The sequence below is a fragment of the Engystomops pustulosus genome, chromosome 4, assembly GCF_040894005.1.
Source record: "Engystomops pustulosus chromosome 4, aEngPut4.maternal, whole genome shotgun sequence".
NCBI classification, from domain to species: domain Eukaryota; kingdom Metazoa; phylum Chordata; class Amphibia; order Anura; family Leptodactylidae; genus Engystomops; species Engystomops pustulosus.
In genome coordinates, this window is record NC_092414.1 from 103,650,336 (window position 1) to 103,722,424 (window position 72,089).

Genomic DNA, 72,089 nt, shown 5'->3' on the forward strand with positions numbered 1-72,089 from the left:
AGGGAGAGAGGTAAGGGCTTTGATGTTCTACCCAAAGGCAAAATACAGTCCAAATTTATTACAAGATAGCAAATACATGATCAATAAATTCTGTATGGGATTTTTCTATTATTTATGATTTTATAGCAGATTAGATATATATATATAGAGTTTGCACTAACATTGTTATAGTTAATTGAAGCAATTCTAGTAGTCTCACATCATGCATTAAATAAAGAGCCTCAACCTTTTTTTATGTCCTCAGAAATTTTAACCTGGCTAGGGCTGATGCACCAGACCCCCAAGACCAGACTAAGGCTGTGGCAGTAGACCAACTCAGAACAGACTAGAACTGAGGCACCAGACCCCCCAGATCAGTGCCTAGGCACCCGAACCACCCCCCCCCCCCTCTCCCACAGACTAGATTAGAGCTGACACTCCAGATCCCCCAGACCAGACAAAGGTTAACACCCCCCCCCCCCCCCCCCCACAGCAAACTAGACCAGGGTTGACACACCATACCTCCAGACCAAACTAGGGCTGACACACCAAATCCCTCGAACAGGTTAGGACTCACACATCAGACCCTCCTGACCTCCCAGACCAGGCCAGGGCTGATGAACTAGCCCCCCCAGACCAGGCTACCGCTGACACACCAAACTAGAAGATTCAGAAAAAAAAACTCAGTGTTTGTTTACAAATAGGGTTAGGCAAAATATTTAGAATGTAAATCTTAAGAACACAAAAGTTTGGGCAGCATATAAAAGGGGAAATTAAATGCTATTCCTTCTGATGCCCATATTTGACATTTTATTTTGGGTTTAGCCCCTCCATATTTACACCATGTAATCATACAACCTACAAAAAACCTGCCAAATTTACTCCAAGAATAAAATTATAAAAAATTCACTAATGAGTACACTGAATTAAAAATATATAAGGAATACTCATTAAGGGGAGAGTGAGGACTCTTCATTGGGACACATTAATATCGAGGGGGCACGGTCTACACCAAATAATGGGGTATTGAGTGTAATACAAAAAATGAACCACAAAGGGTTAGGATACAACTGGTTATGAAAATATGTTGCTATTAATTTGATGTATCAGATAAAGTACATACAGTGCTAACATAAACCAGCATGAATTTTAAGCAAAGCCCGTGACATGTAAAAAATTAAAAAGAATGAAATGTTTACCCATGAGATGGAGAGCCATGTGTCTTACCAAGATGACAATCATCCCAATGAACATTTGGACACACTGCCTTCCTCTGGGGGTGGTGTCATCCTGGCAGGACTGGGATTAAATAGTATAACAAGCCAATGAAAATACACATTGCCCACCTGCTGGTGATGGAGTAAGAATGCCAGCAGACAATATTAGGTGCATGTAACTGGTTTGAGCACCATGCTACTCCCCAAGTTGCGCCCCACACGTACTCATCACATGATGATGACAGACCAGGATTTTGTGGGAGTCATAAGATACAGACAAAGACAGACAGAATTAGAGACAGATTGAGAGAAGGACGGCCAGAGAGAGAGAGACAGAAGGAGGCAGACAGAGAGAAGCTGACAGAGACCAAAATGCAGACAGGCAGAGACATTCTTACTCTCAGGCAGCTTGATAAATCTGCCCCATGTAATGCTTCATTTTACAGAGAGAGGAGGCATTTGCTACCAGTGCACAGTGGTGTAACAAGACACCAATGGGCCCTGATACGAACTTTGGATCGGGTTCCCCTTATGTTTAAATTTGTGCTGCCACCCCTGTCCCACACATTATAATTGAAAATACACATATATGCTACATTTTATATGTCCAGCAGCAGCCTCCCTTATTAAGATACTGTATTGAAACCCTGTAAATAGGATTTCCAGCAGCAGCCGCCCCTCAATAAAATGTCCAGCAGTAGCCTCACCTCAATAATATATTCAACAGCAGCAGCCTCCCCTCAATAAAATGTCCAGCAGCAGCCTCCCCTCAAAAAAATATTCAACAGCAGCAGCCTCCCCTCAATTAAGTGTCCGACAGAAGTTTCCCCACATTAATAAGATATCCAGCAGCAGCCTCCTCTCAATACATTGTTCATTAGCAGCCTCCTCTCAATAAATTATTAAACAGCAGCAGCCTCCCTTCAATAAAATTTCCAGCAGTAGTCTCGCCTCATAAACCCCTGTGCTATTGGCATATTGTAATGAATGAGCATGAAAATCCCCATATGTTGCCATAATGTAGTATGGCAGTATATGGTAGGATCAATCAGACAACCTAGGTTTAAAATACCTAAAGAGGTCTGAAAAATAGCAAAAATTAAAAAAAGTTAAAAAAAAATCATAATAAAAAAAACTAAAAATTCAAATTTCCTAGAAGTCATATAAATAAACAGTAAAAATCATAAACACATTATTGCGGCATCCTAAAATGCCCGATCTATCAAAATATAATAACGGGTTTTTACTGCGTTTAACCCCGGAATGGAAAATAGCGCCCAAAATCAAAAATTAGGGGTAGCACAGTGGCTGAGTGGGTAGCACTTCTGCCCTCCAGCACTGGAGTCTTGGGTTTGAGTCCCACCCAGGTCAACATCTGCAAAGAGTTTGTATGTTCTCTCTGTGTTTGCATGAGTTTCCTCCCACACTCCAAAAACATACTGGTAGGTTACTTATATTGTGAGCCCCATGGAGACAGGGACCAATTGGGCTAGCTTTGTGCAGCGCTGCGTAATCTGTGTGAGCTATATAAATAAAGAATTATTATTCTTATTATAAAAATGTCACTTTTTTACAATTCTGAAAAAAAATTAAAATTTAATAAAAAGTGATCAAAAGGTCGTACAGTCCTGAAAATAGTAGCATTGTAAACGTGATAGAAAGTCGCAAAAATGACACCATCCACAGCTCCATACACCAAAGTATAAAAAGTTATTAGTGCCAGAAATTAAAAAAAAAAAAAATTTGTACAGGGGTTTTTAATTTTTGTAAATCTATTTAAAAAAATTTGTAAAGCCTATACAAATTTGTTATCCCCATGGTCGCACCAACCCAAAATAATTAAGCAGCCTACCCTCATTAATAATATGTCCAGCAACAGCCTCCCCTCAATAAAATATCCGGCAGAAGCCTCCTCCCAATAAAATGTTCAGCAGTAGTCTCTCCTCAAAAAAATATTCAACAGCAGCAGCCTCCCGTCAATTAAATGTCCAACATCAGCCCCCCTTATTAATTAGATGTCCAGAAGCAACCACCCCTCAATAAAATGTCCAGCAGCAAACTTCCCTCAATAAAATGTCTGGCAGCCAGGGGCGTCGCTAGGTCAAAAGATCCGGGGCCCGTGCCCCGAATCTTTTGGCCTGTGCCCCGAATGTCCCAGGTCAGTGGGACACTCGTCCCGCTGTCCAGGCATATTTCCCTACTCTCATCGCTATTTATGTGCTCAGGATGTAGATAGCGATGAGCACTGTGGTGGGGAAAGAGCCGCCGGCTCCGTTCTCCACTACAGGGAGCAGGAGATGCGATCATACAGCGTCTCCTGCTGCAAGCAGCTCACTACAGCTACTGGGACCAGGAGACGCCGGGTGATGACGTCTTCGCTCATGTCTTACAGTGAACAGGGAGAAGCCAGAGAAAGAGCTAGAGGTGAGCAGCAGTGTTTTTTTTTTAATTATGAGTGGGGGGGCACAATGAGGGAAATTGGCATGGGGAACATTACAAGGGGCTGTGAAGACATGGGGGGGGGGTTGTTGGGGACATTACAGAGAGGGCTTGGGGAACCATACTGGGGGTTGTGAAGACTTTGTGGGGCTTTGGGGACATTACTGGGGACGGTGGGGAATATTACAGGGGGCTTTGGGGACATTACAGGCTGCTGTGAAGACATTGGAAGAGCTGTGGGGGACATTACAGGCGACCTTAGGAATACTACTGGGGGCTGTGGTGACATTATTGGGTGTTGTGGGGGATTTTACAGGGGGCTTTGTAGACATTACTAGGAGCTATGAAGACTTTTGGGGGACTGATGGGGACGTTACTGGGAACTGTGGGGACTTTAAAGGGGGCTTTGGGGAACATTACAGGGGGCTGGGAAGACATTGGGGGGGGGATATGGGAGGCATTACATTGGGTTTTGGGGACATTACTGGTGGCTGTGAAAACTTTGGAGGGGGTTGTGGAGACATTAAAGTGGGCTGTGGGAAACATTACAGGGGGCTCTGGGGGTCATTACAGGGGGCTCTGAGAACATCCGGGGTGCTGCAAGGACATTCAGGGGGCTGTGAGGACATTCGGGGGATTCTGAGGACATTCGGGGGGTTCTGAGGACATTATTGGGGGCTGTGGATGGACGTTATAGGGAGCTCTGGGACATTACAAAGGGCTGTGGCGGACATTATAGAGGTCTCTGGAGAACTTCTCAATGGGGACATTACTTAACTCTAGGGGGACTTTACTTACTGTAGGTATTTTTAGGTGAGGGGATTCTTTATGTGGGCACTATTAGGGATGGCATCACTTAGTTTAGGGTCACATTCTTACTTGTTAGTTCAAGAGTGAACATTATTAGGTGAGTGTCACAATAAGGGGGTAATGTAATGTAAATTATGGGGCGGGGGCAGTAATTGTCAGCTTAATTATAAAGTGTGGGGGCCACAATGGGAACCATGTATTGTGAGTAAACCTATATGTATATATAGGTTTTATGGCTTGTACAAAATGTTTAACTAGGAAGCATTTACTGTTTCTGTGTTAACAGTATTTTCAGGAGGACTCTGTTTCTATTAGGCCCCTTTCACAGCGGCTAGCATACAGTCACCATAGGAGTACATTGTGCACGGTACGGTGAACACAGTCGTGTGTCACCGTGCCATTTCGCCGTAAGAACGGCCCTGCTGCAGGGCTTCTTATAGAGATGGGAGGGGGGAGGAGAGCTCACCCCTCCACCTCCCCAACCAAGCAGTCCTGGCTGTGGCATAGCATGTGTGTGTGTGAATGGGGCCTTACAGTAAAGGGGAGGGAGTGTTAGGGGTAGCAGCAGGATAACACTGTTAGGGGACCAAGATGTAGGAACAATATAGAACATGAGATGTCTGTGTGGTGATCAACACAGGGAGGACATGTGGCTGAAGAAAAGACGTGGTGATGCCAGGACCTAATGGAGAAGATAGAGGACACATCACTTGCAGTCACTGGATGTAACAAGTAGGGATTTCTCCTGTGTTTTCTGTAGCTGTATGTGTTGTCTGTAGCTTGTATATACAGGAGTGGGCATTACTGAAATTGTGATACATATGCATTAAGGCCCGTGCCCCGGATCTTTTACCACCCTAGCAACACCCCTGCTGGCAGCAGCCCTTTGTTAGGGTTGGGTAACACTAAAGACAGGGGATAGTGTGCCCTGAGCTCGCCCAAACCTCTGTCCCTTCCTGTACCCCCCCACGCTAAACCGTGGGGCGACTACTTGAAGACTCGGAATACATTAGTTAAGTGCGGGAAGGGAACAACACGAACAGACTGACAAACATAAAACATAAAAGAGTAGTAAACTAGCCGGAGTCACAACGAGAGGGTACGTCAAGAGCAAAATCAGCAAAAACTTCAAAAAACTAGCCGAGATTACAACAATACAGAACAAAGAGCACGTCAAACCTATAGCAGAGAGCAAGCGATGAAGGGATTTCAAACACTGGCACAGGTGACTATTGAAGCTGCAATTTATGCAGCCAGAACCCCACCTCAAGAACCTGATAGGAGCTGGACAACTTCTGGGAATTAACCCCTCATGGTGCAGATCAACAAAGCACAATCGCAGACACCATGCAGAGGTACCACCATTCCCAGCAGTCCAGAACACAAACCCTAAACAGCGCAAAGTTTTAGCAGCCACTGCTGGTAGCGGACGAGAGGTGGAGTCTGTGCGGGGACGCGCAGGAGGACGGAGAAAGCTGCTAGCACCACCAGAAGCATCGGGGGAAGGACCAGATGCCCCAGCATTTTTCCCCTGCAAACCTGACACCTTTCTTCATTAATTAGATGTCCAGCAGCAGACTCCAATTATGAAAATGTCCAGCAGCTGCCTCCCCTTAATAAAATATTCAACAGCGGTCGCCTCTCCTTTGCTAATAAATTGTCAAGTAGTAGTCACAGAGCCCCTGACTGTATGATTGCACCATTGCCACATCACATAATGTGCACAGGCAGAGCACACAGATATGGCTCTGCCCATGCACTATGATTATCAATTTTATGCGTGCCTTACACACATACTATTACTCTCTTCTGCTGCCATGGACTCGCAGTCTGATGGATGGAAAACTGTGGGTCCCTTCCATCACTGGTCGCATTCGCAGAGGTTGCAATTGTTATCCTACAGTGAGGATTTTTGGACTGATTCTCTTATTAACCATACATAGAGCAGAGTTTTTGCCCTCCCACTCAACCACATAGGAGGGAGGTTGGGGTCAGGGCAAGGAGAATGTTGTTGTTGGAAGTAATAAGGCCTAACATTTGGTTAGTTTGTAAAGCTGTTCAAAGTGTATATAGATGGAAGACCAAATGCACTGAAAAAGGGTAAAATATAATGCTTAATCTGAGTTCCTGAAACTGACAGGAGGCAAACAATGGATGTAATTCACCAACTTTTAACACACCAATATTTTCAGGGAAAAGTTCTAAAGTTATTACAGTATAAAGTGACAGGTGTCAGTTTTGAAAAATACTGATAGGTCATTGAGGCACAAATAACCTCGGTCACTAAGGGATTAAATTAAATGTTGCTGCCTACAAGTAATAACATTTTGCTGAAATAATATGAATTTTACTGTACTGTGAAACAAAGGTTTAGTATTTCTTTTTTATCATATAATTACAATAAACGTGACCAGAAATTACAGGGGAAAACAATGCATTTTCAATGAGACCATTTTACATAGTTTGTCAATGTATTTGTATCCATTGAGTGTTTTCATTCTTCTATTTGCTCATAATGCAGTGTACAAGCAATAAGCATTTTTCGCTAAAGATTGGTTACAGTACTTGGGTTATTTTCCATTTACACAAGGATTTATATCCTTTCTGCAATGTTATTCTTTAGGATTTGCCTGAAACATCATAATATAAATACTGATCTCTGGTTTACCTCAGGCTGGATTAGGATGCAAACATGTTTTCTAAAATGAACTAAGCCCTTGAAAATACTTCACTCGTCTCTAGATACATATTTCAGATATCAGTAAAAGCTAGTAAGTGTGAAGATGAAAGCCAAATGAATCATTAAACTTTGGTAATTGAATGTGTTGTAGGACTACATTTTACAATGCTGGCTAAGGCTGCGGGTAAAAATATACAGCAAATGCTAATATGTCATTGGCTAGAGATTTAATAGGAGATTATAGCAACTAGATTATAAACAGAAAGATCTCTTCGAAAGTAAGAGGCAAAAGGCAAGGTAAGGACAATGTTCTCTTAAAATAGAACAATCTTGTAGTCTAGTAGTCTGGCCATCTGAGATAATGCAAAACAATTGTCTTAATTAGAGATGAGCGAGCACTAAAATGCTCGGGTGCTCGTTATTCGAGACGAACTTTTCCAGATGCTCGAGTGCTCGTCTCGAATAACGAGCCCCATTGAAGTCAATGGGAGACCCGAGCATTTTTCAAAGGGACCATGGTTCGGGAATAAAATGTGTTATTTAATTGAAAAAGAATGTCTTCTGATAAGTTATCAGATGTATGCAAACATCTGCAATCTATTCTTCACTGTTCTGCGCGTATATTATCTCCCGACAAGTTAACAGATGTGAAGAACAGTGAAGAATAGAATAAAAACAGTGAACACAGGATGATTTAAGTGAAAAACACAGTGAAGAATAGATTACAGATGTTCTGCACATCTGCTTACTTGTCGGGGTGATACGTTGTCCCGGGATCCGCTCCTCTTCTTCCACTGAAGTCTCCCCATGCTGTCCGATGTCTGTCTCCCCCGTGCTGCCCGATGTCTGTCTCCCCCGTGTTGCCCGATTTCTGTCTCCCCCGTGCTGCCCGATGTCTGTCTCCCCCGTGCTGCCCAATGTCTGTCTCCCCCGTGCTGCCCGATGTCTGTCTCCCCCGTGCTGCCCGATGTCTGTCTCCGGCGTGCTGCCCGATGTCTGTCTCCCCCGTGTCTCCATCCTGTCTCCATCCTTCCAACTATAAAGCATTGCACACTTAGAGGGAGTCCTCGATGCTCGCTCTGAGAAGGTTCTTCCTGGAAGGTCACAGACCGTGATTATTAACCCTCCCAGCTTTTTTCTAAGGTTAATATTACATTTTATCTTATGTCCTGTCCAAAGACAGCTCTCCTAAGCCCACAAATTCAGTTTTACCAGAAGCTTGGGCATATTTGATGAGGATGTTCTATATATCGAGAATAGGTTCACCTTCCAGGAATGTTTAGGGCAGATGTAAACCGGCTGTACGTATGCCAATTATAGCCATCCGCCAGAATCACAAGACATTGGTCATGCATTCAGTACTGTCAGACTGGATAGGGTCAATGAATATTTCATGAAGAAGTGTTTGTTATTGTGACATGGCATTAATAAAGCTAAACCCAAGATCAGTGAAGATGCTTTGAGACTCTGGGCATTTAAGACTTGATTTATCTTCGGATGGAAGTCTGAGTTTTGTTATCTCTCAAAATGGGTATTGCCTTAGATCACATTCTCCATCTGTTTGAGATGAGGTCAGATTATTATTATTATAATTCTGCTGTCCGATGTCTGTCTCCCCCGTGCTGCCCGATGTCTGTCTCCCCCGTGCTGCCCGATGTCTGTCTCCCCCGTGCTGCCCGATGTCTGTCTCCCTGCTGCTTGATGTCTCCCTGCTGCTTGATGTCTCCCCGCTGCCTGATGTCTCCCTGCTGCTTGATGTCTCCCTGCTGCCGTTCCGCGCGTATCTTCCGACAAGTAAGCAGATGTGCCGAACATCTGTAATCTATTCTTCACTGTGTTCTTCACTGTCTTTTTCACTTAAATGATCCTGTGTTCACTGTTTTTATTCTATTCTTCATTGTTCTTCACTGTGTTTTTTTAATTAAATGCTCGATCTCGAGCAGGGGAAATACTCGTCCGAGCAACGAGCCGTTTCGAGTACCTTAATACTCGAACGAGCATCAAGCTCGGACGAGTATACTCGCTCATCTCTAGTCTTAATGCATTAAGACAATATTATGAACTTAGTTTATTCCATTTATAAAGGTATAAATACTTTTGCAGCCACTTTAATGTCCTGACCGACAGGGGTCCAAGAGGGCAGATCCAACACATGACATTCCCGTGGGCATTGTGTCTTGGAATGTACTCAGGTTTACACAATGAGGCTAAAATTGATGTACACTGACATTGCTCCATTTCGTCCTCAATGATAAATGGTAAATTACATTTGGACATATGACTACTTTCTTGTTTATGCAATGATAATGCATGATAATGCCTAGCTTTGTTATGGACCCCTTGATTTGTTTTACTACATTCCTTGTTGTTCCATTCTAACCATGTTTGGTGTGACTTTACCTGTTTTTACTCAGCAGCCAAATATATATTCCAGAGGCATAACTAGTGGTTCAGAATAAGGACAGGGCAAATCCCACCTGGGTAGTCCCCGACCCACATAAACCAATAATAACACTATACAGTGACCATAAATGTTTGATACAGGTTCTTATCAGGGCTCAATACATCTTATAAATTATAAGTTTTAAAAGTTGAGTTGAAGGGGTATTCTCATTTCAGCAAATTAATGTAATTGTTTGCATGATGAAAAATTATAAATTTTTCCAGTATACTTTCTGTATCAATTCCACAGGGTTTTCTAAATCTCTGCTTGCTTTCATTTTAAAGAAAGTTCATATGTTTACTTCCAGTGGACAGAAATCTGACCATTGTTACACAGGTGCACTGCTCAATATATCACATAGAGTATTCAGAGGCGTGGTTTATAAACTTGCACACACCTGTTTGATCATGGTCAGATTTCTGTCCACTGGAAGGAAACATAGAAGCTTTCTATGGAATGACAGCAACCAAGGATCTAGAAAACTGTGAGGAATTGATCCAGAAAACATATTTGATATTAGTATTACTTTTCATTATACAAAAAAATAACATTTATTTGCTGAAATGGGAATACCTCTTTAAGTCATCAATTCCTGTAGACCAAGGCCACCATGATATCTTCCATCAAATATTTGAGAAAAGGCTTAGAAATGTAAAAGATAAGTGAAAATCACAACAAAACACTATGGGGCTTATTTACTAAGGGCCTGCGGATCGCATTTTGGGGGTTTGCGCCACTGGGACAGGTATTTAGCAGGGGATTGTGTTGCACGCGATCAGATTTTGCGTCATACGACAGAAATTGGGGGGGCTGGGCCGTTGAACGATCCGACTGATTCGGGCTGAGAGCCACCTGAAAAGTGGATCTCTTACTGTAAAAAACAAGCCACCATATTACCAAAAATTATAAACATTTTATAGCCTGTAAAATATGACAATACAAATCTGCACTGAATGACGCTCTATCCATTCTATGGCTAGCCATGTGCCCATACAGCAGTTTACTAACACATATGGGAGTAATTAGGTATCAAACTTTGTGGAGTTTTTAGCCATTTAATTCAATGAGCTTTTTTTTCTTTTTGGGCCAAAATTAATGTATTCTGCAAAAAATTATTTTTTCTTTGCTTTATCCTTGGAAAACAACTAGAGGGTTAACAAACTTCTTAAAGTTGGTTTCTCATACATTGAAGGGTGTAGTTTCCATAATGAGGTGGTTTATGGGGTTTTACCTTCTCAAATGGCACACACAATTCTAAGCCCCATAACATCCTAGAGAAATGAGAAGATCCATGAAAACACCATGCCACCATGAAGTAGACATTCGGAAAATGTTAGTTATGAAGTTGTTTGGCTGCTATGTCTATCTCAAAAATTTTGAACATTGAAAATTGAGAATTTTACAAAATTTTTGCCAAATTTCCATTTTTTCATAATTAAATGCAAAAGATATCATCCAAATCTTTTCACTAAGTTGAAGTACAATGTGTGATGAGAAAACAGTTTTAAAAATATCTAGATATGTTAAAGCAATTGAAGGTTATAACCACGGTTACACAGGGCAGATTTAAAAAATGAGGCTTGGGGGGATATTTATCATACGCTGGCGCTCGTGTGCCAGCGTATGATCGCCCCGCCGCTGCAAATTCGCAACCCGATACATCAAGAGGCAGGGCCTGGCGTAGAAAAAAACGCAGCCGGCGGCTTTTCACATATGAAAAGTCGCCGGCAGCAGCGAGTGCGCAGGTGCGGGGACAGCAACGCCCGGCGCCGGCCCACTCCCGTCCAGCAGCGCCCCCCCTTCACGCCCCACTGGGGTGAAGGTGGCGGATTGGGGAAAATAATCGCAAAAGCTAGCAATAAGCTAGCATTTGCGATTATTTCAGGGCCTCTGCGCCACTGGCGGTGCACAGAGGTCCTGATAAATATGCCCCTTGGTCTGAAAGCCCTAAAGTGGCTTGTTCCTTAAAGGGTTAAACAAATCACTGGTCAGACCACACATGGAATATTGTGTACAGTTTTGGACACCAGTGTATAAAAAAGTAGAACTGGAAAGGGTACAGAGGATTAGTACCTGAACGGACAGTACAAGGATCTCTCCAATGATCTTTTTATACCTAGGCCTGTGACCAGAACAAGGGGACATCCTCTACGCCTAGAGGAGAGGCGATTTTACCATCACCATAGACAAAGGTTCTTTACTGTAAGAGCAGTGAGACTATGGAACTCTCTGCCGCAGGAGGTTGTTATGGCAGATTTTTGGTACATGTTCAAGAGAGGCCTGGATACCTTTCTTGAGAGCAAAAATATCACGGGTTATGTGGATAAACATTTGTTTGATTCTTATAGGTTGTCAAAGAGAGCCCATATCCGGACAGGTGAAAAAATAAAACATCACTTTTATTGGAAAAATAGATAAAATGATTAACAATAATTCAAAAAAATGTGGCATAAACCACTGGGTGCAGTGGACTCTAGTGAGTTAAGAACACAGTGTGGTCTAAGTCACAGGCATTTGCATTCACGAAGGAGGTTCAATGTCTATACAATTGAGCTGCTAACCGTGCACCATTGGCCAAATATAGTGCACTGTGTTAGGGAGCGCTGTCTGCATAAGGTGATGTAGCCTGTAATATGATATAAAGCCCTAGGCTGGATCCCTAGGCTGAGAGGCTCGAGTATTGCCTCAGCTGCCCCACTAGGGGCCGCTATTGTGGTAAGGCATATGTTATGATGTGTATTACATATGGGCGTCAGACCTACAGACAGCGATTATATAGGCTATAAGGTCTCATAAAAGTCACTATATATGTTCCTATCTCGGATGGTAACTAAGATAGATGTTGCCACTGCCAGCTAGGACTCTACCACACTGCTATTAAAATTAGACAAACATTAGCCCCCGACATGTTTCGCCAGTACAACTGGGACAACATATGCCTTACCACAATAGCGGCCCCTAGAGGGGCAGCTGACGCAATACTCGAGCCTCTCAGCCTAGGGATCCAGCCTAGGGCTTTATATCATATCACAGGCTACATCACCTTATGCAGACAGCGCCGCCTAACACAGTGCATTATATTTGGCCAATGGTGCACGGTTATCAACTCAATTGTATAGGCTTTGAACCTCCTTCGTGTATGCAACTGCCTGTGACTTAGACCACACTGTGTTCTTAACTCACTAGAGTCCACTGCACCCAGTGGTTTATGCCACGTTTTTTTGAATTATTGTTAATCATTTTATCTATTTTTCCAATAAAAGTGTTTTATTTTTTCACCTGTCCGGATATGGGCTCTCTTTGACTGCCTATAGGTAGTTTTGTGTAAAAAAATTTTGAATTTAATCCCTGCCGTGACAGAAGGTCAATTTGTTTTGTGTAAAATTCTTATAGGTTGGACTTAATGGACTTTAACCAACTTTATGTACTATGATGCTAAGAGGGCACCAAATGGCCAACCAAGATGGCGTGAAGTCATCGGGACGGTGGGGGTGCTAATCAGTTGTCATGATAGCCAGGAGTCTCACAGAGAATCCAAAGTCTGTCATGAGACCTGATCTATTACAGTCTGTTGGAGACACACTATTAAAGATCAACAATACATAAACAATATACTGCAATGCAGTAGTATTGAAGTGTAGTGGGTCCAGAAAATTGTCAGACCCCTTTAAATTTCCCACTCTTTGTTTCAATGCAGCCAGTTGGTAAGATCAAAAAAGGAATTATTATTTTGCTCATTTGTGTACACTCTGCGCCTCATATTGACAGAAAAAAGAAATGTAGATATTTTTGCTAATTTATTAAACAAGAAAAACTGAAATATCACATGATTATAAGTATTCAGACCCATTGTTCAGTATTGAGTGGAAACACCACTTGAAGCTAGTAGAGTCATGAGCCACGTTTTTCTCAACTAGATTTTGGGATCTTCTGATATTCTTCCTTGCAGATCCTCTTCAGTTTCTTCTGGTTGAATGCTGAACATTGGTGGACAGCTAATTTCAAGTCTTTATAGAGATGCTCAATTGGGTTTAGGCCAGGGCTCTGGATGGGCCATTCAAGAATGGTCACTGAATGTCAAGAATGGTTCTGAAGCCACTGCTTTGTTATTTTAGCTATGTGCTTAGGGTCATTGTCTTGTTGGAAGGTGAACCTCCGGCCTAGTCTGATGTTCAGAGCAATCTGGAAGAGGTGTCCATGCAGAATATCTCTGCACTTGACCGCATTCATCTTTTCTTTATTTGCAACCAGACGTTGCAGCTGAAAAACACCCACAGCGTGATGCTGTCACCACCATGTTTCACTGTTCTGATTGTATTTGGCAGGTGATGAGCAGTACCTAGTTTTCTCCACACATACCAAAACACCAAAAAGTTCAATATTTGTCTCATCAGAGCAGATAATCCTCATGGGAGTCCTTCATGTGTTTTTTTGCAAACTGTATGCGAGAAGAGGCTTCCGTCGGCAGATTTTGCCAAGTCCCAACTGATGGAGGATTGCAGTGGTAGTTGGCGTTGTGGAACCATCTCCCTACTGCATCGCTGGAGCTCAGCCACAGTGATGTTGGGGTTTTTCCTTACCTCACTCACTAAGGCTCTTCTCCCAGGATTGCTTGGTTTGGCTGGACAGCCAGGTTGAGGATATGTGAGCAAATAGCTAATCAGAGCACAAAAAATTGACCTTTGTGCTCCCGGTTTTGGGGTTAGCTCTTTATTTTTTTCGTAACACATATATTATAAAATATATAAAAATTGGTAATAAAAGATTATATTTTAAACATTGTAATTTTTTTATCACCATTCTTTATATATTTTATTATATATGTGTTACGAAGAAATAAAGAACTAACCCCGCAACTGGGCGCTGAACGCTCATTTTTTTGTGTTCTGCTGAGCTATATGCTCACAGTCTTTTGGAGAAATTGGAAAAGGGTTGAGTCCTGTAAGGGTTAAATTATAATATGTCAGAAAATTCTAAGCTGTTTGAGAACCAATGCAGTTCCATATTTTCATGTTTTACATTGTCAGATCATGCAGAAGCTTTGCTTTATTTTAGAAGTGACTGACAACTTAAAATAATACAGTAAAGCATATTGTACACAGCTGTCTAACCTTTCTGACTCTCCATGTAGTGTGGATTTAGAAGTGTCAAGATATCCATTCAACTGTTTAACACAGATCTTTGGATATCAAATGAAGTCATTTAGTAAACCAACAGAGAACGCAACAATGATCTCATCCGTAAAATTGGAAGCAACATCCTGAAATCGGGTTGCTTTCCATTTTAGGTCACATTATTTGTTTGCTGTTGAAGAAGATGAGACATGCATATTTTCGTCATGTACAGTACGAGATGCTAAGAATTTCCGTGACACTGATTTTCATCCTGGTCTGGGGTAGACGCATTAAAAAAACATTATGTTTTATCCAATGGCATATTTGTAATTTTTATTTAACTAAGGAATCATTTTAGTTAGGAGGACGTGTACTGTTTCCACTTGTGTTATTATCTAACTGTCTACAAATATAATCTGAAAAAAAAGAAGTTGTAAACCGAGACCTATTTCTTTGGCAGACGCTTAAACATTTAGACTTGAATAAAGTGTTCAGAGTACAAATTAGAAAAGTAAACATTCACATTCAAGGCTCAAGATTACATTTTATTTTTTCACTCTGCCACAATGATTTAGATGCCATTTTATGTTATTACATGGTTAGGAAAACTGTAAGAGGAGCCACATTAATCGATTTCAGATTTCCTACGCAGTCTTCCTACACATAAACATCACTTCAATACCATGAGCAATACTTGTTTAAAGAGACTGTCTATTCGCTGTGCTACTGAAAGAATAACAAAGCATTACAGACTGCCAGAAGTAATATACTACTGTATAGATCCTATGGAATGATGTTTTGTATACAAGAATTCAAAGAACAAAAAAGTGTGATAAAATGTGGAAAGCGCCATATAGTAAATATTTGAAAGGGTCTGTCACCTCATGACAACTCCTATCCATATACCCTAGGCACACAGACATCATAGAAGTGGGCATCCAGATCAAGACCCCCCTCTAGGTGACAGAGAGTTTACCCTGGTAGATTCAAACCGTGCAAAGGTGTAATCCAGCACACGTCCAGGAAAGTGCATATAAAATCAGGTTAAAAAAGTATACAAGCTTTTACTTTTAAGGGAGAGCAAATAACTGACAGTAATTTCTCTTTCCTTACTCATGGTCTAAGTGGAACCTGATTTTCTATTCACATTTCTAGATATGTGCTGGATTTTACTTTTTCAACACTATTACCGAAGTCAGGACTCTTTTTATTCCAAACTCGGGCACCATTGGCACTGTTAGTATCTCCTTTCTTCCCTTTTACCTTAACATTTTAGATTCCAGCGATCCAAAAATAACATGCATGACCATTCATCTAAATGTCCTCCATGTACAGTAGTACAACCTCCCTCTGTAGAGGAAAAGCACCAGACAGCGGATTTCCCCAGACAAAATCCCAGTTAGGGTGAAGTCACACGTCACGTTTAATGCATTGCAACAGCTAAAGAGAGATTTGCCTAATTAAACAGCTTTTAACACTCACGATTACAAAATGCAAATGTTAACGCTTGCCTTTTGTAAACATACGTGTTAACAGCTGATTAATTAGGCAAATCTCTCTTCAGCTGTTGCAATGGGTTTTTTAAATGTGAGGTGTGGCCGCACCCTTATCCTGATCCCACACCTGCTCTTATCTAAAAGGCGTTGTCACTGTCTGGACAAAGTGTGTGGGCAGTAGTCTGTGTAGTATACAGACATTAACCCCCTCTCTTCTTTTAACACCTGTGTGAGTCAATGTGAAAGCTGATTCTATCATGAAAAGCAAAAGGAAAGGGGATTCCTTGTGTGTTGATCTATAGCCGTACCTTGTACCAGTAGACAACTAAGGGTGAATTAAACACCCCTAAGACCATCTATTTAGAATGTCTTAGATCCACACATTAGTAACCCACAGTATCAGTACAGAGACTGAAAACTATATGCTAGTTGTATAGCACAGTGATGTCCATCCTTTTGAGATTTGTGTGTCAATATTCATAAAAAAAACAGAGCATAACCTGGATAGTGGGAAATTCCTACAAAAATCCATAATTTTGTAGTTCGAATAACAAAAAGTTCTCATCCCCCAGTAGACAGGGTAAAATTTCGGTAACCGCTTTCAGATAATGCAAAGGGTGCAAGGAGCGAACACTTGAGAAGACTTTCCTACCCCCCTGTAGTCACTAGAATGGATCTTGGTACAGCCATTTGCTGGTGACAGGGCAATTGTTGACCAAATTTTTAGCGTTCTTAGCTGTCTAGGTGCAAGTCTGCAGCAAATTTGGTGTGGGTAGGACATCTGACTTTATTAATTAAATAACTGTCCTCAATAATGGATGTTAGATGGCCACTATTCACGTCATGCTCTCAGCAGGATAGTGGTCCATCTCCAGATGTCAGCTTGCTTTGAGTCTAGCAAAAATGTGTTGGTGTGTCAATTATGACAAGCGTGTCATAGGTTAGCCATCACTGGTATAGGATTATACAAAGGCTGTTTTCATAGCATGGCTCAATTAAATAGTCAATTATTGTGTGCAATTAATTAACTAAAATGTAATTAAGGACAAAGAAATTTAAAGGGGTATTCAAATAATAGTAGACATAAACAAAAACCCTACACACTTTTAAAGGGAAACCTGAACTGGACCTCCCTTTGTATTGCAATCTCTAGGGCTGCGACTCCCAATAAGACCATATTAGGATATTAATGTCTCATTGCTTAACCCCTTAAGGACGCAGGGTTTTTCCGCTCATTTCTCGCTCTCCAACTTCAAAAATCCATAACTTTTTCATTTTTACGTGTGCAAACCTGTGTGAGGGCTTATTTTGTGCGTAACAAGTTTTACTTTCCCGTAATGTTATTTATTTTAACATGCCGTGTACTGCGAAGCTGAAAAAAAATTCCAAATGTGGAAAAACATTCTTGTGGGCTCAGTTTTTTCGACATCGACTATGCACTCAAAATAACACCTCAGCTTCATTCTTTGGTTCGGTGCGATCGCGGTGATACCAAATTTGTATAGGTTTTATTGTGTTTTAATACATTTTCATAAATTAAACGAATGTGTACAAAAAAGAAAAAAACATTTTTGCCATCTTCTGAAGCTAATAACTTTTTCATACTTTGGTGCACGAAGATGTGTGAGGTGTCATTTTTTGCGAAATGATGCGACGTTTTAATTGCTACCATTTTGAGGTCTGTGCGACATTTTGATCATTTTTCATTTCATTTTTTATGTGATGTAAAAAGGTGTAAAAGTCGCATTTCGGACATTTGGGCGCCATTTCCCGCCTCGGAGGTCACCGCCGGCCATAACTGCTTTTATATTTTGATAGATCGGGCATCTTGGGACGCGGCAATACCTAATATGTTTGTGATTTTTACTGTTTATTATGTTTTATATCCGTTCTAGGGAAAGGGGGGTGATTTGAACTTTTAATATTTTATTAATTTTTTTTAAACTTTTTTTTTTCCACTATTTTTTAGACCATCTAGGGTACATTAACCCTAGATGGTCAGATCGCTCCTACCATACACTGCAATACAACTGTATTGCAATATATGGCATTTTTGCAGCACATTCATTACAATGAGCCACTGGCTCATTGTAACGAATCTGCAGAAGCCATGTAGCCTCATGTCAAAAGAAGACCCGAGGCTACCATGGCAACCGATCGCCGCCTCCCGATGACGTTCGGGGTTTGCGGCGATCGCAATAAAGATTTTAAATAAATCTCAATAAAGATCTTTTTTAAACGCCGCCGGCGACTTTGCCGGCGGCAATGACATGGTTAATAGCCGCAATCGGTGCAAGCACCGACCGCGGTTATTAGCGGTGGGGGTTTTCTGCAAAATGCAAAAACCCCCACCTTTGTATGAAGAGGCCCGTGAGCCCTCTTCATACACTCCTTATACCTCTGCGCCGTAGAGCTACGGCGCAGAGCGTTAAGGGGTTAAAGACTGTTACACTACTGTTGATTATTCATAACACAATCTCATAAACATATATCATTAGTAAAAATGTGACATAGTAGTGGTATTTGAATACATGTTCATACTGTAGCAAAGAACACAGGAAGGTCAGCCGAGAAGGAGGGCATTTATAGTGCCCTGTAACAGAGGATCATTGACTTTAGACACGTGAATATTTCCACTAAGTGAACTCTGCACTTTTTACTTTAGAGACATTGCTTTATCTCTAAAGAGGTCAGTAATTTTCCAGCTATATATTTTGCAGTATAAAACCAGATTTGTTTACCAGACAAGTAGACAGCCTGACCTTTAGAATGACAGGTGCTGTGTGGAAAGTTGTTTGCACTTTAAAATCTTGCTACCATAGAATACTATGGGCACTCAATGTAAGTCTATGGGAGAACGCTTTGTCATTGTTTTTGTCCTGAAATGTAAGAACTCCCCCACTGGTAGAAGCTTATAGGGAGTCCCAGTCCGTAGTACCTTGCAGCTAGGGAACAGAGCTTGAAAGAGAAGACTGCCAGGCTACCTGAGCAACCACGAGAAGAAGCTGAGACAGCGATACTCTGCCAAAGTCCCTGTGACCAGGGTACCAGCCTTCTGAGAAAGAGAGACAGCCAGCCCAGGCTTTTCCTTTTCGTACAGTGGGTACGGAAGTATGAGCTATTCTAGCCATGAGTCTTCTTGGGAATGATTCAACAAGTTTCTCACACAAGGATTTAGGCATCCTTTGTCATTCTTCATTGCAGATCCTCTCCAGTTCCCGCAGGTTGGATGGTGAACGTTGGTTGACAGCCATATTTAAGTCTCTCCAGAGATCATCAATTGGGTTTAGGTCGGGGCTCTGGCTAGGCCAGTCATGAATGGTCACAGAGTTGTTCCGAAGCCACTGCTTTATAATTTTAGCTGTGTGCTTAGGGTCATTGTCTTGTTGTAAGCTGAACATTCGGCCAAGCCCAATGTCCAGAGCACTCTGGAAGAGATTTTCATCCAGGATATCTCTGTACTTGGCCGCATTCATCTTTTCTTGAATTGCAACCAATCATGCTGTCCCTGGATCTGAAAAACACCCCCATAGCATGATGCTGTCAACACCATGTTTCAGTGTTGGGATTGTATTTGGCAGGTGATGACCAGTGCCTGGTTTTCTCCACACATACGGCTCAGAATTAACACCAAAAAGTTTGATCTTTGTCTCATCAGAACAGAGAATGTTATTTCTCATAGTCTAGGAGTCCTTCATGTGTTTTTTTGCAAACTTTATGAGGCTTTTATATGTCTTGCACTGAGGAGAGGCCATAAAGTCCCAACTGGTGGAGAGCTGCAGTGGTAGTTGACTTTGTGAAACTTTCTCCCATCCCTCTTACACATTTCTTAATCTCAGCCACAGGGATGTTGGGGTTCTTCTCTACCTCTCTCACCAAGGCTCTTCTCCCAGGGCTGCTCAGTTTGGCTGGACGGCCAGGCCGAGGAAGAGTTATGTTGTTCTAAACTTGCTCTTGATCAGTGCAGGAATTCTTTTGTAACCTTGGCCAGATCTGTGCCTTGCCACGATTTTGTCTCTGAGCTCCTTTGGCAGTTCCTTAGACCTCATGATTCTCATCTGCTCTGACATGGACTTTGAGCTGCAAGATGTGTGCCTTTCCTTTAAATAAACACGGCTGAACTCCAATGAAGGAGTAGAACCAACTCAAGGAGGATCAAAAGAAAATGGACAGCATGTAAGTTAAGTGTCGTACCAAAAGGTCTGAATACTTTGGCAAGGTAATCGTAGAACATGCATTCAGTCAATGATACCCATTTTGTATGAGGGCTGAAACATGCATTAAACCGATGTCATCCTGACATCTTGGAGACATAATATATCCATAATCTAAACATATGGTGCTGGGCCGTCAATTGGGAATTAAAGGGGTTTTCCGGCTTTTCATGTGATGGGACATAGTATTACAGCTGAGACCAACAGCTGGCTAAGAGACCACATTCACACTCAATGGAACCAGTAACCCTGGAAACTTGGGAGTAGACACTCCCACAGAGGTAAGTATGTGCTCTATGTTTCTATATTCGTACAAAATTTGTTCCCCAAGTGGTTTTCCTAATGTTAGAAAGTGTAGCCTCTTTAACCCTTTCACAATCAGTCAAGGTAAGATGATGTCCACCAATCATCTAGAGAGTATGCAGAGGATGATGCATTTAATCTGTTATGTGCCCTGACCAGCGTGGACATATGGGCGCTGCCATATTGACAACTATCAAGGCCTCCCCAGCAATGTAGTTAGGCAAATATCCTCCTCTCAGCTGCTCTGACGCATTTGAAAACGCATGCGTTAACGGAACGTGTGAATGCAGTCTTAAACAGTACCGTATTAATTTATGTACATGTGTCCAATCGTTTGTCGTATGAATTCTCTATGTGTCAACTTTGCTGAAAAACCTATGTTTATTCTTTCTCTAGTAGAGCAGATATCCAATCATGGGAAGGGGGTTGTTCAGTTATCCATTCAAGCTTGAGATAACCGCTCCACCGGAAGGGTTCCTACCCCTACTCCGTGCGGAGGGGAGGGCACGACTGTGCCGTGCGGAGGGGAGGGCACGTCTGTGCCGTGCGGAGGGGAGGGCACGACTGTGCCGTGCGGAGGGGAGGGCACGTCTGTGCCGTGCGGAGGGGAGGGCACGTCTGTGCCGTGCCGAGAGGAGTGCACGTCTGTGCCGTGCCGAGAAGAGTGCACGTCTGTGCCGTGCCGAGAAGAGTGCACGTCTGTGCCGTGCCGAGAAGAGTGCACGTCTGTGCCGTGCCGAGAAGAGTGCACGTCTGTGCCGTGCCGAGAAGAGTGCACGTCTGTGCCGTGCCGAGAAGAGTGCACGTCTGTGCCGAGAAGAGTGCACGTCCGTGCCGAGAAGAGTGCACGTCTGTGCCGTGCCGAGAAGAGTGCACGTCTGTGCCGTGCCGAGAAGAGTGCACGTCTGTGCCGTGCCGAGAAGAGTGCACGTCTGTGCCGTGCCGAGAAGAGTGCACGTCTGTGCCGTGCCGAGAAGAGTGCACGTCTGTGCCGTGCCGAGAAGAGTGCACGTCTGTGCCGTGCCGAGAAGAGTGCACGTCTGTGCCGTGCCGAGAAGAGTGCACGTCTGTGCCGTGCCGAGAAGAGTGCACGTCTGTGCCGTGCCGAGAAGAGTGCACGTCTGTGCCGTGCCGAGAAGAGTGCACGTCTGTGCCGTGCCGAGAAGAGTGCACGTCTGTGCCGTGCCGAGAAGAGTGCACGTCTGTGCCGTGCCGAGAAGAGTGCACGTCTGTGCCGTGCCGAGAAGAGTGCACGTCTGTGCCGTGCCGAGAAGAGTGCACGTCTGTGCCGTGCCGAGAAGAGTGCACGTCTGTGCCGTGCCGAGAAGAGTGCACGTCTGTGCCGTGCCGAGAAGAGTGCACGTCTGTGCCGTGCCGAGAAGAGTGCACGTCTGTGCCGTGCCGAGAAGAGTGCACGTCTGTGCCGTGCCGAGAAGAGTGCACGTCTGGTCTGAGGCTGAGGCCCCAGGAGGAGGCAGGGTGGCTGAGCTGGATAACTGAGCTCCTTAATCTGCTATACCAGAGAAAGAATAAAACATTTTTCCGCAAAGTTGACATGTAGAGAATTCATACCAGCAATTGGACACAAGTACATAAATGAATAAGGTACTGTTTAAGGCTTATGGGGCTTTACAGCTTTCTTTTAAAATTTTAGGTTTACCTGCTTCCCAAAATACACCATGTGGTGTAGTGACGTACCAGGCGCAGAGTTGTTGTAGAGGAGAGCTGTGTATGCAATGAACCTGGTACAGAGCTGTTGTATAGTAGAGCTGTGGGTAGTGTACCTGGTGCAGAACTGGGGTGGAGTAGACGGTGTTTGATTTACTAGGTGCAGAGATATGGTGTAGTAGAGCTGTGTGATGTACCTGGTGCAGAGCTATGGTGTGGTAGAGCTGTGTGTGACGTACCAGGTGCAGAGTTGTTGTGGAGAAGAGCTGTGTGTGTGATGTAGCAGGTGCAGAGTTGTTGTTGAGTAGAACTGCGTGTGTGGTGTACCAGGTGCAGAGCTATGGTGTAGTAGAGCTGTGTGTGATGTACCAGGTGCAGAACTGGGGTGTAATAAATCTGTGTGTGATGTAACAGGTATAGAATTGTTGTGGAGTAGATCTGTGTAAAGTTCCAGATGCAGAACTGTGGTGATGCAGGGCTAAGGTGTAGTACATAACGTGTGCACACCTACATGTTCATTACATGTAATTTGTGCAGAGCTAAGGTGTAGTACAGATGTGTGTGTGATGTACCTGGTGCAGAGCTATGTTGTAGTAGATTTGTACTTGCGTGTGACTTGCCAAGTGGCTGTGCGTGTATGATGTACCAGGTGTAGTAGAGCGTTGTGTGTATGATGTACCAGGTGTTGTAGAGCGGCGTGTGTATGATGTACCAGGTGTAGTAGAGGGGTATGTACAAGCTGTCAAGTTTTTGTGGAGTAGGCTTTGTGTGTGATGTACCAAGTGCAGAACTGTGATGTAGTTAAGCTGTGTGTGTAATGTACAAGGTGCAGTGTTGCTGTTGAGCAGAGCTGTGGTCTAGAAGAAGTGTGTGTGTGTGATCTACCTAGTGTAAAACTATTGCGTAGTAGTGCAGTGTGTGATGTAAGTAGTAGAGCTGTGTGTGATGCACCAGGTGCAGGACTTTGATGAAGTAGTGCTGTGTGTGTATCGTAATTGGTACAGAGCTATGGTGTAGTTGTGCTGTGTTTGTGTGATTTGCCAGGTGCAGAGATGTGATGTAGTGGTGCTGTGGTGTAGTAGGGCTGTGTGTGTATGATGTACCAGGTGTAGTAAAGGGGTGTGTGTTATGTACAAGCTGTCGTGTTTTTGTGGAGTAGGCTGTGTGTGATGTTGTTGTTGAGCAGAGCTGTGGTGTAGTAGTTATGTTTGTGTAATGCACAAGGTGCAGAGTTGTTGTAGAGCAGAGCTGTTTGTGTGGTGGACCAAGGGCAGAGCTGTGGTGTAGTAGTTATGTTTGTGTAATGCACAAGGTGCAGAGTTGTTGTAGAGCAGAGCTGTTTGTGTAGTGTACCAAGGGCAGAGCTTTGGTGTAGTAGAGCTGTGTGTGTGATCTATCTGGTGTAAAGCTATTGTGTAGAAGTGCAGTCTGTGATGTACCAGATGAAGAGATGTTAAGTAGTAGAGCTGTGTGTGATGCACCAGGTGCAGGACTTTGGTGTAGTGGTGCTATGTGAGTATCGTAATTGGTGCAGTGCTATGGTGTAGTTGTGCTGTGTTTGTGTGATGTATCAGATGCAGAGCCGTGGTGTAGCAGCGCTGTGTGTGTACCTGGAGTAGCGCTGAGTGTGATGTGGTGCACAGGCACACCGTACGAGCTATGCAGCACAAGTTTACTTCCTGGTCATTGTAGTAGAAAGTAGATGAAAGTGTTCCGGCAGGACTCCACCTACACATGTTACTGATCACATGTCGGTGATGTCACCGGAGGTCCTTTATCCTGGGAGCCTGCACCAGCCCAGTCCAATGAGGCGGCAGTGACTGAGAGCGAAGAGCACGGAGTAAAGTGCAGCACTAGTCCTTCATAGAGCTGCCAGGGAGAGCAACCGAGGAATGGACCTGGAGAACAAAGTGAAGAAGGTGAGAGCTGCTCCTGCTCTGTATAGTGCCCCGTCTACTTGTACTGGGGGTATGTGCCAGTCCTGAGCTATGCTGGCAGGACAGTACTGGGGGTATGTGCCAGTCCTGAGCTATGCTGGCAGGACAGTACTGGGGGTATGTGCCAGTCCTGAGCTATGCTGGCAGGACAGTACTGGGGGTATGTGCCAGTCCTGAGCTATGCTGGCAGGACAGTACTGGGGTATGTGCCAGCCCTGAGCTATGCTGGCAGGACAGTACTGGGGGTATGTGCCAATCCTGAGCTATGCTGGCAGGTCAGGTACAGGACAGTACTGGGGGTATGTGCCAATCCTGAGCTATGCTGGCAGGACAGTCCTGGGGGTATGTGCCAGTCCTGAGCTATGCTGGCAGGTCAGGTACAGGACAGTACAGGGGGTATGTGCCAGTCCTGAGCTATGCTGGCAGGTCAGGTACAGGATAGTACTGGGGGTATGTGCCAGTCCTGAGCTATGCTGGCAGGACAGTACTGGGGGTATGTGCCAGTCCTGAGCTATGCTGGCAGGACAGTACTGGGGGTATGTGCCAGTCCTGAGCTATGCTGGCAGGACAGTACTGGGGGTATGTGCCAATCCTGAGCTATGCTGGCAGGTCAGGTACAGGACAGTACTGGGGGTATGTGCCAATCCTGAGCTATGCTGGCAGGACAGTCCTGGGGGTATGTGCCAGTCCTGAGCTATGCTGGCAGGTCAGGTACAGGACAGTACAGGGGGTATGTGCCAGTCCTGAGCTATGCTGGCAGGTCAGGTACAGGACAGTACTGGGGGTATGTGCCAGTCCTGAGCTATGCTGGCAGGACAGTACTGGGGGTATGTGCCAGTCCTGAGCTATGCTGGCAGGACAGTACTGGGGGTATGTGCCAATCCTGAGCTATGCTGGCAGGTCAGGTACAGGACAGTACAGGGGGTATGTGCCAGTCCTGAGCTATGCTGGCAGGTCAGGTACAGGATAGTACTGGGGGTATGTGCCAGTCCTGAGCTATGCTGGCAGGACAGTACTGGGGGTATGTGCCAGTCCTGAGCTATGCTGGCAGGACAGTACTGGGGGTATGTGCCAATCCTGAGCTATGCTGGCAGGTCAGGTACAGGACAGTACTGGGGGTATGTGCCAATCCTGAGCTATGCTGGCAGGACAGTCCTGGGGGTATGTGCCAGTCCTGGGCTATGCTGGCAGGTCAGGTACAGGACAGTACAGGGGGTATGTGCCAGTCCTGAGCTATGCTGGCAGGTCAGGTACAGGACAGTACTGGGGGTATGTGCCAGTCCTGAGCTATGCTGGCAGGACAGTACTGGGGGTATGTGCCAGTCCTGAGCTATGCTGGCAGGACAGTACTGGGGGTATGTGCCAGTCCTGAGCTATGCTGGCAGGACAGTACTGGGGGTATGTGCCAGTCCTGAGCTATGCTGGCAGGACAGTACTGGGGGTATGTGCCAGTCCTGAGCTATGCTGGCAGGACAGTACTGGGGGTATGTGCCAGTCCTGAGCTATGCTGGCAGGACAGTACTGGGGGTATGTGCCAGTCCTGAGCTATGCTGGCAGGACAGTACTGGGGGTATGTGCCAGTCCTGAGCTATGCTGGCAGGACAGTACTGGGGGTATGTGCCAGTCCTGAGCTATGCTGGCAGGACAGTACTGGGGGTATGTGCCAGTCCTGAGCTATGCTGGCAGGACAGTACTGGGGGTATGTGCCAGTCCTGAGCTATGCTGGCAGGACAGTACTGGGGGTATGTGCCAGTCTTGAGCTGTGCTGGCAGGTCAGGTACAGGACAGTACTGGGGGTATGTGCCAGTCCTGAGCTATGCTGGCAGGTCAGGTACAGGACAGTACTGGGGGTATGTGCCAGTTCTGAGCTATGCTGGCAGGTCAGGTGCAGGACAGTACTGGGGGTATGTGCCAGTTCTGAGCTATGCTGGCAGGTCAGGTGCAGGACAGACCTGGGGTATGTGCCAGTCCTGAGCTATGCTGGCAGGTCAGGTGCAGGACAGTACTGGGGGTATGTGCCAGTTCTGAGCTATGCTGGCAGGTCAGGTGCAGGACAGTACTGGGGGTATGTGCCAGTTCTGAGCTATGCTGGCAGGTCAGGTGCAGGACAGTACTGGGGGTATGTGCCAGTTCTGAGCTATGCTGGCAGGTCAGGTGCAGGACAGACCTGGGGTATGTGCCAGTCCTGAGCTATGCTGGCAGGTCAGGTGCAGGACAGTACTGGGGGTATGTGCCAGTTCTGAGCTATGCTGGCAGGTCAGGTGCAGGACAGTACTGAGGGTATGTGCCAGTTCTGAGCTATGCTGGCAGGTCAGGTGCAGGACAGTACTGGGGGTATGTGCCAGTCCTAAGCTATGCTGTCAGATACAGGACAGTACTGGAGGTATGTGCAAGTTCTGAGCTATGCTGGCAGGTCGGGTACAGGACAGTACTGGGGGTATGTGCCAGTCCTGAGCTATGCTGGCAGGTCAGGTACAGGACAGTACTGGGGGTATGTGCCAGTCCTGAGCTATGCTGGCAGGACAGTACTGGGGGTATGTGCCAGTCCTGAGCTATGCTGGCAGGTCAGGTACAGGACAGTACTGGGGGTATGTGCCAATCCTGAGCTATGCTGGCAGGTCAGGTACAGGACAGTACTGGGGGTATGTGCCAGTCCTGAGCTATGCTGGCAGGACAGTACTGGGGGTATGTGCCAGTCCTGAGCTATGCTGGCAGGACAGTACTGGGGGTATGTGCCAGTCCTGAGCTATGCTGGCAGGTCAGGTACAGGACAGTACTGGGGGTATGTGCCAGTCCTGAGCTATGCTGGCAGGTCAGGTACAGGACAGTACTGGGGGTATGTGCCAGTCCTGAGCTATGCTGGCAGGACAGTCCTGGGGGTATGTGCCAGTCCTGAGCTATGCTGGCAGGTCAGGTGCAGGACAGTACTGGGGGTATGTGCCAGTCCTGAGCTATGCTGGCAGGTCAGGTACAGGACAGTACTGGGGGTATGTGCCAGTCCTGAGCTATGCTGGCAGGTCAGGTGCAGGACAGTACTGGGGGTATGTGCCAGTCCTGAGCTATGCTGGCAGGTCAGGTGCAGGACAGTACTGGGGGTATGTGCCAGTCCTGAGCTATGCTGGCAGGTCAGGTACAGGACAGTACTGGGGGTATGTGCCAGTCCTGAGCTATGCTGGCAGGTCAGGTACAGGACAGTAGTGGGGGTATGTGCCAGTTCTGAGCTATGCTGGCAGGTCAGGTGCAGGACAGTACTGGGGGTATGTACCAGTCCTGAGCTATGCTGGCAGGTCAGGTACAGGACAGACCTGGGGTATGTGCCAGTTCTGAGCTAAGCTGGCAGGTCAGGTACAGGACAGTACTGGGGGTATGTGCCAGTTCTGAGCTATGCTGGCAGGTCAGGTACAGGACAGTACTGGGGGTATGTGCCAGTCCTGAGCTATGCTGGCAGGTCAGGTACAGGACAGTACTGGGGGTATGTGCCAGTTCTGAGCTATGCTGGCAGGTCAGGTACAGGACAGTACTTCCTTCTTGGGAAGTGAGTTCCCTGGTAGAGACCTGGATGCTGATGTTTATGTGACTGATTCTCCATCTCTCACCTGTGATAGGAATTCCCTAAATTATTTCCCCACAGGGCAGACATTGCAGATGTTCCATCACGGAATAACCTATGGAATATCTGCACTATTAAAATAAGGGCAGCACACCAGCACATGGAATCTACTGTATGCGACAAAAGAGGGCACCCTTTTTTAATTTTGTATATTTGTGTATATTTTTCTGTATTTGATGGACATCCACCATCAGTTTTACTGAGGGGAGACGTGTCCTACTGAGACGTGTCCTACTGAGACGTGTCCTACTGAGACGTGTCCTACTGAGACGTGTCCTAATAACAATGTTCCTCTGGACTTATTTTCTTATAACTCTCTGCAATTGTGGCAACATAGAGTTATAAATAAATATTATGCTAACTACCCTGCATCACTGGACCGCCTCATCTTTTAATGTATTAGAACAGGGGTAGTGAATAATAGTGCGACTGGTCCTGGTACAGGTTGGAGTGAATAAATTGAGAGGCTCTGGTAACTAATTAGCATAATTTTTATGTTGCCACAATTGTGATGTATAGAGTTCTAATAAAAGAAGTCCAGAGGAACATCGTTCAGTAGGACACTTCTACCATCCTTGAAACGGATGGTAGGTGTCCTTTAATATATAAATAATGTGTGTGACACAGGCTGAACATTGCTGCAGGTTAGTCTCAGGAAAACTGCCAGCTAACCCACAGTGATTTTTTTTTTTTTCTTTTATTTGCCCGGGATGTGCTCATCCATACCTCCAGACTTGGGTCGGTCCTGACATAGGACATAGCAGTGTAGTAGGTTCCTCTTAAACATACTTGGCTCAGAGGGGTTTTCCAGCCTTAAAGGTAAATGTCATCACCTATCCAAGCGGATCAGTAAGGGTGAGACCCCTGCCAATCATGGGAATGAACTCCAAGCTATCCAAAGAATGGAGGCCTCATTCTCCCTAATGGGTAGAGTGGAAGGTGAAGCTTGCATTCACTATTACAGGAGTCCTGGACATAGACCAGGGCAATATATGACACACTCCTACTATTGAGTACTTCCACACAACCCCTTTAAATATCTATTTGTTAGGAGGGGTCTGACTACTGGCAGAATGGGGGACCAGAGACCACCCTTACCCACCCTGTGTTACAGCCTTCTGGGACTGGCTAGCCTTGTAAAGCATGCAGAGAGAACAGGAAGCAGACTGTTCCATCCATAGTGTAGATTGCTCATTGTCACGGATTTGGGAGCCAACCCTCAGGATCAGCTATTCTTGACCCACACTATGGATAGTGTGTAATAGTCTAGGGGTGGAAACCCCTTTAACATTCCTTCTCCATAGAGTAGAGTGCTGTGCAGTATACAAGCTATTATTTCCCATGTATAACTTCATTTCTTATTGTCTATGTGGTAAGAATCTATTGCACCGTCTGTGGTGTATTTAGGGCATTTCATGACTGTTGTAAAGTTCGGAGGAAATCTCTGGAACATTATTCTGCAGTGCTGTACTCCACCCAAGACATGTACAAACAGGAAATGACTAAGTGTCTATATGTGACAGGAGGAATGCGATGGCCACGCTATAGTAACGCATCAGCTGCAGGTAGCAGCCCCCGTGTCTCTGCCTATTCCCTTCCACAATACTGGAGAAAGCACCTTGAGGTGTAAGCCAGCTACAGTATATGACATGCACAGAATGTACACATCATTACTGCTTGTATTTATTAATCTGTGCGGACGGAATTCTTTCTTTCCTAAAATGGGTGATATAAATCAAGATAAGTGGTGCTCTTCAAAGACAAATATCACATGCCAAGTGGCTCTGGATATTGTTATAGAAAGTTCTCCCAGGACCCAGGACTCAACCAGTCTTATTTTTAAACCTTTTTTTTTCTGAATGTGTAAATATTGATGTTCAATTATTTGGGCCTCTTTCACATATGTCATTGTGATAGTTTTCATTTGCATTTTTAAAAATCTCTAAGTTTTTTTCATCAATTGGGTGGGACTTAATTTTTAATTTTTTTTTAAATCGCCTTCCGGTTGAGGCCATTGGTTCATATTTCAGCCAGTACACCAGGAAAGCTACTGTCATATGGAGGTCCTCTTTTGGTCTCTGTAAGCTCAGCATACGTCGCATACAGCTGGAAATAGAAGATGAAAAAGTGTAGTACATGGCATTTTTTTATTCTGCTGGCTGCTGTAAAAGAAAAAAAAAGAGCATCCATCCCCAGATGAATGTACACGCTGAACATCTTGGGTGGGGACCCCAATAATAGTCACTTTTAAGAAGACCTGAGTACATCCAATTCTACAAATAGACAAAACTTTTTATTGTAACAATGTGACATTTCAACCTTTAGGTCTTTTTCAGTAAGTAGTGCTGCTGGGAAAGAGAAGTAGATAAGTCCATTTGGCATCTTCCTGGCTTCCGCAGTAGTGCTAGTGTATCGACTTAAAGGAAATCTACAATCAAGGATTGTAAATAAAGAACACTTACATGCAGGTATGTGCCCCCTCAGACAGGATCTGCTCTTTCTTAGTTTCTTATGCCCCTTTTTTATATAATATGGGTTTTAAAAATTATCCAAATGACCCTGAGTGGCTCCTGTTAATTGAGCTTGGCGCCCCTCAGAGTTATTTGTATAATATTTAATATTTTTTGTAAAACAGGAAGTTAAAAGAGCAGATCCTGTGTGTGTGTGGGGGGTGGGGCACACACCTGCATGTAAGTGTGATTGATTTACAATCCTTAATCTTGGTGGTCTATGGAAGTATTCAGATCTCACAATTCTCACCTATGAAGTACAAAAGTGATATAATACCATTTTACAACTCTAACACCCCTTTTACTTCAGGCTTGAAATTCATGCCTGAATCTCAATTCTGTGAACATGGCCTTAAAAAGGACGTGTCGCCAGATTTTGACCCCCTGACTAAAAATGTCTGTTGATAAAGGGTTACAAGTCCTCCCCATATCGCCTAAAATTAGCTGCCAGTGGGGCACTGTACCTTAATTACAGATGCTTTTCTAATATGCAAATTGGCTTTGCTGACTCATGTCTGGTATCTGTGACTCTTCTCTCTGCCAGGCTGGCAGTAAACCACACCCCATTATTCTGACTGACAGCTCTGTGTCTATTTAAATCCCTGTTCTGCCTTCTAGTACTTAGGGACTATCTGCTAATATCCAACTACATATAAAGCTCTATGCACAGATGGGAAATATTGTCCGTTTTTTTTACACGGTGCCTTGTGTTACATGTGACCAGAGTGACATCATCGAAGGTCCTTTTGCCTCCTAATTATAGCAAACTGTACACCATGTATGTGATCACATAAAATCACAGCAGCCTCCATGGAGGATGGAAAGGAGTAGAAGTGTCTTCATGTGGTCACATACATGCATGGGGTACAGTTTGCTATTGTTATGAGGCTAAAGGACCTGAGATGTCACTCTGGTCACATGACATGAGCTGTGACAGTAAGGAGGCATAAGGCATGGGGAATATTAGATGGGAGGGGCTGGATGAGCAGGACACGGCCTCTTTGATGCCTGGTATTATAAGATAAAAGGGGATTTATGTGGATGTAAGCGAAACAATTTTTAGCTAAAAGAAGGGTGTCAGTTGGTTAATAAAGCTCTATAGGAACCTGTCACTGGCTGTATATGTGCAAATGTGTTGCACGGTTCCCTTTTAAGGTCTTTTGTTTTTACAGATTTATGCAAACAATCCTCAACCCTACCCTCCCCCAGACTAGGAGAGGGTACAGCGAAGGGCAACAAAAAATGATTTGAGAGGGCACAGCGAAGGGCAACAAAAAATTATTTGGGATATGGAGGGTCTCAGGTAGGAGGAAAAATTAAAACTAGATTTATTGAAGAAGAGACATCTTGTGAAGAGAGGACTAAGAGGGGACATGAGTAATTTATATAAATATATGAATGGTCCATACAAAAAATATGGTGAAAAGTTGTTCAAGATTAAATCAAATCAAAAGACAAGGGGACACTGTCTCTGTCTGGAGAAAACAAGGTTTAATCATCAGAGGCGACAGGGCTTCTTTACTATGAGAACTGTCAATCTGTGGACTAGCCTGCCTCAGGATCTGGTCACAGCAGGGACAGCGGAGAGCTTCAAGAAGGTCCTAGATGCCTTTTTACACCTAAATAACATTTACAGTTATGTTAAATAGAATTTTCTCCTAAATCCCTTCCTCATCCAATCCCTTTCTTGGTTGAACTTGATGGACAAGTGTCTTTTTTCAGCTGTATAAACTATGATACTTTGAAGCTATACCTTTTTCCAGCAAGTCTCTCCCACATTCAGTCTAAGCCACATGCCTTGCCACAATATATGAAATTAGGAGCTTAAAATAAAGGGATCATTCAGCTTAGAGCTATTGACTTACCTTTTTATAGATCCAACATTTAGTATATCACCATAGTGTGGGAATGGAATCTGAACTGGAGTAACACAACAAACGCTACAGAGAACAAAACTTTAATTCCGGCTTAATTCCAGTGCCAGACGAAGCCGAAATCATCTTACCCATTTGATTTTGATGACCTATCTTTTGGAAGGGTATTCAAGCTGCAAATGGAATACCCCTTTAATAAATGTCTGGTCCATGAAATGTAAAAATTAAAAACCTTTAAAAGGTAAAATTGCATTTAAACTATTAATGTAAATAACATTTACAAATAAAGCAAATGTGAATTTAGGAAATGAATTTGTTTCCATGAATAGAAATATCCGTGTTGTCTTGACTACAAAATATTTTTCAGTTCTGATCTTGTCTGACTGCTTGTATATTGGTGTTTGTTCCAAATTGTGCATATTGTTTATAGACACACGGCCTAATTGATGACCTTTCTAGTATACATCGGTAGATCCCAGCCCTCAAATATTCCCCCAGTGAAACCAATATAAATCAAACCAAAAGCCAGTCAACAGTGCCAGTGCACAGTTAACTGATTATAATTATGTTATTTTATGTTTTGCATTATACCACCCCAGAAACCAAATACTTCATTCAGCAGAAAATAATAGTGAAGACCCCATAGCAAATAATAGTACTGCAGACCCTAGAGCAGACAAGGATAATAATGGAGAGACTGCCAGAGTAGACAATGATGACTGGGGATCCCCAGAGCATAAAACTACTAATGCTGGGGATCACAGAGCAGACAATAATAGTGGAGATGCCAAAGCATAAAACTGCTAATACTGGAGACCACCAGAGCGGAAAAAAAAAATCCTCTCCTTTCTTGGCTCTTCTTCTGCTCCCTCTGCCGCACTGAAGCTTCCTCTCTCCTCCATGCGCTGGTTGTATGCGCTGGCATCAGGGCCCAAAGCAGAGCTGTGCCAAGAAAGGCAGTACAGTACAGCTAAGAAGTACTCTCCACTACTGGGTCCACTGCTCTGCAAGAGCAGAGGACGGCAAGAGAGGAACCGTGAGCAGTGAGAACTTCTCAACTGCACTCCCCGCCACCCAAACTCCGGAACACTTCCATCAGTTATGGAAGAGCCGATTGGACTCTAACTGTAGGGTGAGGACTGCAATTCATGGCTTGGCAGGCTGCATGTGGCCTGTCCGCACGGATTGTGCATCCTCTTCTAGGCTTTTAGTTGAGGTGAATGTGTGCTATTCTATTTGTTGCTGTAAAAGTTATTTACCTGTTAATAAGCACTTCCATAACTGATGGAAGATTACTGATGGAAGCGTTCATTGGTGCTGGAGGACGGGAGCAGTGAGTGCAACTGAGGATTTCTTACTGCGCCCGGCTCTTCTCCTGCTCTACTCTGTCCTGACATTGGTTGTAAGCTTTGAGGTCAGGAGCCAGGAGTGGTAAGTACTTGTAAGCTGTGCTGTACTGATCCAAGGTCGTCTCCTGCTCCTGGCACAGTTGTGCTCGGGGTCCTGATGCCACTGCATACAACCAGCATGGAACACAGAGCAGAGCGGCACATGGAGGAGAGTAGAAGCTGCTAAGAGGTACAAGGAGGAAATGAAGAGCTCTGGGGTCTCCAGTATTATTTGTTCTATGCTCTATAGGTCTCCAGTATTATCTTCTGTGCGGTCTCTCTTATAATTTTTTGTTCTTGGGTCTCCAGTATTGTTATTCTATTATGGGGTTTATGGCTGTGGAGTCGTAGTCGTGATAAAATGGGCTGGCCCCACAAACCCATAATAAATTATAAAAATTTTAAAATTTCCATCTGTTATATTCCTGATTTAAGGATTTAGGCCAAGGAGGAGCAACATTTATTGGTCCAAGGCTATACTGTCGTATTGCTCAACTTTAAGGGCCCGCATCAGTAACCAGCAGCCTAGATGCAACAACAACCACAGTACAACACAAAATGTCAATGCAGAATTTATAAATTCCACAGTACAGCAAAAAAAATACCACCACAACAATAAAATACTGCATTCATAGCAGACCATAATGGTGCAGACCCCAGAGCAGATAATAAAATATTACGGGAGACCCCCAGAGCATAAAGCTACTTATAGGGGACACCCCCAGAGTATAAGGCTCCTGATACGGGAGACCCCCAGAGGCATCAGGATGCAGAGTCACCAGGACCTGGAGCAGAACTGTGCCAGGAACCGGGAGATGACCGGGGATCAGTACAGTACAACTGACAAGTACTTACCACTCCTGAGTTCTCTCCTGTAGGCCCTCCTGGGGGATTTAAAAAAAATAACCATAATATATTTGCCTCTCCTTGGTCTGGTCCAGTGCTACATATGTATACAGAAGCTTACTATGAAACCCACTTAGCATCTAATCGCATAATATTAAGTTCTGGATGAAGGACAAGTATGTTTGTCTTGATTAATGGATTGTTAACTATGCTCAGTAGGAGCATACTTGTTTTAATGATAACCCTGGTACCTATTATGTGCAGCCTTTAAGAACCACCTGGACACTGCGGATCCATATTTCAGATCTAGCTAAAATCACTGTAGAAAAAAAAAGGAAGCAGACCCTTTCCAGCAGGCTCACCGAGTCACAAGGGGTGTGTTCTGACTCTCCCAATGTCTCCCTCAGATCCTTCATTTCCCCCTCCCTCAAGAATTCTCTGCAGTGGAGCCAACCATCTGCTCTTTCATTCAGGAATGAGTGAGGGAGAGTGAGGAAGCTTAGGGACATGTTGTAGGCAGTCATTCTTAATGTAAATGTTCTCACAAATAATTACATTTACCCGATCCATCTTCTTTAAAGGAGTAGTCCCACAAATAGGATATTCTTAAATATACTCAGGATAACAAAATAACACATTCTCTAATTCAATATTATTATGTTACCTAATCTTCTGATTATGGTCGGACATGGCAGATTCTTCTCATGAATAGCTTCTCCTGTCTGCTTCTCCTCTCTTCCTCCAGCCCCTCCCACCTCCATTACAAGACAAGCTCAGACACTTCCAGGCAAGCAGCATTGTGCATTTGCACTACAAGCTACAAATAAGATAAGGTCTTTATCCAGGGAAGGCATAACTAAAATTATGCTAATGATCCTGTGGGGCTCTGGTGGGTGTTTCCAGAACCCTTCATTGCTGCAGCGTCACTGGCTGTTACAATGAGCAGAACATGTCTCCTCCTGCCCTCTCTCCCTCCTCCTGTGCAGTCTAGTAGCACCAGGAAGTGCAGGGGGAGGGAAGACATTCTCTGCTCATTGTAACAACCTGTGAAAAGACATCACTGAGGGGCTCTGAAAACACACACCAGAGCCCCTCAGGTTCATTAGCATAATCAAACAGTTTATTTTAGAAGAAAGGAGGCCATGAGTAACAAATATATGAAGATTACCACAGTCAGTGCCTGGATCTATGAGTAAGTGTCCCTGGTTTATCATGCTTGATTTTGATGGTAGATTTTCTTAAATGAATTGTGTTACTAATAATTTTTATATTTTAAACTTTCTCGTTATGCTTTAAGTAAACCTAAAATACATATTTGTACTTTGATACGGATCTATTTGACTATTTATTTTCCTTCTTGTAATTACAGTTGACATTAGGCCATGAAGAAGGGTCTGGAGCTCCTTGCTTCAAATGTAAAGACAAATGTGAAGGTTTTGAACTTCACTTTTGGAGGTGAGTAGCGTCCTAGAGTGTTTGCTGCAATTTACTGTCAATCCCGTTCACTTAAAACTGTAAACAAAATTGTAATACAGCAAGTCTCCAATACGTAGTGTCACCCATCAAGACCCTTCATATATTCCTTACCGTTTGACAGAAGCTTACTCTGTGAGGGATCTTCTCTAATTGATATGATAAGCATGCTCTGATTGTTTGGCTTTATTTCATATCTGTTTTCCTGTAAACAAGGGGAAAGTAGGAGAGTAAGGGTACCCTCTTACCCCCCTGTCCAGCCTATGGCTAATGCCGCATCATACTACATTTGAGGAATAAAATTGACAGTACAAGCATTTATAACACTTGTATAGGCATTAATGCAACCTCTGCCCATATGTAACATTTTCTCCCTGGTGTGGGTACAATTTAGTACATAGCAGATACAGGCACATAACTACATGCCAGTTTAGAGTCCTACTAGCTGTATTTTTGTCTCCAATCTCAGATTCTCTAGCGCAGGGAGCACAACCTTTTTTTGGTCTGAAGGCAGCATTGTAATGCTGTTGAACTTCATGGGGCACTACCTTTTTCCAGCATCCTAAAAACACCCAATGCTACAATCCAGTGCATACTGCCACATATGAGAGCCCATATGAGAACAGTTGTGCTTAGGAAGTCACAAGAAGAGCCTGGTATGAGAAGTTGTCATTGGTCTATGTATAAATTATATGTGCTGGTATTTTCAATGAATTGTGTATTGGAGTATCCTCCTTGGTATTTTTTATCCTAATAAAGGATATAAAATGAGAGCACAAACAGCTCATCTCCTATTCCACTGGAAATGACTGATCTCTCGTATAACTGTTCCTCCAGTCCAAATATTCTTCTTGATACTAAGCAGCAAGAAAAATGCTTTCTACTTAGATCTATGGTTTATTGTAAAACTAAAAGGCATGTCTCTATTATAGCTGAGATTAAATTACAGACGTGTCTTTAATCTTTCCTAATGTTGCCTATAATTCATATTATGGCCGCTGTTCAGCTGAATAGCAAATTGTATCCAAAGAAGGCAAAAATATGCCTTGCATGTGATGGGTCTCAGTTAGACACATCTTAACGAAAAACAGATTTTTCCACATTGATAACATTTATATAGCTAGGTAGAGAGATTCTGAGCGATCTATAATACATGTTGAATTTATGTAACGGATGCTTTATTTCAAAAGTTCCATGGAGAGTAATATCTTCTGCTTATGAGCCATAGCCATATATTACCTGGCTTGTTTTCATAAACTATAATCTCCCAGTTATGGGAAGAGGCAAGTGCTGGACTATCCGGGAACATACAATGATTTTCTACTTTCAATTTCTCAATGGATAATAATCTGCTACAACCCTGCTGTTTCTACCTGGTCACACAACACAACCTTCACACATACTATCTTCCCTTTAGCTGTAACCTGGACAAAGACATCTAATATTTGAATGAGCTGGAGGCACTCCGGGATACGTCACCACGGCACCTCTTGGCTCTGCCTCCTACTAATGTATGCACCGCCCTCTTTGTTCAGTCCAACCTGGTCCCGCCGAGCGATCCACTGATGTCACGACCAGGACCAGGCACCATGAACACTGAGAGCACATCTAGTACTGAAACATTGAATTCTGCACTGCAGGGAGGCTGGGTGGATTGTTTTACTACTTGGAATACTGAAGTATTCTGCATACATTACTAGACGACCTTCCCCATAGTGGCTTCACCAGGGGGAAGCTGTAGGCCAGGTGAAAAGCTTGGGGAGTCGGGTTGAGGTTCTTTGTATATTTGTGGTACAAGGTCAGCACTAAATGAGATGGAATATTCCAATGTTTAGTTAGGGCCAGAGAGTCCTAAGATTTTATTTCACTTTGTTTTATTTTGTAATCCTGGTAATAAAACTTTAAGAGGTCATTTCTCTGAATGTTTCTTCAGTTTTCCCTGCACATGGCAATTACTTTCCTGCTACCTAATCCCTTACAAAGGAGACAAGGTGTAATAGAACTGCAGTATATAGGCAGTCCCTGGGGTACATATAAGATGAGTTGGTTTGTTAGGGTGAATTTTTATGCAAGTTGGAACTGGAATGTTTTGTAAGTGTAACTCCCAGCCAAGTTATTTTTGGTCCTTGTGACAATTGGATTTAAAAAATGTGGGGTTGACCAGGAAACAAGGATTAACAATAATGTTAATGATTTATTACATTATCCTTATGATTGACCATTATAGTAATTTACCAGCAGAGGGCATTACCTGAGGCCACCGTGGGCAGAGAGGTCCATCTGTAACTAGGAGTGGTCTGTAAGTCATGTGTCCTTAAGTCAGGGACTGCCTGTATACAGAATATATATCATATTATTTTTCATACCTCTCAACCACGCTCATTGGATTCCAAAATGGTAGAATACCGAGCCTAATTCCCCTCTTGGTAGCCCCCACATAATACAATGCTCTCCTGCCTATGGGGCACAGACATTGGGACCTTTCTGTACCCCCTCCTCCTCCTCCATACATTGTGTCCCTCCTCCTCCTCCATACGTTGGGCCCCCCTCATCTTCCGGAGAAGGGACCTGCTACCGCTACAGCAGTCCTGCTTCCTCCTCAGCTGCTGTGTGCAGAGCTAAAACCAGCAGACTTCTGCACGTAGATATGGCAGAGGCACAATGATGTTGTGGGAAGCTGACTGGTTGCTGCAGTATTGTATTTAACTCTTGTCTACATCTGTAGGACAAATGGCCCCTGCCCAAGAAATTAGGTCAGATCTCAGAATGTAGGAGTGTACCACTGCACCATGGGCTCATGTAAGGAATAATGGACAGGGCTGTACTCACTCAGTGATGAGACCCCCTTGCATCAGGAGAACCCTCATTGCATCCCTCATAGCACCACCTACATGGCCAAAGCCGCTGTTCACACATGCATGGGTCCCATACTCGGCAATCACTATCAGCCCCATGGAGATGAATGGGGAAGCCCGTCCATACGCAACAAGCTGCTTCAGCCTTCTCGGTGGTGCTACAAGGGGTGCAACTGGATACATCATTGAGACCCCGACCTGTGAATAGGCTCTAACTTGCTTTGTGGGGAAAAAAACCCTCCTCTCCATTACGCCGGACGTTTGCCCGCCCGGCTGTAGCCGTGTGGGCATGGGTGAGTGTGGATGCAGCCTTAAAAAGTATTTAAAAAAAATATAAAACTTCTTATCTCCCATAAAATAAAAAAATTACAGAACTTTTGGATAAACATTTGGATACAGTAGTCAGACATTAATTCATGAAATGATATTAGAGTTTTCCAGAAACTCTGGCTGTCTGCTATTGACCTGACTATAATAAATGTGTGTGTATATGTATTTATAAAATGTTTGGCAGGCTGTACAGCAATGATTTAGCATGTGCACAGTACAGGCAGTCCCCGGGTTACATACAAGATAGGGTCTGGAGGTTTGTTCTTAAGTTGAATTTGTATGTAAGTCGAAACTGTATATTTTATAATGGAAGTTCTTTTCTTTTGCCCCAGTGACAATTGGAGTTTCAAAATTTTTGGTGTAATTGAACCAAGAATTATCAATAAATCTTCATTACAGACACCTTACAGCTGATCATTGCAGTCTGGGACTATAGTAAAGCATCCAGAGAGCTTCACCAGAGGTCACAGTGGGCAGAGGGGTCCGTCTGTAACTATGGGTTGTCTGTAAGTCGGGTGTCCTTAAGTAGGGGACCGCCTGTATTTGTGTATAAAACATTTAATTCATCTTTCTATGATCATTGTGATGTGCATTGTTTGATTTTGACATTTTCTTAATTCATATTTTTGCGAAATTTAGGAAGATCTGTAGAAATTGTAAATGTGGGCTAGAAGAACATGATGTTCCATCAAGCAACGAGGATGATCGTAAAGTTGGCAGGCTATTTGAAGACACGAAATACACAGCTCTGATAGCAAAGCTGAAAACAGATGGCATTCCCACTTATAAGAGGAATGTAATGATCCTGACTAGCCCGATCTCTGCAAAGAAAGATGTGTCCATCAACACTGTGACCTATGAATGGGCCCCACCAGTGCAGAACCAAACTCTAGTAAGTAGCCACAGCCGTTCTATACCTGTAGGGAAGGGGGTGTCTAATGATAATTTAAGTTATGTCAACAATTTGTTGCTGAGATCCTGAATTGTATGTATAAAGAGTGCTGCGATGTAATTCTATAGAACTGAGGCTGCAGCTTTCACAGCCAATGATTCATCTGCTGGAAGTTACTGAAGGTTCTTTCACATCATAATCTGTAATTGTTACCTATTCCTATTTGTTCCATGTATATCCTATTATTTCTATCTCATTATGACTGCACTAATAATTCCTCTTCTCCTAGGCCAGACGTTACATGGAACTTATCCCAAAAGAGAAGCAGCCTGTGGCCGGTTCAGAGGGAGCTCAGTACAGGAAGAAACAGTTGGCTAAGCAGCTGCCCGCTCATGACCAGGATCCTTCCAAGTGCCATGAGCTGTCTCCTAATGAAGTCAAGCAGATGGAGCAGTTTGTGAAGAAATATAAAAGTGACGTCCTTGGTGTAGGAGATATCAAACTACCCAAGGAAGTGGGAGCCCAGGCTGGTGAAGCATCTAAGCCAGATAATGGAAATCGCAGCACGCTGACTACGGTAAAGAATGTAGAAGACAAGGCAGCAGCAGCTCCTTCAGGATCTTCTTATGTAAGTTACCTCTGTGGCTTTTATATGTCCCCCAATATTCATCTTGTACTGCGCTACAGGGTATGATGCAAACCTCACATTTCTCAACTGGCCCCATGAAGTCTGTTTTCTCAATCCACCGGTAGATAACATCTTTACTTCCCCTTTTCATATTTATCGATGTTATGCTGGAAAAGGAAGAAGCATCAGCAAACCACATTTTACATTTTGTTTGTATTTCAGTCCTCGCCGTTTAAGAAACTGAGCAGTAAATGTAATTTTTAGAGAGAAAAACCTCTGTACTCTGACAATGATGCTGCACAGTTCACTGAAAGTTTAATGGATTCTTAGCTTTTCATACTCTTGGAAAACACTGAACACAAAGCTTCAGGGAGGTCTCTTTTTGGTTATTGTTGCACTCTTCTTTTGGACTTTTTTTTTTTTTTTATCTTGTCTGACATTTTCTCAGATTTGTAGGATAAACATAGTAAAGAATTGTATTATCTGTCCCCAGCTACTTCTTCATTGGGACCCCTTCCATTAGTTTATATACTTGTGGACTGTCACTATAGAGAGCAGTCAGTCAGACTACATGGTATTTATATCTCTCCTGCTAGAGGGTGTATACTTTGGGTATACTTATCATAGTTCTGTGGTTAATATATTCCACACTTCTGTACACCATCTTCACATTATAAAGATGGTCACAATTTTGTGACCTTAAACTTTCATACCCATCAGCATTCACTGTCGACACATTATCTGTATGCTCTGTACTTAATTAATGAAGAAATAAGTGATGAATATGGAGACTGCTGACTTAAAGCTCTATGTCAATTTCCCTTTTTTATCTTTGGAGGTATTAATGTATCAGAAATGTGGGGGTTATTTATGATACACCGGCGCAAGGTATTCCAACATATGATATTCCCCTGTCCCCTCCTGCATGCCAGATATATATGGAGGTCCTGATGTATTCAGCATGTGGCTGCAACCATCAGCAATTCTGCCTGGCATATCATTGAGCTTCAACCTGCACCCATTTAGGACTGAAGGGGTGCAGGCTACAGCTAGTGCTCAGGCGCGTGGGCAGGAACTCCCTGCACAGGCCTACCCTGCTGCCATCCACACCCCCTTCACATCCCTCCATGCCCATATGCGGGAAAAAAATAACTGCAATTCCTGTCATTGTGCCAGAATTGTGATTATTTCGGGGCCAAAAAACTGGTGCCCTTTATAAATATCTACCGTAGATATATAATGTGATAGGAAATGTTCTAGAATAGACTGGAGATGTGCAATAGTGCAGAAAATACAATCAATCATTTTACTTTTCTGGGTAGTATTCCACAAAATCTGATTAAGGGCTACAACAGATGAGCATGCTTGGTCTTTGAATCATGGACTTAGCCCATGGGATAGTGATATATGCCGAGCAAGGAGTCCCTACTTCCCGCAGAGCAGCAGCAGTGAAGGTCATCGTGATAACCGTTCTCGGGTTGCTGTTTTGTGTGGAAGAAGGGATTCTGTGCATCACATATGATAATATATCACCGTGATGCACCCCTGGCACTGTGGATGGTCCATCTGGCCACTGCAGGTTTGTCATTCACAGACCAAACACACACATCTGTTGTAGCCCTAAGCCTACAGTCCACTAACAAGATGTATTTGGTTCCTTCTGGCTGGGATTGTAATGCAAGCCTCATCTGTACATGGCCTAAGCATACTTGTGAGGATGGATCTGGACAATGCCAGACAGGTGTCTGTGAGCCTGAATTTAGGAGAATGGCATTCCCTTGAGTAATGTCCCGTGGCATATATACAGCAATGCTGCTGGCTAGTATTGGCTCTTTTGTGCAATATCTGCTCTAGTATACGCTTTGTCGTGAATAAAGGATGTGCATAGAAAGTGAAATTGTGCTGGTGTGTGTGTTCTTGGATACAGACTGTTCTCTGCGTGTGTCTTCGTGCCAGAAAGTCTGCTATCTTGACTCCAAATCCTTGTCACCTAATTTATGGCGCAGGCTCCGGAATTCTTTGCTGTCTCTTATATCGGGTCAGTAACAAAAGCTTAAAAAAAGGTTTATGCAAATGTGAAGTGGAAAGGCTGCGTGTTTACAGGTTGTGATGGCTCCGGCACAGCCCACAACGCTGCTATTTATTTACTCTGACTGCTCCACGTCTCAGCCGTATGTGTCATCAAACATTCCCATTACTCACAAAACTCCATCACAAGCAAATCTCCAGTTATGGGAATATCTTGTGTTGTCTGTAACTGCCTCGACTGAGGCAATTTTTCCATTCGAGGCGTTTCGTTCTGCAGACAATGGGATGTTTGTCAGTGCAGGGAAGGGTTAATAGATTGAGAGGGCGAAGAATGCACTGTGACCCGGCTCACAATTGGATTGTTAATGAGCGATTTATCCTGGCGTACAGAGGGAGTGTGGAGACATAGCTGGGACATGCCTGCTCGGTTCCTCTTCTCAGCCCAATGTATCACCACAGGACCGGTCCATGTCACTGTATACATGGCATTTTGGAACGGGGACACATGTAGGTTTCAGGACGGCATATGTTTCTCTTGGCACTGGTTCAGACATGCTTTTCCATCTGGAGCACTGACAGTTCTCTGGCCTCACTTCTAGCTTCTTCCCCATTTCTACTGTGTAGCATTAAACCTTTTACTGTTTTATGATTTTTTTTTTAATTAAACTTCTCTTTTTTATACTTGTCTCCACAGTACTGTTTCCGGTGCAAGGAGAACATGAAGGAAGGTGACCCTGCTGTGTATGCAGAACGGGCCGGCTACGACAAGCTGTGGCATCCTTCTTGCTTTGTTTGCTACACCTGCAATGAACTTCTAGTTGACATGATCTACTTCTGGAAAAAGGGAAAGCTTTACTGTGGCAGACATTACTGTGACAGTGAGAAGCCTCGGTGCGCAGGTTGTGATGAGGTAATCCCATATTCACTTCTTCCATCAACACCATATCCATGAAATACCAATTCCTTTCCGCAGGATAGATAACTGGCCAATAGATAGACTGGGGGGTGACCTCTTCATGAAGTGCAGTTCTCCTCTTTCCCCTATATGAGAGTTCTGAGTTTTACTATATGTCCAAGACAAGAATATTCCTGCAATTCCTGCAGTAGTAATGGAAAAGGTAACTACAGACAGTCCACGGGTTACGTACAAAATAGATTCTGTAGGTTTGTTCTTAAGTTGAGTTTGTATGTAAGTCAGAACCGTATACTTTATTATTGTAAGTCCAGTCAAAATTTTTTTGTCTCTGTGACAATTGGATTTTAAAAATGTTGGATTGTCATAAGAACCAGGATTAACAATAAAGCTTAATTACAGGCACCATTACTGTTAATGGTCATAACTGTTAAAGCTGTTTATTGTAGCCTAGGACTAAAGTACAGTAAATTACCCAAATCCAGAGGTCCGTTTGTAACTAGGGGTCGTAGGTTAGTCAGGTGTTCTTAAGTAGGGGACCGCCTGTATAACATATGGCAAGTACTACAGCTTTGACCTACCTATACTATAACCAGTTGTATGAGCTAAAGTGACATGATTACATGTATGAGATTTTTCTAGTAATATGTAACGCATCTTAAAGGTTAATTTCCTATACTGCCTTCTTAAAGTAGGGGCAGCCCACAGCAGTGGTGTCTTCTCAGGGTACAGTTTATGGAGCGGTGAACTGCTCAATAAGTTGTATATATGGTATATACTCTCAGCACTGTTTGAATGGTGGTCTTGCATGTCAGCAGTGCTAGCCCCAAGAGAAATATCTAATTTACTTTTATTGGATTTCCTAATGAAAACCATCAGGCCTGTTGTTTTCAGAGGGATGAAATTAATTAAGATGTTACATAATACTTATTTGATTTTTTTTATATTTTTTCTTCCCAATTTTTTTCATATGAAAAGTTGGGATGTGGGAGTAAGACATTCCTACATTCCCATATTCCCATATTCTCTTGGCAGGTATAATCAGAAAAACTTGCAGAGACGAGAAGGACTTTACTTTGGTGAAAGCAGCCAAAATTAAATAAACTTTTGAAGCGGAGCCTAGCCATAGAAATCATTTTCATTATTTGGCAAGCATGTGAGATAGACATATTTATGTGCATTTTTCCTAAATGTGCACTAGGTGGCACAATTCATGAATTAAAAAGTATGGCTCCAGTGACATCTAGTGTTCAGCACTGAAATGATTCGCATAGTCGCGTGATCTAGAACCATAAACTACTATGTTTTTTTTCTTATCAGTTGATTTTCAGCAATGAATATACTCAAGCCGAAGGTCAAAACTGGCATCTGAAACACTTCTGTTGCTTTGACTGTGATTGTGTCCTGGCTGGGGAAATTTACGTGATGGTGAATGACAAGCCAGTGTGCAAGCCTTGCTATGTGAAAACTCATGCTGTGGTAAGACCATGTCCTTCTGTTCACAGTAAAAGACTAACTCTCTGTAGTTATTTTTAACCCCGTAAGGAAAAAGACTAGTTTGAACCTATTTACATGCCCCATTTTTCAATCTGAATGTGTCAATTTAAATTGGAACGTTGGGACACTTTAATATGCCAAGGTGATTTTGATTTTAAGAAAAAAAAATATAGCAAAAATTTTGAAAAAAATAGCTCTTTTTTTAGACTTAGAACTTTTTTGTATAAATGGTCATACCACAAAAGTTACTGAATAAATACCATTCCCCATATGTCTGCTATATGTTGGCATATGTTTTTATTCTTTTGTATCTGTAGGATGGTAGAAGGCTTTTTTTTGTTTAGTAGCTATTTTTTAAAGAAAATTTCCAAATCCATTTTATTAAGGGCAGTTTAATTTCTCAAGTGATTTTAATGGATCAAAACAACTGAAAATACACATACATTACTCCATTTAAGAAACTACACCATATACATTATTCAAAACGGCTTTTAAGAGATGTATTAACCCTTTAGGTTTTCGTCAAAGTTAAATCAAAATGAAGAGGAGAGCATGGAGGGGAGTGCTATGCAGTGAAGGTTTTAATTGTATGTGATGTGCTAGTGACTTACGGTGTGAAGGGTCACTTTAGGCATCTCCTTTCTCTGTGAAGGAGAATGAGGAGATCGGATACTGATACTAGGAGTTCAGCTGCAGAAAGCTGCATCTGTACTAACTGACCAATCACAGCAATCAGTTGGGGGGCGGGGGGACTTCTATTCCTCTGACATGTTGCTGAGAGCACTGGCTCTAAGAAAACACAGGAACTTTGATCAGGTTACCCTGCGTTTTGACAGAAGCCATGATGTTTCACAGCCTCATGGTGTCTTTATGCTCTGCTGCCCATGAGGTTGGGGAACGTCACAGTGGCTTAAGGAGTTAAGGTTCCCAAAGTATATTCTATGTTGTTCTTTTATAAATAAAGAATATTGTGCAAAGCACTGCCACTACAGGGGTTGGATAATGACAGAAATGAAAATCCTTGTTGTGCTCCACCTATACAGGAGCACAGGATGCTAGTTGTTCTCTCCAACTGCGGATGTTACAGGCTCTAACCACGGGCGTTACACAATGATGTCCACTGTAAGATAGCTGTATTTTGATGCGCATTATATTTTATTCACGTTTTGTGTATTTTGCTTCCCTTAGACATGCCAAGGCTGTCACAACGCCATTGATCCTGAAATGCAGCGTGTGAGCTACAGTGGTTTCCATTGGCACGCCTCACCCGAATGCTTCTTATGCTCCTGCTGCAGCAAGTGTCTGATTGGTCAGAAGTTCATGCCAATAGAGGGGATGGTTTTCTGCTCCGTGGAGTGCAAGAAGAAAATGACTTCCTAGAAAAAAAGCAATAATGCCACTTTTTACATTTCCAAATCAGGTGGAACTTTCCGAAGATGGATTGTCCATAAGGTGTAGCATGAATCGATATGAGAGCTCAAATGTATTAGAAATCAGAATACTGTTAAGGGAATAGTCAGTTTTGTATGTTTTATGCAAGGTTCTCAAAACGGGAAAATGACGCTTTTGCTTGAAGTAAAATTCAACACAAATTTCACTGCCTGCACTCCATTTCCTTGTATTTACTGCACTGTCATCTGGAATCTCCGTGTGCAGCACTTAATGGTGAATGTAATCCAGGATAGTCACAATATTCGTGATTGGCTTGAGGTGTTAATTGTCATTTCAGCAATTATTTTAAAGTTCTATGCAATGAACCAGATCTGTGTAATGTAACTAAAGCTCTGCAGTAGTAAATGACAGGAAGACCAGGAATATGTCCTCACAATTAAAAAGAAATATCCAATAATTAAGTCATTCAGTTGTTTTTTTTTTCTATAAGGTTTATCAAAACAATATCTAAAAATAATTTCTAGAAGTGAAATCGGTGTATTGGGCAAGTAAAGCCACGCAATACCAGGAAGCAATACATTGGCAAAGAAAAGACTACTATAAGATGAATTTATAACTTTTTACAACACACCTTTTGTTCTTCAGTGTTTTTAAGATCTCTGCTTCTTGGCACTGCATATAAGCTCAGTGCCTGCTGCCAGTGGATAAAATCTTATCACCTGTGAGTTATCACATGAACAGCACAGATCCATGAAGGATTCTATTGAATGACTACAAGCTGAGATCTATTACTTTGTGCACAAAATTTAAAGGTGTTACCTGAGATTAAATGAAACCTACCACTTCTGATGGTAGGTATGAGATGTAAACACCGGGCACCAGCTCAGGGTGAGCTGGTGCCGGAGCTTACCTTAGCTAGTGTTTTAAACCGCTATATCGCGGTTTAAACACATTTTGATTTACAGCCCCGAGGTAGCTTCGGCGCTGCACCCGGCCGTGCGCGCGTAACGCCTCCGGCATTTTCTATGGAGGCGCGCACAGCCGCGCGCAGCGCCAAAGCTACCTCGGGGCTGTAAATCAAAATGTGTTTAAACCGCGATATAGCGGTTTAAAACACTAGCTAGGTAAGCTCCGGCACCAGCTCACCCTGAGCTGGTGCCCGGTGTTTACATCTCATACCTACCTTCAGAAGTGGTAGGTTTCCTTTAAGCAAAAATAGTGAAGGGGGAGGGCTGCACAAAAAAATAAACTTGCACTCACCTCCTCTGCTGCTCCAGGGGTCCCGTGTTCCCTAAGAGCAGCTTTCCCGTTTGTTTACAGGGCCCCGCTGCCAACAGCTTCTGGCTACCTGGCACACCCACCCGTCCCTTGTACCAGTGCTGTACCAGGCTCTCGGACAGGGGGACAGACAGCTGAAAGCTTACGATGCTGAGGCGCTGTGCCTCTGTAAACAAACGGACACAGCTCCAATGGACTGGGGCATGGGACACCGAGGAGGTAGGTACACGTTTATCTTTTTGTGCAAGACCCCAAACCCACCTTCCCCTGTCAACTCACTGTTTTTGCTTCATCTCGGACAACCTCTTTAAGCTCATTACATTTACTGGTTGGCATGTGTCTGCTGAATCTGGAATCTGTTTTCACTAAACCTTAAAACCCCTCATTTTGAAGAAAATTAGGGCTCAAAAATATCCTACTTAGTCTCAAGGGCTTCTGTCAACATCACGGCAGCCATTTTTCACTTTGTCTTTATTCAAACCTCTTTTGATGTTCATTCCCTTCCCTCACACTGGTGACGTAAGCCGGATCTCTGAATTTTCATCTGTACATTGCAAGTACAGACCACTTGTGCTGAGAGCCAGGTGACGTCACCTTCTCTTGAAGAATACAAGGGGAAGGAGGGGGAAAGAATGAAAGCCTGAAATTTTATGAATGATTACAGCAAGACAAGGGCTACTGTGATGTAGACCGTGACCTTTGAGACTTATTAGCATATTTTTAAAGGGAACCTGTCACCACATTTTCATAAATACAGCTAGTGACAGGTACCCATAGATTCCTATTAACTGAATGCCACTGTTCTTTTAGATAAATAGTGTTGCATCCCCCATAAAATCAACTTTATGTTCTATTACCTGGCATCAGAGGGGGTGTGTCCTGCTTGGCCTCCCCCTCCTCCCCATGCCTCAAGCCTCCACACTATTCAGAAATACATGTCATGTGACCAGGGTGATATCCAAGGTCGTTTAGATTTGCTAAATATACCCCATGTATGTATCTGATCACATGAAATCACAGCATTCATCCATGGACTTCTACTCCTCCCCATCCTTCATGGAGGCATGCTATGATTTCAGATACATACATGGGATAGATTTTGCAAATCTAAAGGAACTTTGACATCACCCCGGACATGGCATAAATGTAACACAAGGTTCAGTGTAAAACATTTTGACATATTTTGACAATATTTCCTATGAGTAAGCAGAGCTTTATATATCTGTAGTAGAATATTGGCAGAAGGTGGTACTCTCTTTAAAGGGGTTGTCTGAGAGTTCCAAAAGTTAGGAGCAGGGCTGGAGCAGCATTTTTAAAAAATAAAATTAACGTGTACTCACCTCCTCCATCGCTCCCGATGTTCCATCTGTGCTGGTGGAGCTTCTGGCAGGCTGGGGTGGCCAAACACAACCACAGCTCTTGTGCCTCTGTAAACAAACAGGAGCAGGGATCAGACAGAAACGGCGCTGGACACTAGGAATGACGGAGGTGGTGAGTACACGTTAATTTTTTTTTTTTTTTTTTTTTTTTTTTTTGGAAGCCTGTGGCAGCTTGGTTCCTAATTTTTTGGAACTCTCAGACAACCTCTTTAATCAATCGAAATTAGTGTAGTACTTGTTTTTACAACTTAAAGTGTACATATTGATCCAATTGATTGTTAGAAACAGGTTTGTACTTCTGAGATTTAAAGGGAATGTGTAACTTATGTTTACCCTAGTAAACTACCAGCCCTCAATTGTAGTAAATGATATATCCTTTCCTGTACTGCAGTGAGATTTTACATTAAAAAAAAATATACACAAAATTTTGGATAGATCTTCTATAGCAGCACTGGTTCTGTTATTGAGATTAAAGGTGAGAATTTTATCTTTTTACTGTGTAAGGCTCATGATTATGTGAGTTACCTGACTGGAGATATGGGCAAGTAAAGTCATAGTTAGGAAAAAGAGCTGTACTGATTCACTTCCTGCCAGGAGATCCTGAGCAGAGAGAGAGAGGCTGCAAACTACAAGGACATAAGTGATCCGGGGGAAGGTGGAGGCAGGCACATATCTGTGAGATGTAGCAGGGCTCACAGCGTAAAAGCCTGTGTCTTTCATGCCTCTTTGTAAACTCATGCATCTCTGGCTCGTCTCTCATTCTATGTGTCAGTGTGTTAGTACAATGTCAGAAGCCAGATGAAAGTGTATATACACCTGTAGCCTGATAATGAAACCACATTGTTGCCTCACAGAACTGGATGGATCGTAATGTGTCTGCTTAGAGAGTCTCTGCCCACTCCCTGGGATTTTGCACTGACCATCACTAAGTTATAGGCGCTAAAACAGCAATAAAATTGTAAAGTAAGGGGTTAAAATGATCTTTATTGTGTTAACATCACTAGGGGATTAAAATGTGAGAATTTTCTATCGTGGGAAAACCCCTTTAATATCTCCAGTTATGTAATTCATATATGAGATTCTCAGCTTTAGCCCTTCACAACTGCAGCTATATAGATCCTAATTAGCATAATTTTAAAAGTTGTTTTTAGAAGGTATGAGACCATCGATAACAAATATACCATTTATACTCGAGTATAAGCCGAGACCCCTAATTTTATCACCAAAAACTGGGAAAACATATTGACTCGAGTATAAGCCGAGTACAGCTAGCCAGCCCCCATGTAGTATACAGCTCGCCAGCCCCCATGTAGTATACAGCTCGCCAGCCCCCATGTAGTATACAGCTCGCCAGCCCCCATGTAGTATACAGCCAGCCAGCCCCATGTAGTATACAGCCGGCCCCAAGTAGTATGCAGCCAGCCCCCATATAGTGTACAGCCAGCCTCCTGCCAAGTGCATAAAAAACGTAATACTCAGCCTCCGGTGTCCAGATCCCTGGCATTGCTCCCGATCTTCAGCACGGTTGCCGGCGGCTCCTCTTCTTTCTTCTCTAGCCAGCAGAGTCATGTCCATGGGATCTGCTGGCGGGTGCACACTATGATGCTGGGGTGTCGCCACTGATGACGTCATCAGTGGCGACACCACCGCATCATAGTGTGTGCCCGCTGGCAGATCGCATAGATGCGACTCTGCCGGCTAGAGAAAAAAGGAGCCAGAAGAGGAGCCGCGGGGGAACCGTGCCAAAGATCGGGAGCATCGCGACGAAGATCGGGACCCGCACCAACGATCCGGACACCGGAGGATGATTATTAAGTTTTTTTATTTTTTTAATTGAGTTGTGTGAGGTTTTTCTGCAAATTTTTTGTGCTGAAAAACTTGGCTTATACACGAGTATATACGGTAATAAGATTACCACAGTCGTCACAGTGCCTGGATCTATTAGTAAATATCTCTGGTTAATCGTGCTGTATTTTGTTGGATTTACTTTAGGAATGGATCTCTGGTTCTGTGGCAGCTAGAAACACAATCTAACCACAATCTAAGTTAATGAGGAAAAAAGTTGGTGAAAGGTTTCCTTTAAGCACTCTTTTACTCAAATCCTACTTGAAGAAGCACACACACTGGTCAAATCTCGTAGACACATGAAAATCTCAACAAGGCACCAGGGGTCAATACATCCCGTATATCAGAAATAAACTATTAGCAGGATGCAACCATATTTTTTAAAAAATAACTTTTAATAGTGTTACTTGGCATTATTGGCCAATACCACCTCAAAAAATTCATAAAAACAACTTAATAGTGTTTTGAGCCACACAAACGCTATAACCCCTCTTTGCACCAGTCTTCTTGTTTGATATATCAGTAGGGCGGAAGTCCAGGGTGCATGGTATGTCTAATTAACCCTACGCTAATACTGGTGCCCTAACCCCATGCAAATTGCTCCCACCCTAACAAAGGCCATCCCACAGCTTACCCTAGAGGGCAAACCAGTTCACAGCCACTTCTTACAACAACAGGATACCACTTGGCTTGGAAAATTAGCAGTCGGTGGAAATTATGGTAGCGGTGGCTATGTGGCTTGTCCTTTTATGAAAAGATGCAATTAATTTACATCTAGTGCCACCACTGTTAAGTACAACATCATACAATGTATTAATTGTCGTACTGAGGGTGCGGTGTACACGGTAATTTGTTACTTCATCATCTAATATGTGATTTCAGAAAAATGATTAGAGCACATTTAAGGGGCATAACAGAGATACACCCCTAGCCCGTCACATTAAACTTCTGCACAATGGGGATACAAATAAAATTTGATTCCATAGAACTGATGCAGTCTCTCACCCTCTGAGAGTAGGAATCTGGGATAAAAATCAACCTACAGAGGGAGACTAAATGGATTTTTTTGCTGGACATTGTTGCTCCAAATGGCCTTAATGAAATGCTACAATTTAGATGTTTCTTGTGATATAGCTTCTCCAATACTTTTAAGTCTGAAGCAATACTATAATACATCTGTACCCCCTATTCTTCTTGCCTATGTACGATTTCTCTGTCAAAAATGTAGCACCGGTAGCTCTGTTAAAAAAAAACTTGTTTTCACATAAGTGTCCATGTGTTTGCACCTTTAGATACTGGCTTTTAAACCAGAATAAGGGTCGTTGTCTCTCAACTGTTGTAGGGGACCCAATGGAGAATATATATCCTGTTAATAGTTATGAACTGCCTTGTTTCTTAACTTGGCACCCCAAAACAAAACGGCCTATGAATTCCTGGAAGCTGAGGGTCCGTCTACACGTTCAGTTTTTCAGATACAAGAATGGAGTGAAAATAGAAGAGCAGCAGCACTTCTTAATGATACGTCCTCGTCCATTATAATCCACACCTGCTTTTAGCTTCAAAAACATCTGAAAAACTGAATGTGTGGACGCACCCTGATATGCTGAAAAAGTATAGATATGATAGCTTATCATCAGCAGGCGGGGGTATGGGAGGCAGAGCAGCAGTGAACGAAGAGACATGATCTCCGCTCCGAATACCTTACCTTGGCTCCAACCACCCCACATGTATGACGGTGACCTATGGGAAGTGTTGAGGGAGGTGGCCTAGCCTGCTTAATGAGCGTGGACTCGAGGATCACGCAGCCACGCCAGACAACTGCAGACCTTGCATACTGAGCTCTGTAATGACGAGCCACTGCTCACTTTCATATTCCATGTGACCCCAAAGTCCTGCCATAAACACATAAAAGTGAGGCAGAGCTGATTTAGAGTAGTATCCCCTGAAACACTGCAAGAGTTAGGGTTTAACAGATAACTGTAGGGTAAGTTGTGGGGCTGTTCTTGTTAGGGCAGGAGCTATTTGAATAGGGTTAGGGCACCAGCATTAGTGTAGGGCGAATTGGGCATACCATGGAGCTTCGCCCCACTGAAATATCAAACAAAACGACTGGTGAGACATAACCTTTTTTCAAAAACCGTATCTTGTATTTGATTGATGCCGTGCAAAGAGGGGCTATAGTGTTTGTATGGTTCAAAACAATATTGGCCAATGATGGCAAGTTTAAAGTAATACTATTAAAAGTAATTTTTTTTTAAAAATATGCTCGTATCCTGCTGATAGTTTAAATCATACTTAAAGGAAACCTGCCATTTAGAATGGCAGGGGTAAGCTGTAAGTACCGAGCACCAGCTCAGGGTGAGGTGGTGCCGGTACTTACTTTCGTTAGTGTTATAAACCGCGGTATTGCGGTTTTAACACTTTTTAAACTTTAGAGCAGGAGAGGCTTCGGCGACCATGCGTGCGCAACATCTCCGCTATTTCCAATGTAGGCGCGCGCACGATCGTGTGCATGCAGCGCCGAAGCCTGTTCTGCTCTAGAGTTTAAAAGTGTTAAAACCGCGATACTGCGGTTTATAACACTAACGAAAGTTAGTACCGGCACCAGCTCACCCTGAGCTGGTGCTTGGTACTTACAGCTTACCCCTGCCATTCTAAATGGTAGGTTTCCTTTAAATAGTTGAACTCCACCATTCACAAGAACGGGGGTCCCATTGCCCTGGAGGCTCAAGTTGCACAACCGCTCACACTCTGTTTATGTGAATGTACGATCTGGGTTATATCAACTCAATGGCAACACTAAGAAAAGACACTAAAGAGGGCTATCTCTTTTTTTGAATATTTATTAAATTAGGGCTCATATGTAGTCCCAGTAAATTGAAAAGAAAAATTACCATTGCTATTGCAACATCTACTATAGAACTACTAAAAACCATTAAAAGTGAATAAAATTAGTTCCAATGTGATTTGCCAAGCAAGGAGTTAATATGTTCTCTAAATCCTCCAGGTTTCTTTTGTAGTTTGAAGGAAGCAGCAGGTTTCCTGCTGGTGTCTATGTCCATTGTATAGCTATGTAAGTCATGGAATCTTTATTGGCCTGCTGTTTACTACGTGTAACTATGCAAACAGACCTGTCGCCTTATCCTATTATGTTTATGCGCTTTTTAGCAAATAATAAAAAGATACTTTTGATGAGCCAGATTTGTGTATCTATGTTACAGTGAATACATTTTTCCAAAGATCCTGCAGAGGGAGATCACTTCAAAGATTTCTTTGCATATAATGCATACCATTCAAGATGTTCTTGCATAGAAACAAATGTAGACACCTTACCATCTTGCATCTTAAGATAAAAGAAATCTCTCTACCATTACTGTGCGACATAGGCAAACACCCTTCTAAAGAAATCAAAGAGTGCCAGTTCTCAAGCAATAGCAAATGGGGGTTTCCAACCCACTTTGCATACACTGAAAATATATGACTGAATATGACAATTAAAATTTACTTGTAAATGATCTCATGGAGCTTTTTTTATTTTCTACAGTCAACCCAACATTTAATTTGAGACTATAAGCTTCCACATTACCCCACAAGTACCAACAGTGGGGCTCCTTAAGCTTTTCAAACATTTTGTAATGCAGTGAGGTAACAGCTAGGATGAACTGGAATGGGAGACAAAGACAGTGGGGCACATTTACTTCCCCGATCCGGAGTGTCCGACGAGAATGAACTCTGCTGCGATTCAAGAAGATTGTGCGCCTCATTTCCTGCATGTGTCGCTTCCCTGATCAGGTCCCCCGGAGTTCACCTTCTTCTTCCCGGTGTATGTAAGTGCATGGCTTGCGACACAATTTTACTCTTAAATCCTGCACTCTGTCCGAATCTCGGCCCGCCCCTGATTTCTGTCGCATGAAAGCCTCTGCCGACAATCCCCAAAAATGACGGAAAACCCAATGGAAATGCAGCCGCGGGACCCTTAGTAAATAAGCCCCAGTGAGTCCTAATGCTAAATACCCTTCCTAGCTGCCCCTACTTAATTGCCCAACATACCCCAAGTGGTAGGAGACAACTGGTTGATGTTCCCTTCCTGTGCAAAAATGCAAACACTGAGACAATACAATACAAACCTAGAGGAGTGGGCGACAGATGCAGATCAGAACCAAGAGAACAATACTGTACAGAATCAATAAGAAAATGGATGGTCAGAAAACAGTAAAGAAATCCACAATACAGATGTCAAGATAAATGCCAGCCAGCTCAAAATGATACTTATAGCAGGCACATGGGAAATGGCTGGCAAACCTGTCAAAAGTTCCGGTCTAGAAGTTCTTGACTAATTTAACTGTTGGCAAACCCAGCGCAAAATCAACAGCTGACAAACAGATTAGGTGGAAATCAATTAAGATAGCCAGGAAAGGAATAAAGCAGTGTTCAGACTAGCAAGGACAGAATGTAACCTAGAAACAAATTAACATTCATCTATGTATCCCCAGCTGTATTTTACAGAGGATGGCGCTGAGGCCCAAACTGTTTTTCAGTTGTAACACCCCTGCCAACGCATAGGCAAAGTGGTTCTTGTGAGCCTGCGCATCTCATCCAGAATCTACTGCTAGGTAAACTTGGTAATTACAGCAGTAGCCACTGCCTGGTAAGGCAAGAGTTAAAGAGAACCCGTCAGGCAAAATAACCCCCCTAAACTGAATATATTTTCATAAACTGCCATTAGAGAGCATTGCCTCTATCCCTTCATTGTCCCTCTACATGCCTGTAAACCTAAGCAATAAGGTCCTAAAGCTGTATGCAAATGACCTGTGAAATGTCCAATGAAGCATTAGCATATTCAAGCTGTCCACTCTATTCATGAGTGGGAGGCACAGCCACACCCCCAGTGCATGACTGACAGCCTGTATAATGGAGTGAGGTTGTATAATGGTGTGCTTCCTGGTGCTGGTGGCCACACCCCCTGCAGCCTGTGTGTGCATGTGTGTGTGTTTAGGAGAGATACAGTAGCTCCAGGCAGCCATGTTACAGCAGAACATGTCAGATTCATGTGTAGCTGATGTCTGTGTCTTACACATGTGTATTAGGAGGATGCAGCATGTCAGCAGATGACATACACACACTAGCCATGCTTTACTCTACATTACACACAGACATGAGCAGGGGGAGGAGAGGGGAGGGGTAACAGGGGTGACATCACTGCCTCTGACCATGTGACCAGCCTCATTTACATGATAAAGAATAGATGATTTTACAATGATTAATGTATGAAATAATTAGATAAAGGCTGGGATGGGATCCTTGTGAGCTGCTCCAACAGGTAGTGGTGACAGGACTAGTGACACAGACCTGATGACAGGTGTCCTTTAAGCATACAAAATGTTATCGTCCAATGATATTCTTTGTAATATTTTAAAGAAAGCTGGAAGCTGGTTAGAGGGTGCTACCACCTGACCAAGGAAGTATAAAAACCCCTGGTGGGTGGGAGCACTGGGTCCTGCAGTTCAGTCAGCAAAGCAAGGAGAAGAGAGTGCAGCTCCTGCAGAGCTGCACCAGCCAGTGTCTTAATACCAGGAAGAAGAGGTGCCTCACTGCCTGACACCCTTAGGGCAAGCCCAGAAATTGAGCCCCTGAGCAGAGATCTGGACTTGGCTCCATCTTTACCAGCCCAATCTACAGTTACTAAGAGGCTGCTTAAATCCTTACTGCGGACCAGCTATCTCCCATTCAAACTAAAAAATGACAGTATGTGGAGCAGATTATATATATAAATGGTCTAGGACGGTCCTTTAATAACGACCACAATAATTTATTCTCAAACTTGTGTAAACTTTACTTTGAAATATCGGCCATTAACAACTTTCCTTGTAATATCATACAAATATATTGCAACGGCATTTGTTTATAGCTAGAGATGAGCGAACATACTCGTCCGAGCTTGATGCTCGATCGAGCATTAGTGTACTCGTAACTGCTCGTTGCTCGGACGAATACTTCGCCCGCTCGAGAAAATGGCAGCTCCCGCCGTTTTGCTTTTTGGCGGCCAGAAACAGAGCCAATCACAAGCCATGAGACTCTGCACTCCACCCAGCATGACGTGGTACCCTTACACGTCGATAGCAGTGGTTGGCTGGCCAGATCAGGTGACCCTGGGATAGACTAGCCGCTGCCCGCGCTGCTCGGATCATTCTCTGTCTGGATGCCGCTAGGGAGAGAGCTGCTGCTGGTTAGGGAAAGCGATAGGGTGTTCTATTAGCTTACTGTTAGGCAGGAGTGATTCTACAAGAACCCAACAGCCCTTCTTAGGGCTACAATAACGTTATACTTTTTTTTTTATTTGCTTGTGGCTGGGCTTGCTGGCACTAGTAGTGCAGCTAGTACCATATTGTGAGGAATTTGCAGGGGGACTTGCTACCGTTGTGTTTAGCTTTTAGTGACACACATATCCACCTCAAACACCAAAGTGGGAAAATTTATTAGGGGTTGGATTTCAATTAGGCACAGTCTGCCATTTCCTTTTTTATTTTACGTTTATTTTTTTAATAACTCAGCGTCATCTCATCTTGCATAGTAGTGTGCTTTCATACTTGGCTAGAAAATAGCCATAGGAGAATCCAAACGGCTTACTTACGCCTACAGTAGCGTTATATATATTTGATTTCTGGTTGATCTGCTGGTGGCTATACTTGCTGGAGTGCATCTACTAGCAAATTGTGAGCAATTTGGAGTGAAACATGCAACCACTGTGTTTTGCGCTTAGTGACGCACATATCCATCGCAAAGACCGAAGTGGGAAAATTTATTAGGGCCCGGGGTTGTATTTCAATTAGGCACAGTCTGCCATTTCCTTTTTTATTTTACGTTTATTTTTTTCATAACTCAGCGTCATCTCATCTGGCATAGCAGTGTGCTTTCATACTTGGCTAGAAAATAGCCATAGGAGAATCCAAACGGCTTACTTACGCCTACAGTAGCGTTATATATATTTGATTTCTGGTTGATCTGCTGGTGGCTGTACTTGCTGCAGTGCATCTACTAGCAAATTGTGAGCAATTTGGAGTGAGACTTGCGACCGCTGTGTTTTGCGCTTAGTGACGCACATATCCATCGCAAAGACGGAAGTGGGAAAATTTATTAGGGCCCGGGGTTGTATTTCAATTAGGCACAGTCTGCCATTTCCTTTTTTATTTTACGTTTATTTTTTTCATAACTCAGCGTCATCTCATCTGGCATAGCAGTGTGCTTTCATACTTGGCTAGAAAATAGCCATAGCAATAGGATAGCATCGTTTGGTTTTAAAAACTAAAAAACACAAAAAAAACCCAAAAAAAACAAAAAAAAGTTAAAAAAAAAATTCAAGTTATAACTCTCATTTTCAAAATGTTTAACCCGAGGGTTAGGGGTAGAGGACGAGGGCGGGGACGTGGGCGTCCAACTACTGCAGGGGTCAGAGGCCGTGGTCCTGGGCGGGGTGAGACACCACCTGCTTATGAGGGAGCAGGGGAACGCCGCAGAGCTACACTCCCTAGGTTCATGTCTGAAGTTACTGGGACTCGTGGTAGAGCACTGTTGAGGCCAGAACAGTGCGAACAGGTGATGTTGTGGATTGCCGACAATGCTTCGAGCAATTTGTCCACCAGTCAGTCTTCCACGCAGTCCACCCATGTCACCGAAATCGGCACTCCTCCAGCTCCTGCACCTCAGCCTCCTCCCCCCCAGTCTGCCCCCTCCCAGGAAAATTTGGCATTTGAACCGGCATACTCTGAGGAACTGTTTTCTGGACCCTTCCCACAGTCACAAACCACTTGTCCGGTTGCTGCTGAGCAATTTTCCGATGCCCAGGTTTTCCACCAGTTGCAGTCTGTGGGTGATGATGACCTTCTTGACGTAGTGGAAGAAGTGTGTAAAGAGGTGTCCGACGATGAGGAGACACGGTTGTCAGACAGTGGGGAAGTTGTTGTCAGGGCAGGAAGTCCGAGGGGGGAGCAGACTGAGGGATCGGAGGATGATGAGGTGACAGACCCAAACTGGGTTGATAGGCCGGGTGAACACAGTGCTTCTGAGACGGAGGAGAGTCCTCGACCAGAACAGGTTGGAAGAGGCAGTGGTGGGGCCAGACGGAGAGGCAGGGCCAGAGCAGGTGCATCAGCGCCAAATGTGTCACGTAGTGAAGCTCCCGTGGCGAGGGCTCCCGCGGCGAGGGCTAGATTTTCAGAAGTCTGGAGGTTCTTTAAGGAAACACCGGATGACCGACGGACTGTGGTGTGCAACCTTTGCCAAACCAGGATCAGCAGGGGTTCCACCACTACTAGCTTAACTACCACCAGTATGCGCAGGCATATGAATGCTAAACACCCCACTCAGTGGCACCAAGCCCGTTCACCTCCGGCCGTGCACACCACTGCACCTTCCCCTGTTTCAGCTGATAGTCAGCCCCCTGCCCAGGACCCTGGCACAAAAACCCCATCGTCGCCTCCACGATCCTCCACAGCATCCACCAGCGTTCAGCTCTCCATACCCCAGACACTGGAGCGGAAACGCAAATATAGTGCAACCCACCCGCACGCCCAAGCCCTTAATGTCCACATCTCCAGATTGCTCAGCCTGGAGATGCTGCCCTATAGGCTAGTAGAGACCGAGGCCTTTCGCAACCTCATGGCGGCGGCCGCCCCTCGGTATTCGGTCCCCAGCCGCCACTACTTTTCCCGATGTGCCGTCCCAGCCCTGCACCAGCACGTGTCAGACAACATCATCCGTGCCCTGACCAACGCCGTTTCTGACAAGGTCCACCTGACCATGGACACGTGGACGAGTGCTGCCGGGCAGGGCCACTATATATCGCTGACGGCACATTGGGTTAACTTGGTGGAGGCTGGGACCGAGTCTGACCCTGCGGCTGGTCATATACTGCCGACGCCAAGGATTGCGGGGCCTACCTCGGTCCAGGTGTTTCAGGCCTACAATGCCTCCTCCTCCTCCCAACCCTCCTCCACCTCCTCCGAACTACCATCCGTGGGCATGGCGCCATCAGTCGGTAGCTCTAGGCACAGCAGCAGTGCCGTCGCTAAGCGACAGCAGGCGGTGCTCAAACTGCTGAGCCTAGGCGATAAAAGGCACACCGCCCAAGAACTATTACAGGGCATCACGGTGCAGACTGATCTGTGGCTGGCACCGCTGAACCTGAAGCCAGGCATGGTTGTTTGTGACAACGGCCGTAACCTGGTGGCGGCTCTGCAACTCGGCAGACTGACACATGTGCCATGCCTGGCCCATGTGTTAAATCTGATAGTTCAGCGTTTCCTCAAGACATACCCCAATCTGTCTGATTTGCTCACGAAGGTGCGCCGCATCTGTGCGCATTTCAGGAAGTCCAGCACAGATGCTGCCACTCTCAGGGCAGCGCAGCGCCGCCTCCAACTGCCCGCTCACCGACTGTTGTGCGACGTGCCCACGAGGTGGAATTCAACACTGACCATGTTATCCAGAGTTTACCAGCAGCGCCGAGCGATTGTAGACTGCCAGATGTCAACTTCCACCAGAACTGGTAGTCAGGTCAGTCAGCTTCCTCAAGTCTACAATGAGGAGTGGACGTGGATGTTTGATATCTGTCAGGTGCTGAGTAACTTTGAGGAGTCAACACAGATGGTCAGTGGCGATGCCGCCATCATCAGCCTCACCATCCCGCTGCTTGGCCTGTTGAAAAACTCTCTGATCAGCATGAAGTCGGAAGCTTTGCGCTCGTCACAAGAGACGGGGGAAGAAGATTCCCTTGTTGATAGCCAAAGCACCCTTAGGTCTGTTTCTCAGCGCATATCGGAGGAGGTGGAGGTGGAGGAGGATGAGGAGGAAGAGGAGGAGAATGTTGGCGAGACACAAGAGGGGACCATTGTTGAGTCCTTCACTGTTCAGCGTGTATGGGCAGAAGAAGAGGAGTTGGAGGAGTTGGAGGAGGAGGAAATGGACAGTCAGGCCAGTGAGGGGAGTGAATTCTTACGCGTTGGTACTCTGGCGCATATGGCAGATTTCATGCTAGGCTGCCTATCCCGTGACCCTCGCGTTCAAAGAATTTATTCCAGCACCGATTACTGGGTGTTCACTCTCCTGGACCCACGGTACAAGCAAAATCTTTCCACTCTCATCCCTGGAGAGGAAAGCAGTGTGAGAATGCATGAATACCAGCAGGCCCTGGTGCACAAGCTGAAACAGTATTTCCCTTCTGACAGCGCTAGCGGCAGAGTGCGTAGTTCTGCGGGACAAGTAGCGAGGGGGAGTAGGCGAGCAGGCAGCTTGTCCAGCACTGGCAAGGGTACGCTTTACAAGGCTTTTGCCAGCTTTATGTCACCCCAGCAAGACACTGTCACCTGTCCCCAGTCTCGGCAGAGTAGGGCTGATCTTTACAGAAAGATGGTGAGGGAGTACGTAGCTGACCATACCATCGTCCTAAATGATCACACAGCTCCCTACAACTACTGGGTTTCAAAGCTGGACATGTGGCACGAACTGGCGCTGTACGCCTTGGAGGTTCTTGCCTGCCCTGCCGCTAGCGTCTTGTCCGAGCGGGTTTTCAGTGCAGCTGGTGGCATCATCACCGATAAGCGTACACGCCTGTCGACTGACAGCGCTGACAGGCTGACGCTTATTAAGATGAATAAAGCCTGGATTTCTCATAATTTCCAATCTCCACCAGGTGAAGGAAGCTCAACCTGAATAATTTATCCACTCCTCCTCCTCCTCATTTTCCTCCTTCTCCTCCTCTTTGTAGAGTAAAGCAGAGGAAACTGGCTATTTTTTGACAGGGCCCACTGGCTCTAGCTATAGTACTTTATGCATTTAATTTTTCTGGAGGGCCACCGACCCGGTCCTCTGTTTTAAACAATTTTTGGGAGTGCCACATACAGGCACTCAATCTATTCAATTTTTCTGGAGGGCCACCTACCTGCTCCTCTGGTTTGAAAACTTTTTTGGACTGCCACATACAGGCACTCAATCTATTCTATTTTACTGGAGGGCCACCTACCTGCTCCTCTGGTTTGAAAACTTTTTTGGACTGCCACATACAGGCACTCAATCTATTAAATTTTTCTGGAGGGCCACCTACCTGCTCCTCTGGTTTGAAAACTTTTTTGGACTGCCACATACAGGCACTCAATCTATTCAATTTTTCTGGAGGGCCACCTACCTGCTCCTCTGGTTTGAAAACTTTTTTGGACTGCCACATACAGGCACTCAATCTATTTCATTTTTCTGGAGGGCCACCTACCTGCTCCTCTGGTTTGAAAACTTTTTTGGACTGCCACATACAGGCACTATCCAAATTAAATTGTCTCCATAGCAGCCTCCACACGTTGTCTCCATTGCTACCTCCAAAAGTCGTCCATATAGCTGCCTCCATACATCGTCCCCTTATCAAACAAGGTGTGTCAGGCAGAAATTTGGGTTGTTTTCATGGATTCCACATCAAAGTTGTTAACTTTGTCGCCACCCTGCTGTGTTATCCACAAAATATACTGGCAAACTTTTATCATTTACCAATATTATTTCAGCGCTTCTTGCGCATCTGTTTACATTCCCCTCACCCGCCATATCCTAAACTTATAAGAACGCTACTACACTTGATCTTATACAAAAGGTTCTTAGAAGTGCTGTTTGGGGAGTAGCCTAGAGACAGGGGCTTGGATTGGCGAAAGCTCGCCTGGCAGCGGAGCGCCAGCTCCATGCGCATCATGCGCTTCTTGCGCATCTGTTTACATTCCCCTCACCCGCCATATCCCAAACTTATAAGAACGCTACTACACTTAACTTGGTGCAGGCTGGGACCGAGTCTGACCCGGGGGCTAGTCATATACTGCCGACGCAGAGAATTGCGGGGCCTACCTCGGTCCAGGTCTCAAAGGCCTAGTATACCTCCTCCTCCTCCGAATTACCATCCGTGGCCATGGCGCCATCAGTCGGTAGCTCTAGGCACAGCAGCAGTGCCGTCGCTAAGCGACAGCAGGCGGTGCTCAAACTGCTGAGCCTAGGCGATAAAAGGCACACCGCCCAAGAGCTATTACAGGGCATTCCACATCAAAGTTGTTAACTTTGTCGCCACCCTGCTGTGTAATCCACAAAATATACTGGCAAACTTTTATCATTTACCAATATTATTTCAGCGCTTCTTGCGCATCTGTTTACATTCCCCTCACCCGCCATATCCCAAACTTATAAGAACGCTACTACACTTGATCTTATACAAAAGGTTCTTAGAAGTGCTGTTTGGGGAGTAGCCTAGAGACAGGGGCTTGGATTGGCGAAAGCTCGCCTGGCAGCGGAGCGCCAGCTCCATGCCAAGATCCAACTAACATAGTTTTAACTGCAGCACCTTTAATCTACTACTAGTTCACTGCCTCCATACATGGTCCCCTTATCAAACGAGCTGTGTCAGGCAGAATTTTGGATTGTTTTCATGGCTTCCATGTTAACTTTGTCGCCACCCTGCTGTGTAATCCACAAAATATACTGGCAAACTTTTATCATGTACCGATATTATTTGAGCGCTTCTTGCTCACCTCCTTTGGTTCCTCTCTGCCACCCATTGGTTTGAAGCCTGAGTCCATTTAGGGTATGTCGCCATGCCACTCTCTAGCCTTCCGCTGCTGCCGCTGCCTCTGCATGCCGTCCCCTATAGTGTCAGGGTCAATTATTGGATGTTTTAGATGCTATCTAGCCTCATTCGGTCACTCTGTCATGGCCATGCTGTTGCCCATAATTTTGGCATAATGGTGCGATTAAGCAGCCTCAGAGGCATCCATGCATGCTGTCCCTGCTGTTTCCTGTCCATTTCCGTGGTGTTTCCATCCTTTTCTGAGGTTCCCAGCTCAGGCCAAGCTTCCCTGTGCAGAGCCTTGGTCCCCTTGAAAAATGCTCGAGTCTCCCATTGACTTCAATGGGGCTCGTTATTCGAGACGAGCACTCGAGCATCGGGAAAAGTTCGTCTCGAATAACGAGTACCCGAGCATTTTAGTGCTCGCTCATCTCTATTTATAGCTTATTTGTTACTATTTGTAGAAAGCCAAATACTATTTGTATAACCAACATGAGGCTCACAAGATCATTACACTGCGTCTAGAGGAATTAGGATAAAGAAATGTGAGTCAAGCTTTTCCTGTTTTATAGCTTCATTTTCGAATACGCCAGATTGCTGAACATATAAAGGTACATGTGTAAAAAATAGGAGCTGACTTATTTGATCCAAGGTTAAAACAAAGTTGCAAGCTTTATACAAATAGTAACGAATAAGCTATAAACAAATGCCATTGCAATATATTTGTATGATATTAAAAGGAAACTGAAATTGTTAAAGGACGATATTTTGAAGTAAAGTTTACACAATTTTGAGAATAAATTATTGTGGTCGTTATTTGGACACTGTTCACTGGACCAGCTATCTCCCACCAGCCTTCCAGCCTGTTGAATCTGCTGCTACTGTTTGGCCATTGCCTGCCGTTTGAAGTTGAATAAAGAACTGCAAGTTGATTTACACAATGACCCTCCGTGTAATCCCTGAATAAGGCTGCATCACCATCACAGGCTCCCCATCCTCCATCATCCAGGGACTCCTACATACACCTCAGGGGTTGCTCCAGGAAGAGACCTATTGCATCAGCCCCTCCCTCCACATTTCTTGCACACACCACCAGCTGGAGACCTGCCAGGCTGTAGGTCAGTCCTCCGATCCCCATACCAAGCACCGTGACCATAGCTTGCCCAGGGCTGTATAAGCCAGCCACTCCAGTATCCTGGGCCCCGCTGTCTATAGCCACTGAGAAAAGGCTAGGCCCCAGTGGGGGATGTTGCAGAGTGATCTATCATTTGAAAGCTTTTATTTTTATGCAAAAAGGTTCCAAACAAGGATGTGCGGGAGCACCCATTTGTCCTTTACTTTACAGTTTACACTTTACAATTGGAATTTTTATGAATAGGACAAAGCCCAAGGAACTGAGGCTGTCAAAATCCCTAGTAATGGCATGGTGAGCTGAGGGAGAACTTTAATGAAACACTGACTATATTTACAAGGTCCCTGCTTTTCTCCCCTTTCCCTTTGTAATGGATGATTTTATGACCTGCCATTCAGCCATATACAAGGGGACTTTTTTTTGTTTCAAATGGGACAGAGAAGATGATTTTGGAGGTATAAGCTAACATAAACTATCTAGTATCTGAAAGACCCAACCTGTCTGAAAGCTGCCTGTGTCCTCTGGTCTTCCCATAAGCAGAGAGTTGTGCAAATATGCACTTAAAGGAAACCTACCACTTGAAGTGGTAGGTGTAAGATGCATATACCGAGCAGCAGCTCAGGGTAAGCTGGTGCCGGTGCTTACTTTCATTAGTGTCCTAAACCACTGTATGGCGGTTTAAACACTTTTTATTCTTTATAGCCGAAGGAGCTTTGGCGCACCAAGCGCGCGACCGTGCGCGTACCTACATAGGAAGTGAAGGAGAGCCGGTGACTTCACGCGCGCGCGGTCGCACGTTTGGTGCGCCGAAGCTCCTTCGGCTGTAAAGAATAAAAAGTGTTTAAACTGCCATACAGTGGTTTAGGACACTAATGGAAGTAAGCACCCGCACCACCTCACCCTGCTCGTTATATGCATCTTACACCTACCACTTCAAGTGGTAGGTTTCCTTTAATAATCCATGTTAAGTCGATGGGATCTCAAGTTTATGATCATTATTAAGGTTTTAACTAACCTCTTCTTCCAGAATTTTTTTTATATTTATTTTTCAGACCAAAAAACTACTCTCATAATTAAAGCCTGACATCCTTGCGAGTTGGATCCCTTATAATAATAAGCAATCTGGTCAGAGAGGAACCCCTTGTATCTATTAAATTGACACCTTTCCTTTCTACTCTTTCTCTGGGGCAGATTGAGTCTATGGTAAGGGAAAAAGGGTTTAAGTGTCTTATAGACAATATAGAAGGGAGAAAACCCTTCTGTCTCCTGCCTTTTAAAGTCAATCATTAAAAATTAGGTCAAAGAAAAGACTCCCATTGAACAGAATTCCACATAACTTTCATTGCCCATATCCCCAGATCACCTGACCTGTTCTTTATCTGTTAGGTATGCCTGGCCGAATAGGACCTGACTGCTTCAATCCATCAAGAAGGCTGTCCTTAATGGAATGTTAGAGAAAAAGTTCTTGTCTTGACACCTTAGTCTGTACATCCAACTGTGATTAATATAACCACATGAGAAGAGACCTTGTCACATTAGGTTTGAAAGCAGGAGATCTAAGACACCCCATGTCCTCTTAGGGTAGAGATGATTGGTAATCCCCTTTCTCATTGCTGATCGAGACTCCCAGGCTGCTGGACAAAGCTGACCAGGGACATCCTGACTTGTTCTACTAAAAGCAAGCTGACCCGGAGGTTCCCGTGAACATACACCATATAGTGACTACATAGGATTACCAAATGTTAGTCACCAACAGGTAAATTTGTAACTTTTATTCACCTTGGTCCCTAACAATGGCCCCTCCTATACGCTACAAATGGCAACCCTAAATGTAGTAATTTTATTTTGTCTTTTTTTTTTAACAAAATGCCAAGCAATGGTATAGAGAGAGTGTAAGGCATTCATCTGGACTTATATGTCCTTATTAAGGAATGCATGCTATGTTCTGGAGTGGTGCAGGTTCACACTAAGTTCATGCCTTCTGCAGATGATGTATATTACTGTAACCTGATTAACTGCCATCCAGCTTAAGTGTTGTCCAAACTAATGGTGCTGTAAAACTAAACAGAGGAGATAATCTCACATACCTGACCATGGCTTATAAGATACTTAGCCTCCAGATAACTTATTTCTATCCTCATGAGAATGCTGGGAGTATACCGTATTTTACAGGTAAGGGGCAGGCTACTTGCACATTTCTGACCTATCCACTTTTTAAAATATTTTTGATTAACACAATACAATTTCATTTACAATTCAGTCATCTAGAAAACAATCATAGTAACACATACCAACCTTCATAATGGTCCACTTCAGAATTTGCAATGTTTAGCCAAATGATGCTGCACCTGACAGAATATATACAGTCATGTGACCTCCTTCAACCTTGCAACTTGCATTGGGCTATGAAATGCAATAGAAATGCATCCGGGAAATGGCTCACCTAACACATATGCCTATTCCCCAAAATGGATGTGTTTGTGAAAGTAGCAACATGTGTTTTGTCCATTATTATTAAATTTAGAAGCCAAAACTCAGGTCAGTCCTGGCATAGAAGTGCCCCGATGGTGCAGTGCAGCTGTCCACCAGGATTTATCAGGTGGCAGGGGGGAGGGGGGGGGGTGCTACACTGTCATATCCTGAAGCACTTAGTACCAGTGTATGATAAATCTGCCCCGATATGTATAAGCATTGCAGAACAAATATCCTAAGGTGAACATTCGGCTATGCTGATTAAAATGCAATTAGCTAAATGATTAAAAAAAGGAACATTTTAGTCTGCTAATGTAATTGTTGACACATGCTATCATCTTACTGTAATATAGTGTGGAACATTTTAGAATCAGTCAAGAACAAAAATGCCATTTTCCTTTCGACACAATGCACAATCACAGGATAAGAGAAGCAGGAGATTAAAAGGGCTATGGACATTGGTGCCAAGTTTCTGAGGAACAATGCCTTATCTGAGGATTTCTACACATATGGCCACAACACAAAATGGGGTCACCATTCCGAGTAGGTTTTCTTGGCTACCTATGCAAACTATTAATAATAAATGACCAAATATGATTAGTAGGCACTGGAGTTTTAGATGGACTAAATAACCATTGGCCATATGCTCTATACAGTGTAGGCAAAAGGAAGCATTTGGATGGTAGCCTAAATTGGCCCAAACTAGGGCTACCCGAACCACCCACCAAAATTTTTATTGAGAAGGACCTTGAACCATTAAATCCTCATACATCTGTTGCTGTTCTCAATAAACATGTACTCAAGAGCCATTTCAGGACCTTTGAAGTCCTCCAAAGGTCTTGAAACCGCAGATTGATGGCAGGCAGAAGGGGCACATCCTCTATTTTCCAAGAAGCTAGATTCTAGTACTATGTGTAGGAAGTGATTCCAGACTTGTATGGGCTGTAATATTCATACATCCCAGGGCCCATGGCAGTGTTGAACCACCCCTGACTTCACCCCCTTAGTATCTGCTGTATTATTCAACCAGAAGTCTGCTGCATGAGGGGGTACCGGCTGTGCAGCAGTGCATTGAGGATCTGCAAAAATATTGTCTTTCTGGTTGCAAGAAACATAATACATAACTCACTGTATTAATGCAATTTGTTACTCTTCCTAATTTGTGCTGCTCTGTTTATTTTCAAGCGGAGTGTGCAAGTGAGAGACTATCCCAAAACAAAAGTATGTGATCTGCCTGTGTTAGCACTAAGCTCCATACTGCACATTCCAGACAACTGATTCACTGATGGAACATTAGAACATTGCCAATATATAATGAAGGGCTATAGGATTGTTTGGAAGATGCTAAATGTGTGTATTATTATTCTTATAGACCATGTTCTTTATAAATTATTTCCTGAGGAAAACTCCCATATTTCCTTCTGAATGTATTGTAAAAGCCCTTACACATTGAACTCTGGGTACAAGTTGTATACACTGATTTACTCACACAGTAATAAATGGCCTTAAAATTTATATTGGTGTCTAGTGAAGACACCATCCCCAGCCTTCTACTATGCACATAACGTGATGAGATGCGGCAGACTTGGGCGTCTTAGGTGTCTCTTATGGTGTATATCCCCCATATAAGGAGACCAATACTATAAATGATACAGTCAATTTATTACTTGCATTTCCAGCATCATACAGTGTTCTGAAACAGTGTTCTGATTTTCCGTGATATGATCCACTTTACATGTACATCATATAGGGGGATTCAAAAGCTAATTAATGAGATTTTATTTTTTCTTGGTGGGCATAAGAAAATTATTAATTCTGGTTTATGTTTTTTATCTTTCTGTGTGGGGTTGTTCGCCATACAATAAAAATAATTGGTTATCTTTATTCTATGGATCACCATGATTACGGCAATACCCCAGTTATATAGCTTTTGATGGTTAACTTGTTTAGCAGAATATAGAACTCATTTGGTGAGAAATTTGCTTATATTTGCATTGTCATCTTCTAAGAAGCATAACATTTTTATTTTTTTTACTACTTAGACACCATTTCCAGCATATGTACAGTGGAATTCCAGCATATGTAAAGGGCTTTTGTCAGGTCCGCTAGGGAAAATGCTGGCACTTCTGGTTCTTCTGGTGGTGCCAGCAGCGTTCTCCGAACCCCGGCGCATATCCGCGCAAACTCCACCTCTCGTCCCGGGCAGTGGCTGCTAAGATCTCGGGCTGTCTAGGAGTTGTGTTCGGAACTGCTGGGACTTGTGCTACCTCTGCTTGGTGCCTGGTTGTTCTGCACCATGAGGGGTTAATTCCCAGAAGCTGTCCAGCTCCTATCAGGTTCTGGAGGTGGAGTTCTGGCTGCATAAATTGCAGCTTCACTAGTCACCTGTGCCAGTGTTTGAAATCCCTTCTCCACTCGCTCTCAGCATTAAGTTTGACTTGCTCTGTATCTGTATCTGTATCATTGTGACCTCGGCTAGTTTTTTGACATTGACTCTTTGCTTACTGATTTTGCTATTGACGTACCCTCTCGTTGTGAATCCGACTAGTTTACTATTCTTTTGTGTTTTATGTTTGTCAGTCTGTTTGTGTTTCCCTTCCCACACTTATCAGTGTATTTCGAGTCTTCAAGTAGTCGCCCCACGGTTTAGCGTGGAAGGGACAGGGGTTGGGGCAAGCTCAGGGCATCCCCTGTCTTTTGTGTTACCCAATCTTAACAGCTTTTTGGTGAGATGAGCCAAACTTAGTTTGTGGAAAAGAAAGCTGAAAGCTTCCCTGGGATGGTGTGAATAGAACTGGCCTGCCCTGCCGCATCTCCTGCTGGCTAGCTTAGGGCTTGGTGACCACCATCTCTTCCTCCGAACCATCATTCCCTTTGATTCATGTAGGGCAGTGATGGCAAACCTTTTACAGACCTAGTGCCCAAACTACAACCAAAATCCACTTATTTACCGTGGAGTGCCAGCATGGAATTTATATACAGTAACTTATTGCTTCTGTTCTTAATTGTATTGACCCGCTGAGGCCACCAATATAGCTGACAGCAGGGCAAATCATTGTAGCTTCTCTCCAGGGCCTCTCTGTACAGGAAGAATGGTGGGTCCAGAAGGATGATCTCCAAAGATAATTCAGTTCTGTCAACACCTTCTTACTTTCCCCGCAGTTCCAAACAGCCAATGAAGTGTCACTTTAACATAGCGCTGAGAGCAGCATCTCTTAAGTGTTTGGTGAACTCTGTCCTTGGACAATGGCCTGTGTGCCTGCAGAAAGTGGTCTGATTGCCACCTCTGGCACCCATGGCATAGGTTTGCCACTACTGATGTAGGGTCTCGGGCAGTGATGGCGAACGTTTCAGAGACCAAGTGCCCAAACTCCAAACCAAAGTCCATGTGAACATCGCAAAGTGCCAACATGACTATTTAGCCTAAAATCACACCATACCACTCTATAAGGGACATATAATACTGCCACATGATGACCATTACCAGTACAACAAGATAAATACCACCATACTGATAATAAATAGACCACTAAAGAAAGTCCAACATCACCAATTATATCACGAAGCAGGAGCAAATACAGCGAGGAATACTACCGCCATACAGTGAGGAATACTACCGCCATACAGTGAGAAACACTACTCCCATACAGTGAGAAACACTACTCTCATACAGTGAGGGACACTACCGCCACACAGTAAGGAACACTACCCCCATGTAGTGAGGAACACTACCTCCATACAGTGAGGAACACTACCCCATACAGTGAGGAACACTACCGCCATACAGTGAAGGACACTACCACCATACAGTGTAGGACACTACCGCCATACAGTGAGGAACACTACCGCCACACAGTGAGGAACACTACCGCCATACAGTGAGGAACACTACCCACATACAGTGAGGAACACTACCTCAATACAGTGAGGGACACTACTCCCATACAGTGAGAAACACTACCGCCATACAGTGAGGAACACAATCACAATACAATGAGGAACACTACCGCCATACAGTGAGGAACACTACCCCCATACAGTGAGGAACACTACCTCAATACAGTGAGGGACACTACTCCCATACAGTGAGGAATACTACCACCATACAGTGAGGAACACTACCCCCATGTAGTGAGGAACACTTCCTCCATACAGTAAGGAACACTACCGCCATACAGTGAGAAACACTACCCCCATACAGTGAGGAATATTACCACCATACAGTGAGGAACACTACCCTCATACAGTGAGGAATACTACCGCTATACAGTGAGGAACACTCCTCCCATACAGTGAGGAACACTACTCTCATACAGTGAGGGACACTACCGCCATACAGTGAGGAACACTACCCCCATGTAGTGAGGAACACTACCTCCATACAGTGAGGAACACTACCTCCATACAGTGAGGGACAGATACCACCATACAGTGAGGAACACTACCGCCATACAGTGAGGAATACTACCACCATACAGTGAGGAACACTACCCCCATACAGTGAGGAATACTACCGCTATACAGTGAGGAACACTACTCCCATACAGTGAGGAACACTACTCTCATACAGTGAGGGACACTACCGCCATACAGTGAGGAACACTACCCCCATGTAGTGAGGAACACTACCTCCATACAGTGAGGAACACTACCTCCATACAGTGAGGGACAGATACCACCATACAGTGAGGAACACTACCCCCATACAGTGAAGGACACTACCCCCATACAGTGAGGAATACTACCACCATACAGTGAGGAACACTACCTCCATACAGTGAGGAACACTACCCCCATACAGTGAGGGACACTACTCCCATACAATGAGGAACACTACCATCATACAGTGAGGAACACTACCTCC

At 44.0% G+C, this 72,089-nt stretch overlaps 1 protein-coding gene across 1 annotated transcript; it reads left to right on the forward strand.

Annotated features, from left to right (window-relative positions):
* Positions 1 to 24,096: 24,096 nt before the first annotated feature.
* Positions 24,097 to 46,997, forward strand: TES (testin LIM domain protein). Its single transcript, XM_072146950.1, has 7 exons — positions 24,097 to 24,282; positions 35,898 to 35,983; positions 39,826 to 40,078; positions 40,368 to 40,706; positions 43,429 to 43,644; positions 44,968 to 45,126; positions 46,333 to 46,997. The coding sequence occupies exons 1-7, from the start codon at positions 24,256 to 24,258 to the stop codon at positions 46,522 to 46,524; spliced, it is 1,272 nt and encodes a 423-aa protein (XP_072003051.1). The 5' UTR covers positions 24,097 to 24,255; the 3' UTR covers positions 46,525 to 46,997.
* Positions 46,998 to 72,089: the final 25,092 nt, after the last annotated feature.

What these genes read in the sequence shown, in the direction of transcription:
- TES (XM_072146950.1), top strand. Translation starts at nt 24,256, where the DNA reads ATGGACCTGGAGAACAAAGTGAAGAAG. An exon ending in TTTGAACTTCACTTTTGGAG is followed by an intron (nt 35,984 to 39,825) that starts GTGAGTAGCGTC and finishes TGCGAAATTTAG; the next exon opens with GAAGATCTGTAGAAATTGTA. An exon ending in CAGTGCAGAACCAAACTCTA is followed by an intron (nt 40,079 to 40,367) that starts GTAAGTAGCCAC and finishes CTCTTCTCCTAG; the next exon opens with GCCAGACGTTACATGGAACT.